A 71,725-nucleotide genomic window follows, 5' to 3' on the forward strand; every position below is an offset into this window, starting at 1 on the left:
GGAGGCAGGATGAAAAATGGTGATGTCCTACCCCTTCTGGGAAGATAGTCCTCTATGGGAGCTGCATAGAGGGGGAGCCCTGTATTCTTGGCTGCACCCATCTGGAATGGAGCTTCCATCTCACTGAGCTGGGAAAGGGAGGGAGAGAACAGTCCTGGTTCAAATACCACAGGCTCTTGCTGTTCTTATGGAATCCTAGTAGATATTCTTGAATAGATATTTTCTTCATTTGGTGTATACTCTTAGGATTATTTCCAGAGACTGTAAAGGGTTGTTGCTTTTTAATAATCTTCACCAGTTTCACTGGGGAGTGGGTCCATGGAGCTCCTCATGCTGTCTACAAGAATGCAATCTCTCCTCCCACTTCCTCTTTAGCTCACCAAGAAAGCCCTCTTTGGGCTTTACCATTTCTCAGGGACATTATTAATGCTGACCAATATCTTGTTTCCCTTCCTTATGGGGCATAGGGAGGCTACACTTCCCAATACTCTTGTATTACACAGTGCCACATGACTAGATCTAACCAAGGAAATGTGAGCAGAAGCAATACGTGCATAAAGCCTCTATGTGATTCTCCAGTTTCTCTCTTCCTCTGCTCAAGTGAACTTGGAAGCCTCAGGTTGAGATGGTGAAGTTAACATATCAAAGCATATTCAATTGCTTAGTCAAGCCAGGGAAGGCAGCTGTTTTGTTTTTTTTTTTTCACATCTTTATTGGGGTATAATTGCTTTACAATGGTGTGTTAGTTTCTGCTTTATAACAAAGTGAACCAGTTATACATATACATATGTTCCCATATCTCTTCCCTCTTGCGTCTCCCTCCCTCCCACCCTCCCTATCCCACCCCTCCAGGCGGTCACAAAGCACCGAGCCGATCTCCCTGTGCTATGCGGCTGCTTCCCACTAGCTATCTACTTTACGTTTGGTAGTGTATATGTGTCCATGCCACTCTCTCACTTCGTCACAGCTTACCCTTCCCCCTCCCCATATCCTCAAGTCCGTTCTCTAGTAGGTCTGTGTCTTTATTCCTGTCTTACCCCTAGGTTCTTCATGACATTTTTTTTTCTTAAATTCCATATATATGTGTTAGCATACGGTATTTGTCTTTCTCTTTCTGGCTTACTTCACTCTGTATGACAGAAGATGTGGCACATATATACAATGGAATATTACTCAGCCATAAAAAGAAAGGCAGCTGTTTTGAGGAGTTGTCTGGACCTGCTGCAGACTTTGGATGAAGGAGAAAGAGACTCTTATCTTACACCATTGAAATTTCTGGTATTGTCTGTAGTTGCAACATAGCCTAACCGATCCTGATAAATTCAGCACTCCAGGGAATTACCTGGAGGTCCAGTGGTTAAGACTCGGCTCTTTCACTCCCGTGGCCTGGGTTTGATCCCTGGTTGGGGGAACTAAGATCCCACAAGCCGTGTGGCGTGACCAAAAAAATAAAAAATAAAGGGCTTTAAAAAAAATTCAGCACTCCACTGTAATGACTTTTGCTAAGGTCACTCAGCCTTAGCAAAAGGTTTATACCTTTCTAAGGTACGACCCAGTTCCAAATTACATTTTTTTAGTATTTACCTTACTTGACTTCTCTGCAGCACACAACTGCTACTATTTATTGAGACACACGTGACTAGCATTTTATAAACATTATCTAATGATAATAAAACAAAATCAAACTTGTCAGATTGTGGGTCCTAATTTGGGGGTGGTGGGAACTAAGTCATGGTGGCAGAGAAGTTAGCACCTGTTTCTAGAAAAATAGCCCATGGTTGAGACCGCTGTCTAGGTATACCAGACAGCCAGCATTTCCTAACATGACATGCTGTTTCATACCTCTGATAATTTGCATAAACTATTTCCTTTGCCTGGAATATCTTCCCCCTCCTCCTCTGCCTGACAACTTTTGTTAATGGTTCAAATACCTGCTTTAAAACAATATTTCTTGGGTAAAGTCTTTGTTTCCCATGTTAATTTCATTTTTTGTAGCTCCAGTGCCTAACACAGTTCCTGGCATAGAATAGATGCTGAATGAAAAAAAGGTAAAAGAAAAAAATAGGTGCTGAATAAATGTTTCCTAAAAGGATTAATCATCATTATTAAGAGATTTTTATTGAGCTCCTTGTGAGCACTGAATTTCATAAAAGGTATAAAGCAGAATCCTAATTCTAGGGTGGTTTATAATTTAATAGGTGTGATAGAAACTGTTAATTATCCCCCATTATCCTTTCTCTCCTTTTGTCTTGAATAAAAGAAGCCCTGATGTCTGCCTAGTAAAAACATTTCCCAACTTCCCTTGCTAAGTCCTAGCCAAGTGATGTAAGTGAAAGTGGTATGTGTCCTTTAAAAGAGGGGGGCATGCTGTTTGTGCCTTCCTCCTTCCTTTTGGCTAGAATGCAGATGAAGTGGCTGGAGCTCAAGCAGCTATTTTGGGGTTTTTTTTGTTTGGGTTTTTGCTTTTTTGTTTTTTGTTTTCAAGCAGCTATTTTGGACTATGAAGCAGAAGCCTCATGCTAAGGATGGTAGAGCAACAATAGAGAACATGCCTGTGTCCCTCATGAACATCAAGCCACCATACCCACCTTGGACTTCATGCCTTCTGACTTCATTTATAGCAGAAAGAAATAAACTTTTATCTTGTTTAAAACAGTGTTAAACTTAATCCTAAATAATTGAGTTGGGAATACCCAAAGCAGACAAGACTGGATTGAAGCAGAAGAGCGAAACAGAATCCCAGGAGGCATGAGGTAGTTTGCACAAGAGTAAACAAATGCAAAAGTGGGTGCAACATCAAGGATGCATCAGGCCCAGAGATGCTTGGGAGTAGGGTTTAAATTTTTCACACCTGCAAAGTGCAGGGTCCCTCAAACTGAGAAACAAACAATAGTAACAACAAAAACAACAGTAAAACAGATCTGAACTGGTGGGAATCAAGGGACCCAGTAAAGGCAAACACAAACTTTCTCTGTAAGGACATTGTCATACACAGGTACATGGGAATTCTACAGAGAGCAAGCCCAATGAAGATGGGCTTACAGCTAAGATTACAGACCACATCAGGAAATTAACTGCCTTGAGGGAGGAGTCAGAATAGGCAACAAATGGGATAATTTACATCTAAGGAACTAGAGATAATAGAGCAATCCCAAAGAGCTTTTGGAAAAAGGAAGGAATAAGAACCATAAAACAAACATGTTAAAGCATTAAAAAAGATGGATTTGAAAAATACACAAATAGAAATTTTATCAGCATATCTGTTTTCTACTCACTAGATGCCAGTAGCACTCTCCTGGTTTTAACAACTAAAAAAATGTCATTAAATTTTGAACAAAGTTTAAAAATTATGGACCAGACACAGCCAAGGAAAGAATCACTGAATTGGAATACACATATGAAGAAATGACATGGAACCCAACACAGCAAAACAATGAAAAAGAAAAGGAAAACCTGGTTACATGGTAGGGGGAATGAGACATTCTAACACACATCTAATAGGGAGTCAAGAAGGAGAGAATGGGAAACAGACAATATTTGAAGAGATAACAATTGAGAAATTTTTAGAAATAAAGTAAATCTTCAAGGTAAAAGAGCAACCTTAAGTACTTAGCAAGATAAATAATAACAAATCCACATCTGACATGTTGTAGTAAAATTGCAGAGCATCAAAAACAGAGAGAAAATCTTAAAAGATAAGAGAGGTAGAGTACCCAAAAAGTAACAAAAGAAGAATAACTACAGACTTCTCAAAAAAAAAAGATACCAGAGATGATAGAATAAGGTGATAAAATAATATCTTCAAAGTGCTGAAGAAAATAAGTCAATCAGGAATTCTATTTTCACTCAACAAACTCAGCAAGTGCAATGAATTTATTTTTTAAAAACTCTGCACCTTCTGCTTGCCAGGTATTTTTCTAAAGTCTTGGGATACATAGTGAACGAAATAGACAGAAATCCATGCCCTCATGGAATTGACATTCTAGTGGGGAGAGATAGGAAAGAAACGATAAACAAATAGAGGAATTATGTAACAGGCAAAAACAAGTAAGGGAATTGATACTGCCTGGGGCAGGAAATGGTTTGAAAGTTATTAAAGGTTTGTCAGGGTCACCTCATTAAGAATGTGACATTGGAGCAAAGGTGAGGTACTTGGTTAAATGTATCCAGCTAAATTTTCATTTGAGAATGAAAGAGAAATAAAAGCATTTTTAGATATAAAAAGCTTGTGGGCATTTACTATTTATTTGCAGACCCTCACTGACATAACTATTAAAATGAAGATTTTTGCAAGAAGGAAATTGAACCCAAAAAAGGAGAACAAAGCAAAAAGAAATGGTGAGTAAAGACTTTGTAAAATCTAAATATGTACTAACTGTTAATATAAAAAGGGGAGGTTAAAAAAATGAAGCCCCTCCCAAAAAAAAGAAACCCAAATACCTTACAACCATAACAGAAAAGTGGATGGTGTGATTGGAAGGACTGGAGTTAAAGCACTGGAAACTCCATCTATCAACTCTAAACTCATTAAAAATTAAACATGCATGTTGAAATTTTAAATCAATACTAAAAAGACAGCAAAAACATACATCTAAAAACTAAAAACACAACCCTAAATAGCCAACGAGTTAATGAGAACATCCTAATGAAAATCATGAAAAAGTTAAAACTGAATAACAATAAAATACATATAAAAAACATAGGAGAGGCATCTAAAATGGAATCATGAAGAAAATTTAGTGTTAAGTGCACCTCTAAAAATATTCCAAATTAATGCATAAAGCATTCAATTCATGAAGCTAGAGAAAGAGCAGAACATCCCTAAGATAGAGGGAAAAAATAATAATAAAGAGCAAAATTAATAAAACAAACACCCCCCAAAAGTGGAGATCATCAACAAAACCAAAAGCTGGTTCTTTGAAAAGACTAACATAACAGACATACCTCTATCAAGATTAACCTGCTGAATTCCCTGGCGGTCCAGTGGTTAAGAATCCACCTCCCAATGCAGGGGACGCAGGTTCGATCCCTGGTCTGGGAACTAAGATCCCACATGCCACAGGGCAACTAAGCCCGTGTGCTGCAACTACCAAGCCCGCGTGCCACAACTAGAGAGAAGCCCATGCACCACAACAAAAGATCCCGAGTGCCGTAACTAAGACCCAACTCAGCCAAAAATAAATTTTAAAAATCAAGTAAATATAATTTTAAAAAATTATATTGACCTATTAAAAAGATTAAAGGTATACATAAATAATATTGGAAAAAAGATGTAACTACAGATCTGATTTAAATTTAAAGCCATATAGAACACTTTGGAAACAGGTTTTCATCTCCACAACACTCTGAAATCCCACTAAAATGATAATGGATAAAAGATATGGACCCACAAGGACATAAAACTTGCTTAGCTGAATGGAGGAATTATGAGACTAAGTACACGCATGGGGAAAGCCAACAGGAAATAAGCCAGTTTGTGCTGCAGAAACCCAGAAAAGTTCAGGAACTGAAGACATCAGCATAAACAGTATTTCATGTTATGTGCAACAACTGTAATGTGCTAGGAAAAGATCTATGATTTCTATTAGTCAAACTCACAAGTACTGCTAATATTGCTATGGTTTGTTGTCTACATTCATAATTGAAGGAAATGCTAAATTTCATTTAATGGTTAGTGAAAATAAAGACGGGAATTTTTTCCATCCAATTTCACAAGTTCACCATGTGCACAACCTATGACCCAGCAATTCCACTCTTAGGTATACACTCAACAGAAATCCTTATGTGAAGAATCATGTACAAAAATGTACATAATAGGGGCTTCCCTGGTGGCGTAGTGGTTGAGAGTCTGCCTGCCGATGCAGGGGATGCGGATTCGTGCTCCGGTCCGGGAAGATCCCACATGCCGCGGAGCGGCTGGGCCCGTGAGCCATGGCCGCTGAGCCTGCGCATCCGGAGCCTGTGCTCCGCAATGGGAGAGGCCACAACAGTGAGAGGCCCGCATACCCTCCCCCCAAAAAAGTACATAATAGCCAAAAATTGGAAACAACCCAAATAGTCAATAACAGAATGACATCCAGCAGACAGGGCAATCCAAGAAAGGCAAAGTGAAGTCCCAGGAAAACATCTGTGTAGCAGGCCTAAAGATCAATCAATCCTTACAGGAGTAGAAGGGTAGATGAATGACTTCTACCTTCAGGGGGAAATATGTCTCCAAATAGAAAACAAAAACAAAAACTAGATTACCTGATTTGTTTGACCTTATGGAGTATGGCTTTACATCTCTGGAGGGGTTTGGCAGAAAAATTAGTAATAGGTAATATGAGGAAACAAATCAGTCAAACTAACTAAATAACCAAAATAGGAATTCCCTGGCAGTCCAGCGGTTGGCATTCCGCGCTTTCACTGCTGAGGGTGCGGGTTCAATCCTGGTCAGGGAGCTAGGATCCCACAAGCCGCAGGGCGTGGCCAAAAAAATAAAATAAAATAACCAAAGTAATTAATAACTCCAGGAAAAACAAAATGTCATATATGAAAGGAAGCATAATAATGGTATATTATATGTCTCAGCTAGGAACAACATTTACATAGTCATAATAATGTTAACACCGATTTAGGATTAAATGAAAGAAATAAAACTAAATGGGATAAGGGGAAGTATATGCAAGAACAAGATGTGGCATTGTGAATAAATCCTATTAGAAGCACTACTGTTATTTATTTGTGGTTTATCAGTCTGCCATGACTTGAGTGATTAATAACATATACAGTTTGTGAGCTGGAACTATTTTCTACAATAGACATATTTATGACATCATGAAATTCTCCAAAACATGTTTTACAAGCTATTGGAGCTAATACATGCCTAACACAGGGTGGGTAAAGACAGGTTCTTTAGCAAAACATTATGAGTCCTTAATTCCTTATACTAAATGTCAGGGAGGCACAATAGAAAGGACCCCTATGGCTTATGACAAAGAGAAAAGCATAGTCAAATTTACTCTTACTTGGAAATTTGCCTTCAAGATGGTTAAGATTTCTTATTTAGCTAACAAGGTCTTAAATATTCTCCAGCTTTTTTTTTAATTAGTAAAGAGGAAAGTAATCTATAACAAAGCACATATTAAAAAAATCAAAAATTACTAACAACAACAAAAAAAACAAAGCACATAAATGAACACAATATCTTAGGTCCAAAAAACTTTTCTCTTCATCCAATATTCCATGTCTATTTTTCTCTTTTAATTGAGAGTGGACAGAAGAGACAAATAATTGTATTGTACATTTTCCCTCTCAGATACTTTCTGACTCTACTTGTGTGCCCACACATGCGTGTTTGTGGGTGGCAGTGGCTATAAGAGAACTCAACGCTCATGTTCAATAAAATTCAATAGATAATTACTTCCTTTGTTTCTATGTGAAACTGAGTGGAATAGGGGAAGAATTTGGGGAATTAATTAGGCAAGCAATCTTCTGTTTTAATATTTAGGAAAAGAAATCCAAATAACTTTTAAAAATTGTGGCAGAAACTAATCTAAAATTATTTATCTTAACATCATCAAGATAAATCTTTTCTTTTTTCTTTTTTTTTTTTTGGCCATGCTGCACAGCTTTTGAGATCTCAGTTCCCCGACCAGGGACTGAACCCAGGCCACGGCAGTGAAAGCCTGGAATCCTAACCACTAGGCCACTAGGGAACTCCCAAGATAAATCTTTTCTATTTTGAATACCCTGTTCTTAGCTGGTGACTCTAGATGGTATCTTTTTTTTAGGGAAGAAGTGGATTTATTTAGAGAGAAACACATTCCATAGACAGAATGCGGTTCGTCTCAAAAGGCAAGAATGACCCTGGGAGAAACACTCCACAGAGTGTGGGCCATTTTAGAAGACAAGAGGCCAGTGATTTCATTTTTTTTTTTATTTGGCTGTGTTGGGTCTTCGTTTCTGTGCATCGGCTTTCTCTAGTTGTGGCGAGCGGGGGCCACTCTTCATCGCTGTGCGCGGGCCTCTCGCTGTCGCGGCCTCTCTTGTTGCGGAGCACAGGCTCCAGACGCGCAGGCTCAGTAGCTGTGGCTCACGGGCTTAGTTGCTCTGCGGCATGTGGGATCCTCCCAGACCAGGGCTCGAACCCATGTCCCCTGCATTGGCAGGCAGATTCTCAACCACTGCGCCACCAGGGAAGCCCATCATTTTTAAACTCACTATTATTCATTACTCATATGATTAGCTGAACCACGGTTTAAAGTATTTGAAACAACCAAAAGGCAAAGGATTTCTAATGTCTATAAAGAGAAAACATGAACTACTGAAACCAAGCAGAACCCCGAGGGGCCTTACCTGGGACAGACTGCTCCATGTCCCTTGCATCTGTTTGCAGAAAAGCTTTAGCCTCCTAGGCCTTCCCTAGGGTAAATTTAATCAGAGAAGTGAGAAAATGCAGAAACAAAGGAAAGCAGTCAAGCAAGACAACATAATAATAGTTTATCCATAAAACAAAGTCAAGGACCTTTAGTTTCTCCTCAAGGGCTAGAGATAATATCCTGAGCTACATCCTTGAGTTGTTTTGCAGATACTAAAACCGCCACCAATTGGAAAAAGTTAACTGCATGCTGACCACCAGCACTGAGACCCCAGACTGGCTGGAACCAGCAGGTTGATGATTGAGATTCCCAAAACATCACTCTGTTACTTCACCATCAACCAATCAGAATTGTGCATGAGCTGATCACACTCCCTCACACTGTCTTTAAAAACCCTTCCCTGAAAGCCATCAGGGAGTTTGGATCTTATAAGCATGAGCTGGCTATTCTCCTTGCTTGACCCTATGTTGGGCACCTTATAATAAACACTGTACTTTCCTTCACCACAATCCAGTGTCAGTAGATTGGCTTGACTGCATAGGGTGAGTGGACACAAGTTTGGTTCAGTAACACTATGAGATCTTTTAACATTGGAAGCTTTCTTTTGTCTTTGGAACATTGCCCTACTTGAAATTAGGAAAGTATTAATTTTGAACCATTTTCCCCCTTAGCCTTAGAAGTTTCTGCTTAGTAGCTGTTTACCATACATAAAGAAGAAACACTTCTGGTTGTAACTTTTTTGTTTTCTTATATATTCGTCTTTGATGTCTTTTTCCCCTTTGGGGTTTTTTTATAGCTCCAAATCCCTCAAACCTGAATTTCTATAAGTTCATTATTTCCCTTTCTAATTGTCTTCCTTTACTTCTCTATCTATAGAATGTGTTACTGTACTTGTTTAATATTTGACAAAATCTCTTCATATTTTTATAATATAAACATCGTTTTATTAACATTACTGTTGCATCTGAGAATTTACCAGTATTTTTAAGATAAAAGATAACTAATTTTTTCTAGGTTTGTTTTTTTTTTAAACTAGCAGCCTTGGAGATGTAATTTGGGTTCATGAATCAGCTGTATTACTTACTAACCATGTAATTTTGGATTTGAGTCACCAAAATATGTCTTAATTTCACCCACTGCAAAACAGTGAAGGCAATAGCAGCCACCTCATAGGGCTGGTGTGAGGGCTAAACAAGTTATTACACCTAATGTGCCCAGCACAGGGTAAAACTGAGCTTTTTTCACGATTGTTTCTGTTGTTGTGAGTCCGTAAGTCTTTTGTCTAAACATAATCTCACTCTCAGTACATAGGCTCTTTCTAAGTCCATATTAGAGAATATGATTAACTTGTAATTTTTGGTTGACTTTTATATCCTGTAAATTTATTCCCCCGAGAAAATTATACATTTTCAGGATTTTAAACCGTATTTTATTTACTTACAAGTTCACATAAGTGTGGTATTCTCACTCAGAATCTAATGTCACTCCCCCAAGCCTCAGCCACCAATTTTAAACTGAAAAAAAAATTTTTTAATTGAGAAATTCACCTTTGTTTCCCATGAAACTGAATTGCTTATGTCATATCTCCCATTACCTCTTGTTTTATGTCATCAGTACACATGGGGTATAGCTGGTTAACATCTTTTGTTATAATCCTTGACCAATGGGAAGGTACTTTAAATAATTATACTGTGTAATCGTCCTTTTTACATTGGAGTCCAAAGTTCTCAAACATATCTTTAACTTGGCTAATATATAAAATAAACTATTATCCTTTCCTTTACAGATAACTTTAGAATCAGCAGGCACTTAAGTGGATTTTTTTTTTGTACTTTACAAATTATCCAACTCCTTTTCTCATGTCTGCTTGGGATTTGAGTAGTTTCAGAGCTGCTCTGGATCAAGAATTAATTAAAAACAACAACAAACACAACAGCATTTAAATGAAAGGCACTTTGATCTTGAAATTGGGTGTTAGTGTTATATTGCCCATTATGCTGGGTGGAGCTGAACATCAGGCAGTCCCACGTGATTCCCACAAGGAATTTTATTTGTGAAAGGAGTTAATACAAAAGGGGCAATACAACTTATAAAAATCAGTCTGCTCAATGAAGGCCAGGGAAGGATTTTTAAAGTAAGGGTTTTTCTCTGCGTATGTGTAAACATTTTCTTTCTGCTTTTCTACGGTGGAGTCCCAACCATGATATTGCCAACTTGGGAAGCGGGAAGAAGGATCTTGGAGTGTACAATCAAATGCTGAGAATCAATGATGTAAGGAACTTTGAAGAGAGTTTCTCTCTCTCTCTCTCTCTGTCTCTCCTTTACTCGCCCCCTTAACTGGTGAAAAGGAGCCGTAACACCTCCGCACCTTGGTTTTGTTTTTTTAATTTTGCTTTGGAATAAATAATATATTAACATGGTGCAATAACCAAAAGGTTAAAAAGGCATACAGTAAAAAATAAACATATGAAAAGGTGCTCGACTGCATTAATCATCAGAAAAATGCAAAGTAAAACTACAATGAGCAACCACTACACACCCAACAGACATTAGCAAGTGTTGGGAAGGGTGCGAAGCAATTGGGACTCTCACACACTGTTGGTAAGAGTGTAAATTGGTACAACCTCTTGGAAAACTCTTTGGCAGTGTCTAATAAAGTGGAGCATATGCTTACTCTGGGATCCAGCAATTCCACTCCTAGGTACGTATCCAACGTAAATGCATACATGTGATCACCAAACAACACGTACTAGAATGTTCAGAGCAGCACCCCAAATATTGGAATGGATAAATAAACTGTGGTAGATTCATTCAATGGAATATTATACAGCAACGAGAATGAACAATTCAAAGCTACATACGACAATATAAATGAATCTCATAGTCATAAAAGTTGAGAGAGGGAGTTCCGTGACGGTCTAGTGGTTAGGGTTCTGGGCTTTCACTGCCGTGGCCCGGATTCAATCCCTGGTCAGAGAACTGAGATCCCACAAGCTGCATGGTGCAGCCTAAATAAATAAAAGTTGAGAGAAATAAGCTCGGCATAAAAGAATACATGCTGTGTGATTCGATTTACATAAAGCTTAAAACAAGCAAAACTAATCAATCGTGTTAGAAGTTAGGATGGTGGTATTCTTGGTGGGGGAAGTGACTGAACAAAAACGCCAACACAGCGTCTGGAACGCTGGCAATGTTCTACTTCTTGATCTCAGTGCTGGTTACATGAGTGTATTATTTGTGCACTTATCTGTACGTGTTGTACTTTAAAATTTTAATTAAAAAGAAACTTCATAGGGCTTCCCTGGTGGCTCAGTGGTTAAGAATCTGCCTCGATATACTCCAGGGAAGACGGCAGAAGAGTAAGACGCGGAGATCACCTTCCTCTCCACAGATACACCAGAAATACATCTACACGTGGAACAACTCCTACAGAACACCTACTGAACGCTGGCAGAAGACCTCAGACCTCCCAAAAGGCAAGAAACTCCCCACGTACCTGGAAGAGGGGATTAAGAGCGCTGCTTAAAGGAGCTCCAGAGACGGGCGTGAGCCGCGGCTAAAAGCGCGGACCCCAGAGACGGGCAGGAGACGCTAAGGCTGCTGCTGCCGCCGCCACCAAGAAGCCTGTGTGCGTGCACAGGTCACTATCCACACCACGCTTCTGGGGAGCCTGTGAAGCCCGCCACCGCCAGGGTCCCGGGATCCAGGGACAACTCCCCCGGGAGAACGCACGGCGCGCCTCAGGCTGGTGCAACGTCACGCCATCACGCCGGCCTCTGCTGCCGCAGGCTCGCCCCACACTCCGTGCCCCTCCCTCCCCCCGGCCTGAGTGAGCCAGAGCCCCCGAATCAGCGTCTCCTTTAACCCTGTCCTGTCTGAGCGAAAAACAGATGCCCTCCAGCGACCTACACACAGAGGCGGGGCCAAATCGAAAGCTGAGCCCCTGGGAGCTGTGAGAACGAAGAAGAGAAAGGGAAATCTCTCCCAACAGCCTCAGAAGCAGCGGATTAAAGCTCCACAATCAACTTGATGTACCTCCATCTGTGGAATACATGAATAGACAACGAATCATCCCAAATTGAGAAGGTGGGCTTCGAGAGCAAGATCTATGATTTTTTTCCCCTTTTCCTCTTTTTGTGAGTGTGTATGTGTATGCTTCTGTGTGAGATTTTGTCTGTATAGCTTTGCTTCCACCACTTGTCCTAGGGTTCTATACGTCCGGTTTTTTTTTGTTATTTTTTTTCTTAATAATTATTTTTTATTTTAATTATTTTACTTTATCTTCTTTCTTTCCTTCTTTCTTTATTTCCTTCCTTCCCTCCGTTAGACAACGAATCATCCCAAATTGAGGAGGTGGACTTTGAGAGCAAGATTTATGATTTTTTTCCCCTTTTCCTCTTTCTGTGAGTGTGTATGTGTATGCTTCTGTGTGAGATTTTGTCTGTATAGCTTTGCTTCCACCATTTGTCCTAGGATTCTATCTGTCCGTTTTTAAAATTTTTTTTTCTTAATAATTATTTTTTATTTTAATAACTTTATTATATTTTACTTTATTTTAATTTACTTTATCGTCTTTCTTTCTTTCTTTTTTCCTTCCTTCCCTTTCTTCCTTCCTTCCTCCCTCCATCCCTCCATCCCTCCCTCCCTCCCTCCTTTTTCTTTCTTTGCTTCTTTCCTTCATTCCTTCTTTCTTTCTTCCTTCGTTTCTTTCTTTCTTTCTTTCTACTTATAATTCTTTCTTTCTACTTTTTCTTCCTTTTATTCTGAGCCATGTGGATGAAAGGCTCTTGGTGCTGCAGCCAGGAGTCACTGCTGTGCCTCTGAGGTGGGAGAGCCAACTTCAGAACACTGGTCCACAAGAGACCTCCCAGCTCCACATAATATCAAACGGCGAAAATCTTCCAGAGATCTCCATCTCAATGCCAGCACCCAACTTCACTCAATGACCAGCAAGCTACAGTGCTGGACCCCTATGCCAAACAACTAGCAAGACAGGAACACAACCCCACCCATTAGCAGAGACGCTGCCTAAAATCATAACAAGTCCACAGGCACCCCAAAACACACCACCAGACATGGACCTGCCCACCAGAAAGACAAGATCCAGCCTCATCCACCAGAACACAGGCACTAGTCCCCTCCACCACGAAGCCTACACAACCCACTGAACCAACCTTAGCCACTGGGGACAGACACCAAAAACAACGGGAACTACGAACCTGCAGCCTGCAAAAAGGAGACCCCAAACACAGTAAGATAGGCAAAACGAGAAGACAGAAAAACACACAGCAGATGAAGGAGCAAGATAAAATCCCACCAGACCTAAGAAATGAAGAGGAAATAAGCAGTCTACCTGAAAAAGAATTCAGAATAATGATAGTAAAGATGATCCAAAATCTTGGAAATAGAATAGACAAAATGCAAGAAACATTTAACAAGGACCTAGAAGAACTAAAGATGAAACAAACAACGATGAACAACACAATAAATGAAATGAAAAATACTCTAGATGGGATCAATAGCAGAATAACTGAGGCAGAAGAACGGATAAGTGACCTGGAAGATAAAATAGTGGAAATAACTACTGCAGAGCAGAATAAAGAAAAAAGAATGAAAAGAACTGAGGACAGTCTCAGAGACCTCTGGGACAACATTAAACGCACCAACATTCGAATTATAGGGGTTCCAGAAGAAGAGAAAAAGAAAGGGACTGAGAAAATATTTGAAGAGATTATAGTTGAAAACTTCCCTAATATGGGAAAGGAAATAGTTAATCAAGCCCAGGAAGCACAGAGTCCCATACAGGATAAATCGAAGGAGAAATACGCCAAGACACATATTAATCAAACTATCAAAAATTAAATACAAAGAAAACATATTAAAAGCAGCAAGGGAAAAACAACAAATAACACACAAGGGAATCCCCATAAGGTTAACAGCTGATCTTTCAGCAGAGACTGTGCAAGCCAGAAGGGACTGGCAGGACATATTTAAAGTGATGAAGGAGAAAAACCTGCAACCAAGATTCCTCTACCCAGCAAGGATCTCATTCAGATTTGATGGAGAAATTAAAACCTTTACAGACAAGCAAAAGCTGAGAGAGTTCAGCACCACCAAACCAGCTTTACAACAACAACAAAAAAACTACAGGCCAATATCACTGATAAACATAGATGCAAAAATCCTCAACAAAATACTAGCAGACAGAATCCGACAGCACATTAAAAGGATCATACACCATGATCAAGTGGGGTTTATTCCAGGAATGGAAGAATTCTTCAATATATGCAAATCAATCAACATGATACACTATATTAACAAATTGAAGGAGAAAAACCATATGATCATCTCAATAGATGCAGAGAAAGCTTTTGACAAAATTCAACACCCATTTGTGATAAAAACCCTGCAGAAAGTAGGCATTGAGGGAACTTTCCTCAACATAATTAAGGCCATATATGACAAACCCACAGCCAACATCGTCCTCAATGGTGAAAAACTGAAACCATTTCCACTAAGATCAGGAACAAGACAAGGTTGCCAACTCTCACCACTCTTATTCAACATAGTTTTGGAAGTTTTAGCCACAGCAATCAGAGAATAAAAGGAAATAAAAGGAATCCAAATCGGAAAAGAAGAAGTAAAGCTGTCACTGTTTGCAGATGACTTGATACTATACATACAGAATCCTAAAGATGCTACCAGAAAACTACTAGAGCTAATCAATGAACTTGGTAAAGTATCAGGATACAAAATTAATGCACAGAAATCTCTGGCATTCCTATACACTAATGATGAAAAATCTGAAAGTGAAATCAAGAAAACACTCTCATTTACCACTGCAACAAAAAGAATTAAATATCTAGGAATAAACCTACCTAAGGAGACAAAAGACCTGTATACAGAAAATTATAAGACACTGATGAAAGAAATTAAAGATGATACAAATAGATGGAGAGATATACCATGTTCTTGGATTGTGAAAATGCAAATCAAAACTACAATGAGATATCATCTCACATCATCTCACAACAGTCAGAATGGCCATCATCAAAAAATCTAGAAACAATAAATGCTGGAGAGGGTGTGCAGAAAAGGGAACCCTCTTGCACTGCTGGTGGGAATGTGAATTGGTACAGCCACTATGGAGAACAGTATGGAGGTTCCTTAAAAAACTACAAATAGAACTACCATATGACCCAGCAATCCCACTACTGGGCATATACCCCGAGAAGACCATAATTCAAAAAGAGTCATGTACCAAAATGTTCATTGCAGCTCTATTTACAATAGACTGGAGATGGAAACAACCTAAGTGTCCATCATCAGATGAATGGATAAAGAAGATGTGGCACATATATACAATGGAATATTACTCAGCCATAAAAAGAAACGAAATTGAGCTATTTGTAATGAGGTGGATAGACCTAGAGTCTGTCATACAGAGTGAAGTAAGTCAGAAAGAGAAAGACAAATACCGTATGCTAACACATATATATGGAATTTAAGAAAAAATAATGTCATGAAGAACCTAGGGGTAAGACAGGAATAAAGACAGACCTACTAGAGCATGGGCTTGAGGATATGGGGAGGGGGAAGGGTAAGCTGTGACAAAGCGAGAGAGAGGCAGGGACATATATACACTACCAAACGTAAGGTAGATAGCTAGTGGGAAGCAGCCACATAGCACAGGGAGATCAGCTCGGTGCTTTGTGACCGCCTGGAGGGGTGGGATAGGGAGGGTAGGAGGGAGGGAGATGCAAGAGGGAAGAGATATGGGAACATATGTATATGTATAACTGATTCACTTTGTTATAAAGCAGAAACTAACACACCATTGTAAAGCAATTATACTCCAATAAAGATGTAAAAAAAAATTGTACTCCGATAAAGATGTTGAAAAATATATATATAACCTGCATTTGCAAACAAATGCTTCAGAAGCAGTTAAGAAAAAAAAAAGAATCCGCCTCCCAACGCAGCAGACATGGGTTTGAGCCCTGGTCCAGGGCGATCCCACATGCTGCAGAGCAACTAAGCCCGTGCGCCACAACTACTGAGCCCACGTGCCACAACTACTGAATCCCACGCACCTAAAGCCCGTGCTCTGCAACAAGAGAAGCCAATGCAATGAGAAGCCCGCGCACCGCAAGGAAGAGTAGCCCCCACTTGCTGCAAGTAAAGAAAGCCCGCGCGCAGCAACTAAGACCCACGCAGCCAAAAATAAATAAATAAATAAATGAAAATGAAATTCCCTTTAAAAAAGAAAAAGAAACTTTACAGTGTGTGGTAGGCAAAATAATGCCCCCTTAAATTGTCTACACCCTAATCCCCAGAACCTGTGACTATGTTACATTATATGGCAATGGGAATTAAGGTTGCTAATCAGCCTACTTTAACATAAGGAGAGTATCCTGGATTATCCAGGTGGGCACAACGTAGTCACAGGGGTCCTTAAAAGTGGAAGGGGGAAGCAGAAGAGAGAGTGAAAGAGACATAGATGAAGATGGTCCAAGAGAGATGCTATTTTTTTATATTTATTTATTTGGCTATGATGGGTCTTAGTTGCAGCATGCAGGATCTTTAATTGCTGCATGTGGGATCTAATTCCCCGACCAGGGATCGAACCCAGGCCCCCTACATTAGGAGCACGGAGTCTTAGCCACTCGACCACCAGGGAAGTCCCGAGAGATGCTATATTATTGGCTTTGAAGATGGAGGGAAGGGCCACAAGCTGAGGAATATGAGCAACCTCAAGAATCTGGAAAAGACAAGGAACTAGATTCTCTCCTAGAGCCTCCAGGGAGCAACTCAGTCCTGCCATCACCTCAGTTTTAGTCCAGTGAGACCTCTGTTGGACTTTTAACCTACAGAACTGTAAGATAATAAATTTGTGTTATTTTAACCCCCCAAATTTGTGGTAATTTGTTGCAGCAGTAATAGGAAACTAATACAGGCGGTGTGGGGAGAGATCAGGTGTTCAGTTTTGGACATGTTCAGAGAATCTGAATGTGTTAGACATCTAAGTGGAGATGTCAAAGTAGGCAGTTGGATATATGTCTGGAATTCAGAGGAGATGTATGGACTGGTGATATAAATTTTGGAGTTGTCAGCGAAAAGAGAAAATCCACAAGAACAGATGAGACTAACAGAGGAGTGAGCGTAGATAGAAAAGGGGTCTAAGGACTGAGCCCTGGAACACCCAACTCTGACGACTGAAATACAGCAGTTGTTTAAAGCTAGCAAGCACTCCAAAACAGGCATACACCAAGATGTAAATGCAAAGCTAAGTAGGAGTTCAGAGGCAGATAGATACTTAAGCTAGGCTTGTACGAGTGGGCAGGTGCTGGAGGCAAGAGTGAGTAACAGATCCCAAATACAGGGAAATAGCCTTGGCAACAGGAATTAGGAACACAAGCATATGCTTGGCAACAGAAGTGAGACAATTTAAGAACGGAGTCTGGATAATATATTCTAGACGTCAGCAAAAATGGGTCCTTGGCCCTGAGCCAGCTTTCTGCCTTGGGTTTCTATTGCATCCTTAACTTGGTTCCTGCCTGCTGGGGATGTCTGTGTCTCTCTCTGGCTTATCATTTGCCCTTCTCTCCCATTTCACCTCCTTCTTCCTTAATTGCCCATAATAGAGATATAATATGTTCAATTGATACTAACACTTTTTTTCACATTTTAACACCTCTGAAATCAAGATACATCTTAAAATTGATAGTGTGTCATAGTTCAATTGGCAGCATTTTTTTCTTTCTTTGTATATAAAATAATGGTTTTAGATTCGATGGTATCTTAAATTTGATGAAATACAAACCCTTTATCATTTAGAGCAATATGTTTCTTTTTATTGAGATATAGGCTTGGGTTGGGAAATATCTCTGCAAGGTATGCCTCACCAGGGAAATGTCAATTCTAATCACCCTGGGACAGCTTTTGGAGCTTTTTCTTTTTCTTGAAGCTGCTGCTCTTGCTGGCAGCAGCCTCTTCAGGTCCACTGCTGAGTGGCTCCTCCTTGGAAGAGAATTTCCTCTTTTTCTTTTTCTTTTCTTTTTTTTACATTTTCAGTACATTAAATTTACTCATAAAAACATTCTAAAATGTACAATTTTTCCTTTTTAACAAAGTATAATAAAACATTAAAAAACCCCAAAACAGAATACTTGACATTTACAAGAGAATTTCCTCTTTTTCTTGGGGACACTTGTTTCCTACCTCTTTAGGGTCACTAATTGGTTCCTTTTTGGGGAAAGATTTCTTCCTCTTGTAAAGACTTCCACTGCCAGCTGTCTCTTCAAGATCACTACTAACCAGCTCCTCCACGGAAAAAGATTTTTCTTGGGTTTGGAGAAAGAGACAGATTCCATTCCATTCTCCTGAGGAGCCCCCTGGGGCTTTTGCTGAGCAATATTTTTCAAGTTTTGCATTTCTTTTAATCTGAGGGGCTGAATTTCAATAAACTATAATTTACATAAAATAATATTTGCCAATTTTAAGTGTACAATTCAATGAGTTTACACAAATGTCTGCAGTCATGCAACCACCACCACAATCATGATAAAGAGCATTTTTTATAATTCCAAAAAGTTCCCTGGAGCCCTTCTGCAGTCAATCCCTTCTCCCCACCCCCGACGCCCCCTGGCAATCATTGATCTGCTTTCTCTCACTATGGTTTTACCTTTTCTGGAATTTCATATCAACGAGATCATACAGCATGTATTCTCTTTGTGTCCTGATTCTTTCACTCAGCATAATCGTTTTGAGATTCACTCATGTGGATGGACGTATCGGTTCATTTTTATTGCTGAGTAGTATTTCGATCTATGGATGTGCCACATTTTGTTTATGCATTAGCCGGTTGACAGATATTTGGGTTGTTTCCAGTTTGGGGCTATTATAAATAATGCATAATTAGCCTTTTTAAAAGCGGGAAGGAGGGCAATCCCATCTAAAGCAAGCTGGGTTTTATTTTATTTTCTCCTCCCTGCGGGGCATCAGTACCATGATAGGTTCCTTTTACTTTTAAAAACGGTGATGAAAACAAATCTCATACATTTTGGTTATAATGATCCTTTAATGTCAGTGTTCTGTGCGTGTTTATTAAGTGTCTGAATCCTAATCAATATAAGGAAAAAAACCTCTAAAGACTCTGAAAGGACACTTCACAACCAATGATAGAAAATACAAGTCGTTCCCCTAGTGAGGTAAACTTTGGATCACATCGGGTTTATCTGAGGAAAACAAAGCCCGCAGAAAGTATCTTTAGATCTGAAAAACACTACACTTTCAAGATTAAGGATTCCATTTACTTACAAATAGGAACCCTGAAACACCTACGACTCCAGACCTCCCGGCCAGAAGCAGCGAGCGGGGGCTGCTCTTCCTTGCGATGCGCGGGCTTTTCATTGCAGTGGCCTCTCCTGTTGCGGAGCACGGGCTCTAGGTGCGCGGGCTTCAATAGTTGTGGCGCGTGGGCTCAGTAGTTTTGGCTCGTGGGCTCTAGAGCGCAGGCTCAGTAGTTGTGGCATACGGGCTTAGTTACTCAGTGGCATGTGGGATCTTCCCAGACCAGGGCTCGATCCCGTGTCCCCTGTATTGGCAGGTGGATTCTTAACCATGCGTCACCAGGCAAGCCCGAGTAAATGCTTTGTATGCCGGGATTTGTAGTCCGTGAAATACTCGTCCCAGCCAAGATGGCGGAGTTGCTAATGACGTGCCCCGAGGGAGTCTGGGTCGCAAGGGGATTGGGCGGTGCGGGGATTCCGCGGGCGGGAAGCTAAGACCAGGCGGTCCTGAAGTCTCGCGAGATCCTGGCGGGGCCCAAAGGAAAGCAGGGTTCCGCTTAGAAGGAGGGGCGTCCGTTGGGGGCGGAGTTCTGTTCGGAGTGGGCCGGGAGTCGTTAGGTGCCGGCGTAGTGGCGTTTAGGCCGAGCTACCGCGATGAGGAGCGAAACCGTGGCCATGAAGGAGGAGAAGGAGCATAGGCCTAAGGAGAAGCGAGTAACCCTCTTGACTCCCCCGGGGGCCACAGGCAGCGTCTGTGGGGCTTCGGGGGACGGCATCAAAGCGGAAGATAAGCAGGATCGGAACAAGGAGAAGAAAGAGGCGTTGAGCAAGGTGACTGGCCGGCTGTCGGCCCAGGAGAGGGCGGGACCGTTCTGCCACCCGTGGAGGATGGTTGGGAAGGGGCTGCCTTCTTCCTCTCCCAGTCTCTTCCTCTGTTTCTTCACTTGAGTGAAAATCGCATCACCCTGTCTCATCCACTCGCCAGAAATGGGGGAGCCCCTCCCCGCCGAGCCCCGGGATTGGAGTGAGGGAGGGCGGGGGGATTCCCAGACAAGAAGGGTTTAGGTCAGAGCTGTGAGATAATAATGGGAGGGGGAGCGATAGTGAAAAGAATGAGGAATTGGAGGGGAATTATTGAATAGTGAAGAGGCCATCAAGGGTGGGAGTAGTTTGTGATAGGAAAATTAATAGGGGCTAGTTGAGGGAGTGGGTGGGTGGGGGATATTATGGTCTGGGGGCCAGATCGGGTGCATCCTTATTTGGGGAGCAATGAGGGAATTTGTGGTATTCCTTAGAATTTTGAATTCTTTATGCTGATTGAGTAAGGATTTTATTTTAGGATGTGTTGGATGTGGTAGGGAAACATTAATAAATCAAGAATTCATGACACCCACAAAAGACCAGGGTTGGTTTACTAATTTCTTACCACTGCTGAAAATGGGTGATAGAGAATGAGGCGAAGACCTAGTAAACTGTGGGGCTTCAGGTTAACAGAACCTGAGATTTTCCTTGCTCCAGGCAGTTCTCGTTTTTGAGAGTTGGTGTTTTTTTTAACTACGTTACTATTATGTTTGACTAATCATTCTGAGCTTTCTGAACATTCTCTTGGGTTTTTATAAGTGATCTCATCTTTTAAAGGCCAACTTTCTTCAGGGACAGTGATTCAGGTTTGACAGAAAATTGATTTGTACTAATTTTATTTTCTTTATTCATTTCTTAAGGTGGTAATACGGAGATTACCGCCCACTTTGACCAAGGAGCAGCTTCAGGAACATCTTCAGCCTATGCCTGAGCATGATTATTTTGAGTTTTTTTCTAATGATACTAGGTAAAATAAATAAATAAAGAGGGAGGGGGTAAATGAAAAAGGTTTCTTCCATTCTTTTTAATCCTACTAATGTTTTCCATTTGATTTTTGAGCCTATCTTTTTAACATATGCATACTTGTAATTCAGTCAGACACCTGCAAGCACATTGACATAATTGCTTTCTTCCCTGCAGCCTGTATCCTCATATGTATGCCAGAGCATACATCAACTTTAAAAACCAGGAGGACATTATTTTGTTCAGGGATCGTTTTGATGGTTATGTATTCCTTGACAATAAAGGTAAGTCCTTTTAACTGAGGGGGGTGGTTTCTTTGTCATTTGTATGTTTAAGACAATGTGTGTATCACAGTGTTTTCTCGATGCCTTCATGGCATTTCTAAAATCCTGGGTGATAAGATGAGCAACATTTAAAGAGTTTTACACATTTGATAAGCTTATGACAGCCTTATAAATAGATAATATGACTTTTTACAGTCCTCAGGTATTCGTATTAACCTGTTATTTCTGTAGTTTGATCAACTGAATGAAATTGCCACAGTTTTCTCCTCCTGTGACTTCCTTTGCCCGGTATTAGATGATCTATTGTTTTGAGTATTTACTAGTTTTAACAGTGATACTGATAAATGACTCTTTAAACTTGTATGACAAATTTTAAATATTTACTTCTCATCTTGCTTCAAGGACTAACACTTATTTAAGTCAGATTCTTTATGTCAATAGTTGCCAGCTGGAGTACTGTTTAACATTCTAAGTTGTATATAATTAAAACATTGAACTTGATGATTTCCCACTTTGTATCCAGGAGTTTATAGGGAAGAAAAACTTCTGCCTTAACTCTCATTTTATTATCTGCTGCTTGCAACATTTAGTCAGAGAATGTCCATGCTTCCATTTGCCACTTTTCTTTTGGCTTTGCAATCATAGGTGAATGATGTGTCTTTTTGTTAGGTTATGTTTTTTCAGTATTAGTTCAAAGTTGGTAAAAAGGAAATCTTTGTCAGGAAATATGCCAGTAGAAGTTGAAGGATTGCTACTGTGTTTGTCCAGCTTTTATTAATCCCCTCAAACCAGCTACTTCTCCACTCCAAGTTTATTCCAGTAGATAGCAGTGATTTCCTGGAAATCTGAGTTGTGTTTAACTTTTTTCCTCTCTTTTTTATCCCTTACATTTAAACAAGTGAAGGATTTTGTCAATTCACTGCTTTTTAATATCTTGTTCATCTAGACTTAGTAATACTTTCACACTTTATATCCTCATCACCAAATGCTTAGACAACCAGTCTCTAACCTTATAGGATTTTCCATTTTTTTCCACTTTCTGTATAATTTAATAGTCTTATATTGCCATGAAATTAATCTTTTTGAAAATAGTGACTTAAGATAGCAGTTGTGAACAAAAGTCCAAATTCCTTTGTCTGGTAGTCAGCATCTTCCATAGTTTGGCCTCACTTCTGTTTTTTTCAGCCTGTCTTCCACAATTTCCTTCTGTTTCAGTCTGGTTTATCTGTTCCTTCTCAAATGTATCAGTTATTAAGGTAATATGATTCTGCATTCACTAGGATTTCTAAAACCTTGTTTCCTGTGTGACTGCTTTGTGATGCCTAATGGTCAATTCTAATAATTTATCCTGGCTTATGTTTACATGCCAAAGATCTAAGGATGGAATTTTTTTTTTTTTTTTTTTGTGGTATGCGGGCCTCTCACTGCTATGGCCTCTCCCGTTGCGGAGCACAGGCTCCGGACGCGCAGGCCCAGCGGCCATGGCTCATGGGCCCAGCCGCTCCCTGGCATGTGGGATCCTCCCGGACCGGGGCACGAACCCGCGTCCCCTGCATCGGCAGGCGGACTCCCAACCACTGCGCCACCAGGGAAGCCCAGGATGGAATTTTATACCTTGTATGACATTATTCTATAGCAGGGATCTGGTGTATTTTTCCAGTAGTCACTTGGGTTTTTTTTTTAATTGAGATATAACTCACATACCATAAAATTCAATGGTTTTTAGTATATTCACAAGTTTTGTAACCATTACCACTATGTAATTCCAGAATGTATACATCACTTCAAAAAGAATCCTGTATTCATTAGCAGTCATCTCCCATTCTCTTCTCCCGCTAGACCCTGGCAACCACTGATCTAACTATGGATTTCCTTATTCTGGACATTTCATATGAACTGAATCATACAATATGTGGCCTTTTGTGACTGCCTCTTTTACTTAGTATGTTTTCAAGGTTCATCCATGTTATAGTATGTATCATTACCTCGTTGCTTTTTTTGGTTTTTTGCATTATTAAAAATTGTGGTAAAATGCACAAATAAAATTTACCATCTTAACCATTTTTAAATGTGCAGTTCAGTAGTGTTGAGTACATTCACATTGTTCTGCAACCAATCTCTAGAACTTCTTCTTGTAAGGCTGAAACTCTACCTGTTAAACAACTCCCCATTTCTCCCTCTCCCAGCCTCTTGCAACTACATTCTACCTCTATGAACCACCCTTCTGTCTATGAAGTTGACCATTCTAGGTACCTCATATAAGTGGAATCATAGTATTTGACTTCTAGTGACTAGCTTATTTCACTTAGCATAATGTCCTCAAGGTTAATCCATGTTGTAGCATGTGTCAGAATCTCCTTTTCCATTGTATGTATATACTTCATTTTCTTTATCCATTCATCTGTTGAGGGACATTTGGCTATTGTGAATAATGCTGCTATGAATGTACAAGCATCTGTTCAAGTCTCTGCTTTCACTTCTTTTGAGTACATACCCAAAAGTGGAATTGCGGGGTCATATGGTAATTCTATTTTTAGTTTTTTTGAGGAACCACCATACTGTTTTCCATAGTGGCTGCACCATTTTATATTCCCACCAGCAATGCATGAAGGTTCTAATTTCTCCATGTCCTTGCCAACACTTGCTATTTTCTGGGGTTTTTTTCCCCTTTAATAGTAATCATTCTGACAGGTATAAGATGGTATTTCATTGTGGTTTTGATTGGCATTTCCCTAATGATTAGTGAGGTAATAGTTTAATCTTTTCATATGCTTGAGCACATAGCATCTTTTCATTTGCTTATTGGCCATTTGTATACCATCTCTGGAGAAATGTCTATTCGAGTCCTTTGAACATTTTTTAATCAGATTATTTGGGGGGTTTTTTGTTGAGTTGTAGGAGTTCTTTATGTATTCTGTATATTGACCCCTTATCAGATATATGATTTGCAAATATTTTCTCCAATTCTATAGGCTTCCTTTTCTCTCTGTTGATTATGTCCCTAGATGCACAGAAGTTCTTAATTTTTAAAAAAATTTATTTATTTTATTTATTTTTATTTTTGGCTGCGTTGGGTCTTTGTTGCTGGGCACAGGCTTTCTCTAGTTGTGGCAAGTGGAGCTGCTCTTCATTGTGGTGCGCGGGCTTCTCATTGTGGTGGCTTCTTTTGTTGCGGAGCATGGGCTCTAGGCGCACGGGCTTCAGTAGTTGTGGCTCGCGGGCTCTAGAGCACAGGCTCAGGAGTTGTGGCACACAGGCTTAGTTGCTCCGCGGCATGTGGGATATTCCCGGACCAGGGCTCGAACCCGTGTCCCCTGCATTGGCAGGCGGATTCCCAACCACTGTGCCACCAGGGAAGCCCCATAAGTTCCTAATTTTGATGTAGCACAGTTTATCTATTTTTCACTTTTGTTGCCTGTGCTTTTGGTGTCTCCTGGTGTATTTTTTAATAACAGCTTTACTGAGATATAATGCATATGCCATAAAATTCACCCTTTTAAAGTGTACTGTTCAGTGTTTTTTAGTATATTCACAGAGTTGTGCAGCTATCGCCACAATCTAATTTTAGAACACATTTCTCTAAAGAGAAACCTCGTACCCATTAGCTGTTACTCCTTATCTCTAGACAAGCACTAACCTACTTTCTATCTGTAGCTTTACCTGTTCTAGAGATTTCTGATGTATATTTTTGCACTTATAAAAAATCAATTTTATTAAGGTATAATTTACATATTAAAATGCATCCATTTTATGTGTGCATTTGGTGACTTTTGACATATTTATACCCCTGTATAATCAGTATTGTGATCTGGTTTTTTTGTTTGTTTGTTTTGGCCATGCTGCATGGCTTGCAGGATCTTAGTTCCCCCACTAGGGATTGAACCTAGGCCCCTGCAATGAAAGTGCCGAGTACTAACCACTGGACTGCCAGGGAATTCCCTCTGATGTATTTTTTAAATGAAAATTAGTTTGTAGATTTTTTTCCCCCACATATCACAATATCACACTTAGAAGTTGAATTTAAATGAGTATTTTAATTCCCTCCCATATCTTTTCACTAAGTTATCAGTATGAACTGGGGGCTCCTTTGGTAACATGTTGATTTTAGTTGTGCCAATGTGATTTATGCCTGTTGGGAGACCTATTCAGACCACTGTTATCAAAGGAAGCCTAGAGAGTGGTGGGTTGAGTCTCTTGTATCCACTTTTGACCTTTTCTTTCTTACAACAAGTATGCTATTTTTTCTAAACAGGTCAGGAATATCCTGCCATAGTAGAATTTGCACCTTTTCAAAAAGCTGCAAAAAAGAAGACTAAGAAAAGAGATACTAAAGTTGGGACTATCGATGATGGTACAGTATAGCTCTAGTTATGTAATGCTAATGCCATGTTGTTTTTAATTTAATTTTTATTTTATATTGGAAAATAGTTGATTTACAATGTTGTGTTAGTTTCGGGTGTACAGCAAAGTGATTCTGTTATACATATACATATATTCATTCTTTTTCAGGTTCTTTTCCCATATGGGTTATTACAGAATATTGAGTACAGTTCCCTGTGTTGTATATATAGTAGGGCCATGGGTTTTTTAAAAATATTACCTTTGTGGGAATTAAGTGGACTCCAATCTTTTAAATTAAGAAAACATAGGAAATAAAGTTCATGAGAAATGTAATTCACTGATGAAAGCTTTGCTTGTTAGAATGGAGGTGGGTTTCCTCTAGTTTTCACTCTCTTTGGCTAATGGCTTTTCATCCCTTCACCATTAAGCAATATATTTTGACTGTTGAGTAGTAAATCACCTTAGGTATATTAGAAGACAATGGGAAAAAATCAGATGTTTCAAATTACAACTCCTTGAGGCCTCTTACCATTTTTATGTTTATTTATTTGACTTTTGGTTTCCATTTTTATAAAGAGGAAGCGTTATCATTGAGCGCTGTGATGGAAAATTTTCTATACTTGAGTAACTTAATATAAAGTATCTGTAGTGGCCAGTCCTGTTTTCTAGGCTTTGAATATGCAGTTAACTGCACACATAGTAATTACATTGAACTGAAATACTAGAACTAAAAGACTGAAATAATTGCCGTTTACGGTAAACTGGATCCAGATTTTGAGATCTCTGTAATGTGGTTGTGTTGGCTAAGGACTTAGCTGCAATATTTTATATCAGATGGGCATTTTAGAATCAACTAGTTTGGTTTCCATTATTTATTACTATAATGGGTATTTTATAAGGAAAACACAGAAAAGACTCAACACACAGCTGCTTATTGATTATATCATAGATTCAGACCGTGAAGACTAGATCAAGTGACATGCTCCACAGTGCATGCTCCAGATACAACATAATGACTCAGATGTGTTACCCTTTCTGATGTCGGAGGCATCTAGGAAAGAATTCCAGAAGTTACTATCACCTCTAGTGCCACATCTAGGACATCTGCCCTCATTTATCTGTTTAGAACACCTGATTTTCATATGCTGAGTTTAATTAAAGTGAGGTGTACTGATGCAGAAACTGCTTACATGCTATAACTGATAGTCTCTGAAGGTCCCATAACTATAGCTTGCAGTTCTCCCATAGATAATATTTCCTATTTTGTTTAAAGTCTGCTATGTTTTCTATTTACTTAAACAATTATTTAGATCCAGAATATAGAAAATTTTTGGAAAGTTATGCTGCAGATAATGAGAAAATGACATCTACTCCAGAGACACTGCTAGAGGAAATAGAAGCAAAAAATAGAGAATTAATAGGTAAGTGGGCAAAAGGAATTAAGGGCAACAGCTTTTTCATCAGAAGACCTGTCAGACTCCCACTTCTGTCACTTGCTAGCTGTTTGACCATGGGAAAGGCACTAACTTCTTTAAGACTCTGTTTGTTCTACTATAAAGTGCAGATAATAACTGCCTCACAGGATTATGAGAATGCATTGATAAGATGGGAAAAATTCTGACTTATTTAGTGCCACACAAATGTAACAGAAGTATAAAAAGTTTGAAGACTCATATAGGACCTTAAGATGTTGGTAAGCCTTTGAAGATCAATTGGTGTTTTCTAGTAATAAGTTCATATTCCTAAAAAAAATTTTGACCTGAAAATGTCAAAAAATGAAGTTGGTTACTGCAAAATTGAAAACCACTTGAGAAATTCTAGCTTGGATATTGGTTTTAGTAGTAAGTTGTCACTACTATATCAGCTCTAAACATAAGCATAGCCTCTGACCCAGGATTTCCACTCCTAGGAATTTATCCTAGGAAGGAAGTATGCTTTTCAAAAAGCTAGCTACAAGGTTAGATAGCATTGTTCAGAATATTGAAGAATGAGTTAAATATTCTTCTAAAACTTGGTTTTTATTAATGGATGCATAGTATAAGCCCATCTCTGATACTCTCCATAGAATAAATTCCCAGAAGTGGAATTATGGGGTCAAAAGTATTAGATATTTTTAGCCCCTTACCCCAGTTTCTTCCTGGTTGAGCAAATTTATACTCCCACCTGTAAAACAAGAGAATGTCCTTTGCACTTTATTCTCACTGACCGGGAATTGCTCTTTTTAATAATTGTTTTATTGTTTTAATTTGAATTTCTTAACTTTTAAAAAATTATTTTAAACCTTCAGAATCGAAATAGAATACTGTAAAACTTCTTTCCAATAATATAGTTGTGAACTTACTGTTTAAGGGGTGTAGTTTTCCCACCTTGGGTGGTTGGCAGGGAATGTCAGAAAACGGAATCCTTTCTAGGGGTTGATTAAGTGTTATTAATAATCTGTTTACATTTATGTAGCTAAAAAGACAACCCCACTTTTGAGCTTCCTGAAAAACAAGCAGGTAAACCTTTTGTTTTTATAGTTCTCTCAATACTTCTATTTCATTGGTTTGCATTCTGTGAATATAAGAGCATTGGGATCCTATAGGAGAGATAGCTGCTTTTTCTACCATTATTCTTAAGAGTTGGCTCATTGGCCTCACTCTCTGACCTTCTCCTTCACTCTGATTGTTGGACCAAAGATTCACTCTGCAAAACCAGGGAGTCCTTAGCTTGCTCCAGAGACACTCTCTTGATTTCCTGAAAGCCTCTGGATAATGTAGTAAGGCAGCATTGGGAGACTCTGATATTAGCAGGCCCTGGTCTTTATTCTCTCTCATATTTTGAGTGGGGTGGTGAGGGGGTTAAGGAGATAGAAAATGGGAAGGAAAGATGATACAGTTCAGTGGGTGCCCACCGTACCTTCAAGACTAAGTTTTTGGTGGCAGTTATCTTGTTTGAAGGTTTGTGTTGATGTTTCTTTCTAGAGGATGAGAGAAGAAAAGAGAGAAGAAAGAAGGAGGCGAGAAATAGAAAGAAAAAGACAAAGAGAAGAAGAGAGGAGGAAGTGGAAAGAAGAAGAGAAACGAAAAAGGAAAGATATAGAAAAGCTAAAGAAGATAGACAGAGTTCCAGAAAGGGACAAATTAAAGGATGAACCAAAGATTAAGGTATGAAAATAACTTAAACTGACTGCATGTTGCTGAAATTTGCATGTACTGTATCTACTTCAAATATGCATGCATCTTGTGTTGGTGTAAACAGTTTTTTTGGTTTTGTTTTTGTCTTTTTTTGGGGGGGAGTGAATCAACAGAAGCCTTTCCTATAATAGTAATAGTATTATTCTTTTAATTTAAGATAATTTAAAAGATTAAGTAGTTTACATGGTATTCAGTGCAGATCTGTGTTATTTTTAATCATTGAAAATGTTCAATTTTGGATTATTATTTTCTCAATTCTTCATAAATAAGGGCTTAGGGCTGGCTGGCATGAATTATGGGTTTTATTCAGCTTTTCCTTCATTTTTGATACATGAAGTTGCCTCATCTGTTTGTTTTCCACTGTCCTCAGGTACACAGGTTTCTGTTACAAGCTGTGAATCAGAAAAATGTAAGGACCAAGTACATGATACAGAGCACCTAGTATCATGTCACACACACAGGTCTTAGTTAATAAGTCCTTTTGGTGGTGGTGGTAGTGTTACCTGTAGAAAACCCCTTCAGACTGACCTAAGTCTTCTTAAAAGCTGAGCCATTTTAAATTCCTACCTTAGAAGGAAGCTCAGATGACTTGCTGATGCTCTGCTGGGTACCCAGGAGCTTCAACAATATACAGCTAGAGGACAACCATGCCTAAAGAGCTCTTTCCCTTCTCTTCTTTTTATATGCCTCTCATAACTGGCTGCCTTGTGGGAGTACTAGGGATATACCCCCTGCATTATGTCCTTTCCCCTCTCACAGGATTCCCCACGTTACCTTCTTGCATCTACCTGGGAATCTGTGAGCAGCAGATTCTGCTTAATATATTGCATGTAGGAAGAGGAAAACCTATAGAAAGATCCCAGCCTTGCTACTTCCCTTCTGAGGGCATGGCTTGGCAGCCCTTGCTTCAGCGAACTTCCTGGGGAAGTACTTGTACATAGTACTTCAGAGAAAGTCAGAGAAAATCTCACCGAGGTGATGGCAGGGTCTCCTTTTACCTCCTCAGAATTCAGCCGTTCACGTGGCTAGGGTTCCCCTAGGCTCTCCAGGACTCATTATTGGTGATAAGGGGCTTGGCGGCAGGGTGGGAGGTTCCCATCTTAATTCCTTCTAGCGATTTCTCTGTCCGCCATGCCACAAGTGACTTGACTTGCTATTTCTGTCAGCAAGGCAGAAGGTAGAGCCAGCCATGCTAGAGATATCCGTTAATGTTCTTATTAGAGTAATGAACATCTTGGCTTCTAACAAAGATGTTCATTAGAGAAATAAGAACACTTCCAGTGAAACCTGCACATGGTATCCTCACTTTACACTGGTGCCTTCTTAGTGTCCAGTTTGGACTCACCATTTGCAGTGGCTGTCTGTGTGCTGAAACACTTCATGCTTAAGTCTTGTGGTGCTTTGCCTCTTGCTTGGTGGCTTGTATGATGCCTTCACCCTGAGATGAAACTTTCTATGACGCCTTCACTCTGAGACTTGAAATTCTTCTATTTTGCCTAAAAATCTCTCTGAATATCCAACACTTGGGGGTATTCTAGAGAGATTTATAGAAGTGGCATGAGAAAGAAATTTTTGTTCGCAATTTGGACTTTATAAACCACTTTTAGTTTAGAATTGCATTCTGTCATATATATGACATTGAGCAGAATTCCTATTCAGTAGAGATGGAACTTCACAGTTCCATTGTATGAGGTATTTGGATTTTTAAATCAAATGCCAAATAATTTTTGCTTTTCATCTCTAATGATAATATGATTGTACCATCATAAGTACGTAACTACTCTCAGACTCAAGGCAAAATTATTCCTGCAATGGATCTCTCCTTTGGTGACCAAGGTATTTGTCATTATAATTACTACGTAAAAATAGTCCAGCAGTAATGATCTGCTTAGCATTTTAAATTCATAACCATATTTTCCTATCAAGTTATGCCAACATGCTGGGGCTACAGAAGGCATACTTGAAAGTGTACGTTGGTCTACTTAAAGGTTGACCCATTTAAGCCAAAGGAGTCTTGATCCTATTGCCACAAAGTGATTAAACCACTTCATTTGAGTGGATAACACTTTCACATTAATAGCGTCCTTTTAGCAAATTACTGCTCTCATGCACTAGTTGTTCACCTGAAAGTTTATGAGTACCTGCAGAGACGGGGGCCTTCTATAGCCTAAATTGAAAATATTTAGTATATTATTTTCTTTGGTAGAATCAGGAGACAATGTCCCACCCTTCAAAATAAACTTAAATTTGTTCTCTTTAAAGCTGCTCAAGAAGCCAGAAAAAGGCGATGAAAAAGAATTGGACAAAAGAGAAAAGGTCAAGAAATTGGACAAAGAGAATCTGAGTGATGAAAGAGCCAGTGGGCAGAGTTGTCCATTGCCCAAACGTTCTGATGGTGAATTTAAAGATGAAAAGCCTAAGAGGTCGGTAGTCGAGGGCTCTTTGGTACATTTGTTTTTGGTATGTTTCTAGGTGCTAGTTTTACTGCTACTTTCTGGACTTGTACCTGAATCAAGATACTTGGTTTTACGAGGTGTAGGGGGATGAGGAGGACAGGTTTCAAATATTTTAGTATCTTAATCTGGGTGAACGACTTTGGGGTTTTTTTTTTTATTGTTTTTCAAAATACTAGTAGTTTTTTTTTAATGCTGCTCCAAAAGTTCAACCTCATTGTAGTGGCCAAATCAGGATCAGAATGTTCCTGCATTTGTGATTAGAAGAACTTTGAGGGTGCATACTCAGATTTGTTTTTCACACAGACCTGAAGATGAGAGTGGCAGAGAATACCGGGAGAGGGAGCGGGATTATGAACGAGACCAAGAGCGCGCCCTGCGGGAAAGAGAGAGGCTGAAGCGGCAGGAGGAAGAGCGCCGCAGGCAGAAGGAGCGCTATGAGAAAGAGAAGGCTTTTAAAAGAAAGGAAGAAGAAATGAAAAAAGAGAAAGAAGCCCTTCGGGATAAAGGAAAGAAGCCTGAAAGTACAGAACCAGTAGGCAGCTCAGAAAAAACTGAGAAGAAAGAGGAAGTGGTTAAGAGAGATCGCATAAGAAACAAGGTGCTGCTTTTCGTTAAACTTATTTTCATGAGGATTTCTTTTTCTTTTCCTTCAAGTATAAAGGAAAGGGCTAGCTCGTTGTTCATTATAGAATTTTAGGGGAACTTTAACTACCTGCACCTTTTTTTCAGTCTTGGTGGGGTCCTTTTATTAACTTATTGTTAATAAGTTTGTGTATGTATTTCAAACACACACAAAAGTAGAGAGAACAGAGGAATAATGTGATGTACCCATCACCCAGCTTCAGCAATTATCACCTCATGGCCAATCTTCTTTCTACTCTAGCCTATCTTACTCCTACTGGATTATTTTCAAGCAAATCCTAGACAGATAATTTCTTCTTTAAATACGTCAATATTAAGAGTAAAGACTTTTTTTTTGGCCACGCCCCGAGGTGGCATGCGGGATCTTAGTTCCCCAGCCAGAGATTGAACCCATACCCCCTGCAGTGGAAATGCAGAGTTTTAACCACTGGACTGCCAGGGAAGTCCCAAAGGCTTTTTTTCTTTTTCTTTTTCTTTTTCTTTTTGTTTTTTTTTTTCCGGTACACGGGCCTCTCACTGTTGTGGCCTCTCCTGTTGCGGAGCGCAGGCTCCGGACGTGCAGGCCCAGCGGCCATGGCTCACGGGCCCAGCCGCTCCGCGGCATGTGGGATCTTCCCGAACTGGGGCACGAACCCGTGTCCCCTGCATTGGCAGGCGGACTCTCAACCACTGCACCACCAGGGAAGCCCAAGACTCTTTTTCTTAATAAAATAACCCTAATATCATTTTCACACCAGAAAAAAAAAACAAAACTGACAATAACTCCTTAGCATCCTGCCTACTCAGTGTTCAGATTTTCCCAATTGTCTCATTAACATCTTTTTTATAGGCTCTAAACAAGGTCCACAAACTGTATTTGCTTGAAATGTTCCCTTAAGTGTCTCTTAATCTAGACGATTCCTCCTCCTCTTGTTTTCCTACCATTTATTTGTTGCAGAATCCAGTTTGCCCTGTAGAGCTTCTAACAGTCCAGATTGGCTAATTACATCCCTGTGGTATCATTTAACATGTTCCTCTACCTTCTGTGTTTCCTTGAAAACCAGTAGTCATATCTAGAGCAGGGTCAGCAAATTTTTTCTGTCGAGGGCCAGATGGTAAATATTTCAGGCTTTGTGGGCCATGTGGTCTCTGTCACAACCGGTAAGCTTTGTAGGAAAGTAGGCATAGGCAACATGTAAAAGAATAAGCCTGGCTGTGTGCCAATCAAACTTTATTCACAAAAACAGGTGGCCCCTCATCTAGAGGCCTGAATATATTCAGACTCAATTGTTGGCAAGAATACTTGATAGATGGTGTTGTGCAGTTCCTACTGCATCATATCAGGAAGCATACAATGTCTGGGTATCCTTTTATTGTGACGTTAAGATTGATCAATAGTAATCGTATTATGGTTATGTGATAGGATGTCCTTGCTCTTAGGATGTCCTTGCTCTTAAGATACACAGGCTGAAATATTTAGCAATGAAGGGTCATGATGTCTGCACTTACTCTCAAATGGTTCTGCAAAAATATAATGTGTCTATATACGTGTATGCCTGCACACACTAGAGTCGGAAAAGGCACATGTGACAAAATGTTAACCATCGTGAATCTAGGAGAAAGGTATGTACAAGTTTGGCAACATTTCTATAGATTAAAATTTTTTTAAGATAAAAAGTTGGAAAAACAACTGATCAATTAGTTCAGGTATTATAAGCCTGATCCATATATTATAAAAATTTTTATCAGCCTTTCTCCTAATAATTTTGTTTAGATGCGTTATTTCATAAGGCGGAGGAAAGGCAAGAAAAGCATTTGATCCTTTCCCTTTATTTACAGTATTCAGAGTAATGAGTTGGTGTCCCAGCAACTTGTAGGGGCTATCCATGAGTTTCATTCCGTTTAGTCTTTAAGAACTTGTGGATTTAGAAATATTTGGTGTACTCCAACTTGTTACTCTCAGTTATTGTCCTTGTTGATGGATGTTTAAATTGTCCCATCTTTGCATAGTAGGAGCCCCATCATCTGTTTCTTTAAATGCTACGCAGCAGTCTCATTTGTTTTAACGTTTCATCTTGTTAAAATAGTGAAATATTTTGCTGGAATTATTCACTTGGGAATAATGCTTTAAGGCTAACTTTCATATGTCAGAGTGAAAGGGCAAGGAAGGTTCATGTCTTGTTTTATTGAATTTGAAAAAAGGCCTATACATTTAAGTTTTCCAGGGTCATACTGTCATAACCAAACACATTACTTGAACTGAGGGGTACCTGGTGACTTTATTGAGGATTATTTAGGAACCTGAGATCTAAAGTGCCACCTAGAGAGTCTCAAGCTAGGCTATTACCTTGTTAAACCTGAATTTAGAGACAGTCATATTTGTGCTAAGTTACAAGGGTCTGAGCTCATAACTTCAGGGAGGTCTTCATTTAAGACTTTGCATTCTTTATTATTTTTGTTTTTACTTCTAAAATTTTCTCAGGTGGTGGTGCATTTTAAAGTGAATTTACTGATGGGGAAGAGAGCCAGTGGCCATGGTTTCTAAGGAAAAACTATTCAAGCTGATTCAGTTCATCTTGAGATGGTTAAGAAAATTAGGCAGTAGACTTATCAAAAATTTACTCTAGGCATATAAAATAATACGTATTTTTAACTGTTGCTTAACAAGTGAAACGGTTGTTTTTCTTTGTAGATAGGGGAAAGGAAGCGGGCAGTTTGAAGCAAATTAACCATCGGCACTTACTGTCATGTACTGTGCCCTCACATTTTGGTCTTGTGTGGGTTCTTTTTGGTATATGTCAATATATAACTTATGACTCTGAAAATCCCCTGTAAATGCTTAGTAGCAATGTTGTAACATTAACATTTCATTTTACTTTAGGATCGCCCAGCAATGCAGCTTTACCAACCAGGAGCTCGAAGCCGAAATCGACTCTGTCCCCATGATGACAGCACCAAGTCTGGAGATTCAACCATAGAAAAAAAGCAGGAAAGTGGTATTAGCCATAGAAAAGAAGGAAGCGAGGAGTGATAGGTCCAAATGGCCTTAGGTGTCCTGACTGTCTAGGCAGCCAAAGAGCACGAATTAAGCAATCCAGAAGTGCCTTCAGGGCAAAGGAATAGAGAGAGAGAAAGGGGGTCGCTGTGCTGGTGGGGTACACTGCAGAGGAGTATGTTTTGCGTCAAAGCAGGAGCCCGATTGCAGGTTCAGATTGGAAGTACAATTTCATTTTTTATTCAGTTCATACAAATTAATTTTAAAGTGTCAGACAAAGCTGAGGGAGAGGACATACATTGCAGTTTGCAGGCAGGAGACGTCAAGAGAGGACTTAATTAGGTATGACACGAGAAGAAGATACGGGAACTGGCTCTAAAATCAAAAGGTTTTGTTAATCCTGGATTGAATTTTCTTAATTTCAGTGGAGCAGAGTCACTTTGAAGTCTTGTTCAGATCTAGTTATAGTCATTGTTGTTGATAACTGTTGACTTTGTGTAGTGTAGAAGCAACGAGCATGTAATTGTAATACAAGTACAGTGAAGGATATAACAGATTTTTGCTTCTGCAAAAATTTAAATAGTCATGTCTTGTCTATATCCTATGTCCTAAAGTTTTAGGATTAGTTTTAGGTTTTTGTTTGCTTACGTGAGCTTAGCATAAAAAAACCTTTTTTAACATCTCCTTTTGCCTTTAGCAATTTTTATATTACTAAAGCTTAACCCTTAGTTGGTGCTTGACAATCCAGTCTTTGTTTTATCTTAGGTCTCGAGCTGAGTGCCTACCGTCTCCAGGAAGGAAACTGCACCAATATTTGTTCCTGTTAAATAGCAACTTTTAATCTTAGTTTGTTTTGCGTCGATATCAATAAATATCAACATCACTCAAGTACGAAGCTAAGTGTTTATTAACTTTACAAAATAGCTGTTAGTTTTGAGAAATTAAGCTTTTGATACTTAATTAACCTTTTGGGAATTTTGAAAGTGGATGAATGATATTTGTTACTACCTTCACTAGCACTATGCCTATATTTTGCTCACCAAGAAGACCAAATCATGGTTCACCAGTCTTGTTCCATAAGAACCAAAATGTCTGGACAACATCCTTGAGCTGCTGCTTCATTTCCATCCTGCCATCTTCTCTAATGTGACGTCAGTTTGCCTTTACTTTATAAGTCACTGCTTTATGTTTACTCAGCTTTTAGAAACCAGTAGCCCAAGAGGCAGGTAAAGAGGAAGAGCCATCGAAGGTGATTGAAAGAGAATGGTCCTCAACTGGGAGAGAGTACTGGCATAATGGAAGGGGTATTTTCAAAGAGGAGAATGGCTGGCAGTGTCCCATGCCACAGAGAGATTAAGGAAGAAAAGAAATGTGCACTGTTCACTGGATTTGGCAGTATTGAGGCACGCGTGAACTGGTGAGGCAGAAACCATGTTACAGTGAGGGTGAGTGGCAGGTGGGAAATGGAGATGGGGGCAGTTGGATATACAGGTCTTGGAGCTCAGAGAAGAGATTTGGGCTAGAGATACAGGTTTGGAATTCATCTATTTTTAGGTGATCATTGAAGCCATGGGCCTGGATTTAATCACTTAGGGGGAGAGAGTAGAGAAAGAACAGAAACAGACCTAAGGCCCAGCCTTAAAGAACTCTAAGGATACTGTACAGGTGAGGAAATGTATAAAGACAGAAAAGGAGTAGCCAGAGAGTAGGTGAAAAACCAGAAGACTGGTATTATATTACCTAACCCAAGGATAAGAATGAAGAAGGGGAGTGGCCATCAGGGTTGGATGCTGCTGGAAGGTCAAGTGTGATGCCTGAAAAAGACCATGGGGGGACTTCCCTGGCGGTCCAGGTCCAGTGGTTAAGACTCCACACTTCCACTGCAGGGGGTGAGGGTTTGATCCCTGGTCTGTGAAGTAAGATCCCACCTGCCATGTGGCACAGCCAAAAAATATTTTTTTAAAAAAAGGCCATGGGATTCGGTGACTTACAAATCATTGACGACCTGGAATGATAAGGAATGAAAGCCAGACTGGGCTGAGAATGGCAACAGCATAGACAACTTTTCAGAGAAGTTTGGCAGTGAAAAAATGGTGATGATAAAGGGTATTGGGGAAGGATTTTTTTAAATATGAGAAATACTAAAGCATGTTTAGAAGCCAAAAAGAAAGAACTGAGAAAGGATGAATACCCAGGGGAAGTGATAACCACTAGTGTAGGTTTCCTGAGGAGGCAGGTGAAAAGGGAACCTCTTGGCAGCTTAGGAGAAGCATCACCCCAGAACCATCAGTCATGAGTTGGCATCACTTGCCTCTGTACCCAGCCTGGGGCCCGTTGCCAGTCCTCTCACAGTTGTTTTCATGTCAGTACCTCCCTCTCTTGTTCTACTTGCTGCCCAGTCCAACTCGTTAAACCACACTTCCCCACCCCCTCTTTTTTTTCTTTTAACTAATTAATTAATTTTTGGCTGCGTTGGATCTTCATTGCTGCATGTGGGCCTTCTCTAGTTGTGGCAACTGGGGGCTTCCCTTATTGCAGAGCACAGGCTCTAGGCACGCAGGCTCTAGAGCGCAGGCTCAGTAGTTGTAGCGCATGGGCTTAGTTGCTCCGCGGCATGTAGGATCTTCCCGGACCAGGGCTCGAGCCCATGTCTCCTGCATTGGCAGGTGGATTCTCAACCACTGCGCCACCAGGGAAACCCCTTCCCACCCCCTCTTAAATTTCTTCCATTCACTTATGTATTCACTTAACATTTACTAGTCACTGACTGTGTGGAGGCCCTGGGGTTCAAGGACTCAAGTCCTTGTCCTTGAGGAACCATGGGCCAGTGGTGTCAAGAGACAACCAGAAATAACCAGGGCACAATGCACCATGTGAGAGGGGCTGTGATGACGGCCTGGGGTGGGAGTCTCCTGCCCCTAAGCTGCCAGGTGTTGTTGAAGAAAATCCCTAAACCAGACAAACTGCTGAGACTGCAGGAGGGCCCTCCCTCTTGATAAGCAGCTGATTCCATTTTTGCCTTCTTCGGACACAGGTTTGATTTCTTTGGAAATAAAGACAGGATGGAGACAGCTCAGACACTGGATATCTGAACATTCATCAAGCACCTCCTATGTGTTGGGACTAAGGCCACAGTTGTAAACAAGGTCCCCACCCTCCAGATGCTGACAGCCCTGGAGAGTTTGCTGCTCTGGTGGAGAGAAGCGATTATAAGGGAAGTAGGCATGAGAAATTCAAGGAGTGAGGGCAGTGGGAATAGCTACCTCCAGGGCAGTGAAAAGGGAGTGGCTTGGGCATTCATGAGGCTTCCATGCCTTCAAAATCAGGAACCACATCTCCTTGCCCAGCAGGCATATACAAGGTAGTCCTGAGGCAGTAATTTAACTCTGATTATAAACTAAGATCTAGGGCTTCCCTGGTGGCGCAGTGGTTGAGAATCTGCCTGCCAATGCAGGGAACACGGGTTCGAGCCCTGGTCTGGGAGGATCCCACATGCCGTGGAGCAATTAGTCCCGTGAGCCACAATTACTAAACCTGCGCGTCTGGAGCCTGTGCTCTGCAACAAGAGAGGCCGCGATAGTGAGAGGCCCGCACACTGCGATGAAGAGTGGCCCCCGGGCTTCCCTGGTGGTGCAGTGGTTGAGAGTCCGCCTGCCGATGCGGGGGACACGGGTTCGTGCCCCGGTCCGGGAAGATCCCACATGCCGCGGAGCAGCTGCGCCCGTGAGCCATGGCCGCTGAGCCTGCGCGTCCGGAGCCTGTTGCTCCGCAACGGGAGAGGCCACAACAGTGAGAGGCCCACGTACCGCAAAAAAAAAGAGTGGACCCCGCTTGCCGCAACTAGAGAAAGCCCTCGCACAGAAACGAAGACCCAACACAGCCAAAAATAAATAAATAAATAAAGGAGTTCCTTTAAAAAAAATCGCAAACCCTTTAAAAAAATTGATTAATTAAAAAATAAGATCTAACTTCCTATGGTATTCACAGACCTTAACTAGTTCCATAGGAGAAAGATTAGAGGAGTTTTGTGGCCTTTTGTTGGTATATAGAGGCTCTATATGTTACATGTTTTTATGGGGGTGGCCCAGAATTTTCTTTACTGTCTCTGGAACTGCCCTCTACATGACAAAAATTTATTATGACCATTTATATCCTTATTAAGGAAGGCAAGGTAGCAAAGACAGGCTGAGATTTGGTGAATTCTTAGAAAATATGTACCGGCAATACCTAGGATTGGCCATCCTTAGAAATCTCACAGAGCTCATTTATTCATCCACCAAATATTTATTAAGCTTATACTACAGAGGCATGGTTAAATACATGATTGTTTATTGCTACTGTAATGCATGATGTATTTTCTATATTTCCAGACTTTAAGGCTATCCTCCATACCTCCAGCCCTGACCAATCCCTTGATCTCAGATGCAGCTCCCTACCGGACATCACCCAATGACCCCAAGTATCCCTGGCCCCAAATTGAACTCAACGTTCCTCCCATCCTCCTGCTTCACAGAGGATGTGAACCACCTACTCACTCAGCGCTGAGGATCATGTCTGATTCCATCCTCACTCCCCAAGGCCGCTCAGTCATCCTGTGATATTCATCTCCCTCCTCTCCAGGCCTTCAGTGCCCTAGTTCAAGCTGCCATCATTCATGCAGTCACTTATTCATTTGCCAATTTTTGAGCACACACCATGTACCATTCATGTTCTAGATTCTGGAATTACATCAGTGAACGAAACAGACAAAATTCCTGCCTTCATGGTACTTACATTGAAGTGGAGAGAGAAAGTAAATAAATCAAGCAAAATATGTATTGTTAGAAAGTGACGGGTGCTTAGGAGAAAAAATAAATCAGGGGAAAGGAGTATGATGTTCATGGATAGGGGTTGAAAGGCTTCAATGAAAAGATGACTTTTTAAAATATTTATTTGGCTGCATCGGATCTTAGTTGCTGCGTGTGGGATCTTCGTTGCAGCATGCGGGATCTTTAGTTGTGGCAATGTGAACTCTTAGTTGCGGCATGCATGTGGGATCTAGTTGCCTGACCAGGGATCAAACCCGGGCTCCCTGCATTGGGAGCACAGAGTCTTAGCCACTGGACCACCAGGGAAGTCCCGAGAAGATGACTTTTGAATAAAGAGTTGAGGAGGAAATGAGATAAAGAAGAACCAGAAAAAAGAGATTCTGAAGGAGCAGGCAGAAGGATAGGAAGAAAACCAACCGTTCTGTCCTGGAAGCCAAGTGAAGAAAGTATTCTAAGGAAAGGTCAACTAAGATAAATGTTGACAGGTCAGATCAGATCCGAGAAATTAACTTAGGATCTAGCAACACAGAGGTCACTGATGATCTTAAGTACAGTTTCAGCTTGAGTGCTAGGTGAAAACCTGATTGGAGTGGGCTCCTGAAAGGATGGGTACCCACTAGGATGGCTGTAATTTTTTTTAATGGAAAATAATAAGCATTAGCAAGAAAAATGTGAACTCTCATGCAGTGTTGGAGGAAATGTAAAATGGTGTAGCCATTGTGGAAAATACCCCAGCAGTTACTCAAAAGGTTAAACAGAGTTACCATATGACCCAGCAATTCCACTCCTAGGTATATATCCAAAATAATTGAAAACAGGTACTCAAACATAATTGCACACCACTGTTTATAGCATTATTCATTATAGCCCAAAACACAGAAGCAACCCTAGTGTCCATCAACTGATAAATGGATAAACAAAATGATTATGTCCACACAGTGGAATATTATTCAGCCATAAAAAGGAAAGAATTACTGACACATGCCACATGAAGGAACCCTGAAAAATTGTGAAGGAAGCCAGACACAAATGGCCACATAATGTATGATTCCATTTATATGAAACGTCCAGAATATTCAAATCCATAGAAACAAAGTATGTTAGTGGTTGCCTAAGGCTGTGGGGGAGAAGGGGAATGGAGAGTGACTGCTAATGGGCACAGGTTTCTTTTGGGGGTAATGAAAGTGTTCTGGATTAGATACCAGTGGTGGTTGTACAACCTTGTGAACATACTAAAACCCACTGAACTGTACACTTTAAAATGGTGAATTTTATGGTATGTGAATTATAGCTCAAAAAGAAAAAAGAATGAGGAGAGTAATTGGAAGTAGTAAATATAGACAAATCTTTCAGTTTTGTTGTAAAGGAAGGAAAAGAGCAGTAGTTGGAAAGGGAGTCGAGGTAAAGAGCAGGTTTTTAAGATGGGAGAAGCGACGGCGTATTTATTTGTGTGTTGATGGGAACAATCCAGGGAAAAGCAGGGACAGAAAGGGAGGAACTGCCAGAGGCAGGTTTCTGAATAGGTGACGGGGGTTAGGATCCATTGTAGGAACGGGATGAAGGCAGAGGATTCGAGTACAGTGCTGGTAGCTGGGATGTGGTAGGTGAGTTATGGAAGTTCTCCTGTCATTGCTGAAGTTTTCTCAGTGGCTAGGAAGCAAGGGCATCCCTGAGAGTGAGAATGGAGGAAGAAGGGTTAAAACTGTCATTTAGGCCAAAAGTGAACCAAGCCTGGCCACTGCCTATTTGTGTACAGCCTGCTAAGAATGGCTTTTATATTTGTAAATGATGGAAAAAATCAAAAGAATAATATTTTGTGATACAAAAGAATTCTACGAAATTCAAATTTTAGTCTCCGTAACTAAAATTTTATCGGAACCTGGTCACACCCACTAGTTTATGTACTGTCTAGCTACAGCAGCTGAGTTGAATAGTTGTAATAAACATCATATATATATGTCGCCTGCAAAGCCTAAAATATTTGCTATCAGAAAATGTTTGCCAGCCCCTGGCCTAGGCCCTTGCTGATCACAGGCCAGCAGCATGCAGGTCACCTGGGAAGGTGTCAGAATCTGTAGTCTACGAAGATCCCCAGGTGACTCATGTGCACATTAAAGCTTGAGGAGCACTGCTCTAGGAGAATGGGAGGGTGGCTGCACTGGAGAAATGTAGAACTGTGGGGTAGTCTTCAGGGCCCGCTTGAAGTCAGTGGTCGTGAACCCGGAGCGAGGTCAGTCGGTTTCCTCCAGGCTCATTCAGCTGTCAGCGGCACAGGCTGTCGGGCAGGTGGAGGACTGGATTTACTAGGGTTACGGTCTCTCCAGGCAAGTACAAAGAAGGGCAGGGTGCGGACGAGTGAGCGGCTGATACAATTTAAGCGAAATAAGGAGGGAAGAGGAGACACGGAGGGGCAGCGGAAGGAACAGGGAAAGGGCATAGCTTCAATGGAGGGGTGGTCCCGGTGGGGTGGGAGCATCGTCGTCAGTGCTGGGGTCCTAGAGAAAGTCAGCTGCAAGGACAGCAGAGAGTGGGATCATGCCAAGGTCAAAGGGCTGGCAAGGGAGCAAGTGGCTGCGGTGCAGCGGAGGACGGGGTCACCGGAGGAGAGGAAGCCAAGGGACTGCAAGTGGGTACTGAACTCACCAGGAACCATGACAGGAGCAGTGTTGGAGAGAGCGGCAGTGAGCCAGGAGCTAAATCTGCAAGGAATGAAAGGGAGAGGCTGGGAGGGACTGGGAAGCAGCTGCAACAAAAAATCGCATCTTTGTGCTGGGACTGCAGCAGTGGACCCCGTGGGTCTCCTTGCTTCCACTCTTACCTCCGCTACCATCTGCTCTCGGCACAGCTGCCCAAGCGATCTTTCTAAAATAACCACATAACTGCTGCTTGCCCTTCAAAAGCTTTCAACGGCTCCCATTTGCCTTCAGCAGTCATTTTGATGCTCTACTCTGAGGAACCCTCTTGGCTGGGCAGAAGTGCTTCAGGGGTTCCTCAAACAAGAAGTGTCCAGGTCAAACAGTGAAGCTGTCAACTGCCCCGAGGGGCCTGTTCTTCTGTTTTGTCTGTTTGAGGTATTTGACTTCATTTGTTGATTCATTCATTCATTAAATATTTATTGAGCACCTACTATGTGTGAGGCACTGTTCTAGGCCCGGAGAAGACAGCAGTGAACAAAACACATAATCCAAGCCCTCATGGAATTTACATTCTAGGGAGGGAGTCAGGCAATAAAGAAAGAAAATAGGGACTTCCCTTGTGGTCCAGTGGTTAAGACTCTGCACTTCCAATGCAGGGGACTGGGTTTGATCCTTGATTGGGGAACTAAGATCCCACATGCTATGCAGCCAAAACTTAAAAAAAAAAAAGAAAAACATATACGTGGTGTTGTAAGCTCCACGGAGAACAATAAAGCAGGAGTGGGGGGGTGGGGGGGAACGCTCAGTGAGGGCAGACGCTGCGCTTTTATTTTTTAATTTTTAAAAAAAATTTTTTTTTTTTTGCGGTACACGGGCCTCTCACTGTTGTGGCCTCTCCCGTTGCGGAGCACAGGCTCCGGATGCGCAGGCTCAGCTGCCGTGGCTCACGGGCCCAGCCGCTCCGCGGCATGTGGGATCTTCCCAGACCGGGGCACGAACCCATATCCCCTGCATCGACAGGCGGACTCTCAACCACTGCGCCACCAGGGAAGCCCGACGCTGCGCTTTTAGATGGAGAGGGTGGTCAGGGAAAGCCTCAAGAAGGCGGTGTGAATCAAGCCCTGAAGAGACTGACGGATGAAGCTCCCAGGCAGAGGGAACAGCAAGTGCGAAGGCCCCAAGACAAGAATGTAACGGCCAGTGTGGCCCAAAGAGAGTGAGCTGAAGGTGAGAGCAGCTGGAGATGAGGTGGGGGGGGGCGGTGAAAGGGCCTGATGGCACTTGCCCCTTGCAGGCCGTTGTATGGACTTGGATTTTTACCTGAGTGAAATTAGCCATTAGAGCCCCTCTGAGCAGAAGAGTGATGCGATCTGACAGGTTTTAATAGGATCACTCTGGCTGCTGTGTTGAAAAGACAGTGTAGGGGGCAGGGTCAGAAGAAGGGAGATTTTTGTAATGATCCAAGTGAGAGATGGTGGTGTGTCTTTTTTTTTTTTTTTTTTTTGGCTGGGTTGGGTCTTCGTTGCTGCGTGTGGGCTTTCTCTAGTTATGGCGAGTGGGGGCTACTCTTCGTTGTGGTACACGGGCTTCTCATTGCAGTGGCTTCTCTTATTGCAGAGCACGGGCTCTAGGCATGGGGTCTTCAGTAGTTGTGGCTCGCGGGCTCTAGAGAGCAGGCTCAGTAGTCGTGGCGCACGGGCTTAGTTGCTCCGCGGCATGTTGGATCTTCCTGGCCCAGGGCTCGAGCCCGTGTCCCCTGCATTGGCAGGCGGATTCTTAACCACTGCGCCACCAGGGAAGCCCTCATCTATAGTTTTATCTGTAGACCCATATAAAAGTATTTTTAATTTATATTGAAATATAACACCCATACAGAAAAGCACACGAACCTGAAGTGTACAGCTAGATGAATTTTCACAAAGGGAACACACCTACAGAACTAGCACTCAGATCAAGAAACAGAGTATGACCAGCGCCTCCTCCCCCCAAGGATAACCACTATCCTGACTGCTAATGGCACAGATTAGTCTTGCCCGGTTTGTGTCTTTATGTAAATGGAATCATACAGTATGCATGCTTCTGTGTCTGGCCTCCTTTGTTCCACATTTGTGGATGTTTGTGAGATCCATCCGTGCCACTGTGGGTAGCTGTAGTCTGTTCATTCTCATTGCTGTATAGGAGCGGTTCACAAATGTTTTAGTCTTAGGACCCCTTTACACTTAAAAATTATTGAGGACTCCAAAGGGCCTTTGTTTGTGTGGATTATATCTATCGATATTTACTGTATTAGAAATTAAAACTGAAAAATATTTAAAACCCAAGAACACACAAACACACATTCTATTATTGTCTGTCAGAGCAATGAAGTTATTACAAGTCATGGAGCCTCTTGGAAACTCCACGGTACACCCGTGAGAGGACAAGAGTGAAAGAAGCAGATGACTTCTTTGTATTATTATAAAAATAGTTTTGGGGCTTCCCTGGTGGCGCAGTGGTTGAGAGTCCGCCTGCTGATGCAGGGGACACGGGTTCGTGCCCCGGTCTGGGAAGATCCCACATGCCGTGGAGCGGCTGGGCCCGTGAGTCATGGCCGCTGAGCCTGCGCGTCCGGAGCCTGTGCTCCGCAACGGGAGAGGCCACAACGGTGAGAGGCCCGCGTACCGCAAAAAAAAAAAAAAAAAAAAAATTATTATTTATTTTTAGGTCACGCCCTACGGCATGTGGGATCTTAGTTCCCTGACCAGGAATCGAACCTGTGCCCCCTGCCTTGGGAACATGGAGTCTTAACCACTGGACCGCCAGGGAAGCCTCAGAAATGACCAATTCTTGAGCTCACCACCCTCTCTCACTGCCCTCCTTTGTCTCCTCTTCACACCCAAACGTCCTAAAAGCATCTCCTCCCCACAAGCCCTGCCCCCACTTCACCACCCACTCTTTCTCCTCTTGCCCCCTTCCTCACATCCCGTGTATACTGCCCAACTTCCAAGGGCACCAGGGAGCACCCTATGTCAAATCCGGGAGCCTCTTCACAGCCATTGTCCTTTCTGACCCTATGGGACCCAGCTCTGTGGAATTCCAGCCCCTGAAACTTGCCTCCCTGGCTCCAGCCAATCAGGAGGTACAGCACATTGGCTTGTGACTGGTGGCATGCTGCTCCTTCTAGCTGGAATGCCCTTCTCCCCACTCCCCATGTCCTGATCCCACCTGTCTTAGTTGGTGAGAGCTGCCATGACAAAATACCACAGATTGGGTGGCTTAAACAACAGAAGTTTCTCACAGTTCTGGAGGCGAGAAGCCTGAGATCGAGGCATCAGCAGGTCTGGTTTCTCCTGAGGCCTCTCTCTTTGGCTCGCGGGTGGCCGGCCACCTTCCTACTGTGTCCTCACATGGCCTTTCTGCATGCACGCAAGCATCCCTGGTGTCTCCTTGTGTGTCCTAATCTCTTCTGATGAGGACACCAGTCAGACTGGATGAGGGCCCACACTAGGCAGCCTCATTTTTAAAAAATATTTATTTATTTATTTGGCTGTGCCAGGTCTCAGTTGCAGCATGTGAACTCTTAGTTGTGGCATGTGGGATCTAGTTCCCTGACCAGGGATCGAATCCAGACCCCCTGCATTGGAAGCGTGGAGTCTTAGTCACTGGAACACCAGGGAAGTCCCTAGCCAGCCTCATTTTAACTTGATTACCTCTGTAACGACCCTACCTCCAAATAAAGTCACATTCTGAGGTACTGCATAAATTTCAAAGTCAAACTGACCAGATTTGCTGACAAATTGGATATGGGATGTGAGAGAAAAGAGAAGAGTGGACGGCTTCCCTGGTGGCGCAGTGGTTAAGAACCCGCCTGCTAATGCAGGGGACACAGGTTCAATCCCTGGTCCGGGAAGATCCCACATGCCACGGAGCAACTAAGCCCATGCGCCGCAATTACTGAGCCCACGAGCCGCAACTCCTGAAGCCCTCGCGCCTAGAGCCTGTGCTCCGCAACAAAAGAAGCCTCAGCAATGAGAAGCCCACGCACGCAACGAAGAGTAACCCCACTCGCCACCACTAGAGAAAGCCCACGTGAAGCAATGAAGACCCAACGCAGCTAAAAATAAAATTAAAAAAAATTTTTTTAAAAAGAGGAAGTATTTTTTTAAAAAGAGAAGAGTGGAAAATAAATTTTGGCCTAAGCAACAGGAAGAATGGAGGTGCCATCTGCTGAGATGGGAAGGACTTTTGAGTGAGCAGTTGACGGTGAAATATCAGGAGTTCTGTTTGGGACACATTAAGTTTAAAGACATCTATTAGACATCCAGGTGGGGACGTTGAAGGTAGTAGTTCAAGGAGACATCCAGGCTGGAGACATACATTTGGGTGTCGTCAACCAAGAGAGTATTTAAACTTTTCTTTTTTTTTTTTGGCCGTGCTGTGTGGCATGCGGGATCTTACTTCCCTGATCAGGGATCAAACCCGTGCCCCCTGCAGTGGAAGCGCCGAGTCTTAACCACTGGACCGCGGGGGAAGTCCAAGAAAACATTTAAAGCCATGATGTTGGATGAGGTCACCAAGGAAGGGAGTGTATATAGAAAAGAGAAGAGGTCCAAATCTGAACCTCAGGGCTCTCCAATGTTAAAAAGTAAGTGAGATAAGGAAGGATCAGCAAAAGAAACTCAGAAGGGGTGCCATGCAATGCAGAAGGAAAGAACAACAAGTGTCCTATAAAGCTGTAAGAATTAAAAGGATGATTTATATAAGCTCTTAGCACAGTGTCAGTCCCACTCTAAACCTGAGGAAATGGTAGCTATGATGACGATGATGATGACAATGATAATTCATCTACTAAAGGCTTATTTGTTGCTCCTTCCTTCTGGTCACCAAAAAGAAAATACTGGCTCTTAAGTAAATAATAAAAATCCAAGGTAAGAAGCCCAAGGTCTCACTTGAATTAAATGTAAATTTGGATGAGGGTCTGAATCTAAAAACTGGGTGGGATTAAAGTAACTAAACTGTTGCTGTTAAAAACTGGTAATTATTCGGGAATTCCCTGGCGATCCAGTGGTTGGGACTCCGTGCTTCCACTGCAGGTGGCACGGGTTTGATCCCTGGTCGGGGAACTAAGATCCTGAAAGCCACATGGCGTGGCCAAAAAGCAAACAAACAAAACCCCGGTAATTACTAAATTGGGCTCAAGCTTCCTATGGTTTCTGTATTCCCTCTCTAGATCTAAGGCACCAGCATCCAGTTGCCCAAGGCAGAGACCTGGGACTAAGACCTGTTAACTTTATGTCACAATCACCTTTTTTTTTTCCACATATGTAACCATTTATTGAGAACATTCAAAAAAATATGGAACGCTGCACCAATTTGCGTGTCATCCTTGCACAGGGGCCATGCTAATCTTCTCTGTATCGTTCCAATTTTAGTATATGTGCTGCCAAAGCAGGCACCACAATCACCTCTTGATCTTGTTTCTTCTTATTCAACATCATGGTGACTACCTTACTTTGTGCCACCATCACTTCTTTTTTTTTTTAATAAATTTATTTATTTATCTAACTCTTTTTTTTAAAAATTTATTTATTTATTTATTTATTTTTGGCTGTGTTGGGTCTTCGTTTCTGTGCGAGGGCTTTCTCTAGTTGCGGAGAGCGGGGGCCACGCTTCATCGTGGTGCACGGGCCTCTCTTGTTGCGGAGCACAGGCTCCAGACGCGCAGGCTCAGTAGTTGTGGCTCACGGGCCCAGTCGCTCCGCGGCATGCGGGATCCTCCCAGAACCCGTGTCCCCTGCACTGGCAGGCAGACTCTCAACCACTGTGCCACCATGGGAGCCCCCCACCATCACTTCTTGTTTAGACTATTTCCAAAGCCTCCTACTTAGTTTGTTTGTTCTACCATCTGTCACTACCCCAATCCAGGAATTCGAAACCATTATTGTGCCATAGAACCATTTGGCAGTCTGAGAAAGTTTCTGGACTTATTTTCAGAATTAAAAAAATATATTTTATTTTATTTTTGGCTACGTCGGGTCTTAGTTGCGGCATGCGGGATCTTTGTTGTGACATGCGGGATCCTTTGTTTTGGCACGCGGCTCTCTAGTTGTGGCTCACATGCTCAGTAGTTGTGATACGCAGGCTTAGTTGCCCCGGAGCATGTGGGATCTTAGTTCCCCAACCAGGGATCGAGCCCGCGTTCCCTGAATTGGAAGGCAATTCTTAACCACTGGATCGTCAAGGAAGTCCCTCAGAATCGTTTTGTGTTTTTTAAAATAAATTTTATTTATTTATTTTTGGCTGCACTGGGTCTTCGTTGCTGCAGGCAGGCTTTCTCTAGTTGCGGCGAGCGGGGTCTACTCTTCGTTGCGGTGCGCAGGCTTCTCATTGCGGTGGCTTGTCTTGTTACGGAGCACGGGCTCTAGGCGCGCGAGCTTCAGTAGCTGTGGCCTGTGGGCTCCAGAGTGCAGGCTCAGTAGTTGTGGCGCACGGGCTTTGTTGCTCCGTGGCATGGGGGATCTTCCAGGACCAGGGCTCGAACCCGTGTCCCCTGCATTGGCAGGCAGATTCTTAACCACTGCGCCACCAGGGAAGTCCTTCTCAGGATGTTTTTAAATGCATAAAACAAAGTACACAGGATGATAAAGAAAACCAATCACACTGCAATACAGCTATCAAAATATTTTCTAAAAGAAATGTGTACTATAGCAACATACAGGATTAACAGAGTTCTTGTGGGTCTACTGCAATTTCAAAGAAGTGATGAGTACATAAATGATATTTCGAGACATCTGCATCAACTGCAGTGTGATATGAAACCATCTTTGATTTCTCTTGGTGACCAAGTCACAGGTACTGCTAATGTCACTGTAGTTTGTTGTCTACATTTGTAAATAAAGAAAGCGCTACATTTCAGAGTTTGATGAAAACGAAGTTGTGGTTTTTTTTCCATCCACGTTCGTACCCTGTGAATTCTATACATTGACCCTTGTGGACCCCAGGTTAAAAACCCTTACCTTAATCTATTGGTGCAAAAATGCTTGAAGTGACTGTAGAGATCTTTATTTCTAAATGGGGAGAAGAAAAGGATGAAAACGGGGAACATTAACATCCAAAACGTGTGCCATTAATTCCTGTACATTTTGCCAAAGGTGGGTTACAAAGTCAGTCTGAGCTTCCTAGCAGCCAAGGGAATGTTCTGTCCAGAACTTTCTCAGTTTAAAACCTTGATTGGGGCCGTGATCCTTAGTACTCTACGTTGTGTAAAACCTTGATTGGTTATACAGTGCTGTATGTCAATTATATCTCAATATAACTGGAAAGGAAAAAAAAAACCCTTGATTGGCAGCCTCTTGCCTAGTCTAACGCCCCATGGCCAACACCACTGTACATTCCCATCCCGCACGGCCCAGGCTAGTGGACACAACCGCCGAGCAAGAGCCGGGGGCCAACCCGCTAGTCCACTCCGGCGGGGCGTTCCCAGCCCCCACCCCTAGGCGCGCTCCCTCCCAAACGCAGGACCGAAGTCCCTTGCGCCGGGACATAACCTCTTCCCCGCCCTCCTTGGGAATAGCCCCGCCCACTCCGCTCCTCCCGCCTTCGGAAGGGTTTCTGCCTTGGCAGTTATCACGAACTGTGTGTCTCACCCATGACACAGGGTGCCCCTGGCACACTAACGGGGTCCTGAAAAACCCAATTACGGAACTGAAGCAAAGGGAATTCCATTTCGCACGAATGAGCGCTGTTTCCCACGGCCTCACGGTAGCTTGCGCAGAGAGCGGCCGCCAGGGGGCGATGGTTGGCTCTTGGCGTGTCCTCCTCAAGCCCGGCCCCCGGCGGCGCCCTCTAAAACACGTACTTCCGCTTGATTCTCCCTCTTTTCTCTTGTCCTCCATCCTATCTGCGGCTGTATTTGATCATCGCCATGGTAAGTCCATCCATTACCATCGGGCCTGTGGTGGCTTTCCGAGATCTGAGGTCCCCGCGAGCTCGCCGATGCCGCGGGCTGCGCCGATGTGCGGGACCCTTTTTAAGGCCTTTTCCAGAGGAGATGGAGTTGGGCCACGGCTCCAGTCCGAGGGCCTGCTGGGAAGCGAGCGAGCACCTGGGGAGGGGCGGGCTGCGCCGGCCCCGCGAGGTCCGAAGGGGCGCTCTGTGCTCCAGGCCACTGCTCAGGCGGGCAGGGATTCCCGTTTTTCCCGGAGCGAACTCTGTTTCGGGGGCAAGAAGAGAAGTCGAGGGGGTACCCCAGAAATCGTGGCCTGACTTCGGGCTGCCTGCGACACGCGGGATGTTCCTGGCATCGAAAAGGCAATGTAGGCTGCTGGTTTTCGAAGACTGTTTTTACTTGGGGGCCAGGATCCTTCCACGCTATGAGATTACAGGACTTTTTAGCCCTTTGTTCAGGGACTTGAACGTCACCTCGTAGAAACGCCTGGATCAAGGGGTGATGTGCCCTGAATGTGACGGGAAGCTGGGAAAGTCATCCTTGGGAAAGTGACGTTTTAAATAGAGTTAGAATTAATACCAAAATGGTCAGAGGGCTAGAACAGATTTACCGAAAGTCAGGGACTTTGTGTAAATCTTTTTTTCTTTTTTTTGCCGCTCCGTGTGGCTTTTTGGATTCCCGACCAGGGATCGAACCGGGGCCCCCAGCAGTGGAAGCGTGGGATCCTAACCACTCGACCACCAGGGAAGTCCCAGTACTCTGGTGTATAAAATAGTGCGCTGAGACTCACTGACTTGCAAGGGATTGTTACTGAAAACCACGTGCTTTAGTCCCCGCCATCTCTGACTATAGTCCTCTCAGTCCTGGGTTGACAGCAGGGAAGACTGGAACACGCCCTAGCCTTGGAGCAGAGAGGACCTGGGTTTGAATCCCAGCCAAATCTGCACATTAATACTCTGCTTTGGGGCAGGTTACCTACCTCCCTGACTACTGATTTTTCTTTGAACAGTGGGAATTATGGTATCTGCCTCCGGAGAAGTGAGGAACAAAGCAAAGGGCAGTGATGGGTTTAGCATCGAGAGGGTTGTTCTTGGTATATGTTAAGAATTTGAATATTTGTTGGATTTAGGGAGTTCTTGACTTTGAATCATTGGAGCAAGCTCTGGTATTGCTGTTAAATTGATTGCATTTCCTTCCCAGTCTTCTCACAAGACTTTCAGGATCAAGCGATTTCTGGCCAAGAAACAAAAGCAGAATCGTCCCATTCCCCAATGGATTCGAATGAAAACTGGTAATAAAATCAGGTAAAGGCAAACACTCCCCACCCTTGTGTTTTGTTGAACTTAGGATTACTTTGGGGGTGTAAATGCACAATTGAAAGTTATATGCAGTTTAATTCGTCCTGAGCCACCATTCTGAAATTCTTTTGGGGTTTTTTTTTTAATGTGCTTCTTCTGGGTTTCTGGACACAGTCAGCCCACAGCTGAGCTTAGGGGCAGACACTCCTCCAATATTTGTTAATTTCCTTGTTGTCTTCAGTCTGAGCCAGAAATCACCACCCACTGTAGCTTTATAGGCCAATTAATTGCAACCTTTGGTTTATCGTGTCCTCATCCAATGATGGTAGGACCTGCCTTTATAGTTGTGAGGAATGAAAGAAATATATATAAAGCTCAGTGCCTAGCTCAATAGAGGGTACCTGCAGTTATCAGATGCTGGTCTCTTGCTCTGTGGTCTGGCTTTTTGTGTGTGTGTTGTCTAACTTTTAAAATGTATTGAAAGCAGGTTGCAATTACAGTGTTCCGTTTTGTGGAAGTACTGACATAATCCTGCTGAAAGAAAATCTGTGTTGATCATTTTTGATTTTGCCTTTTATGGGGGTAAAATCATGACAGATTGACATGAACATTTCTGAGATGGCCTTAGCTCTGCAAATAACTTGGCTGTGGTATTGAAGTGACTGAGGGTGTTAATGTAGTATTAAAATTATGCAAGAGCTTTTTTGTATGTGTGACCTATTATGTAGAATTACTGGTTTTGATATAATTTAGAAGGGGAGGTTATACGTCTCTGGGTCTACCCCAGGTCTGTTGAATCAAAAGTGAATGAGCGTACACTTGGGGAGAGGAGAGAGCTTCTCCACTACTTAGTTCCTATAAGGAACCAGTGTGTGTTTTCCTTAGCCTGGAATCATTTTGAGAGGTAAAAAATTGCTTTGACTAGTTCTTTAACACACCTAGCAAATCGTTTTTTACTCTCCAAAAAGAGCTCCAAACTTGTTAACGGTAGGGAAAGTGGAACCCTTTTTCTTTCAAAGATTTTTATGGTACTTTAAGGCAAAGTTTGTGGTCAGTAAGAGCAGCTAAATTGAGGTCAGACTGCCTTTGTAATTTGTGATTTCCTTCTGTGTAGGTACAACTCTAAGAGAAGACATTGGAGAAGAACCAAGCTGGGTCTATAATGAGCCTCACATATGAATTCACACACATTATCAGAACATCACTAGTGTCTGGAACAGCTGCCTGTGTTTGATGCTCTCTCCTCTTGAGCTTTCCTCACCACTGCTCACTGTGTAGCTCAGTAATAAACATGTGAACCTTTTGTTGGAACTGTTATTGTATTATTCTGGTTTGTGATGATGTACTGAATAAATACTCCTCCTATCAGATGTAACACAGGACTGTCCAATGATAGAAATGTTCTCTAGTTACCAGGTACTTAGAAGTATGTCTAGTAAAAGTAAGGAACTGGTTTTTTTAGATTTTGTTGTTTAATAGCTCCCTGTAACTAGCAGCTCTTATACCTACTGTTATGGGAAGTGCATGTATGTGTCATCCTCATACCTGAGGGTAGCACCTTCTTAAAATAAAAGGCTTTTGTGGGTGGGGGGCATGCCACGATGCAGGCAGGGTCTTAGTTCCCTGACCAAGGATCGAACTTGTGCAGTCTTAACCACTGGACTGCCAGGGAAGTCCCATAAAAAGAATCTTCATACACTATTCTGTGGTGCCAGTCCTCAGAATAGGGATCATGTGAGCCAGGGATTGGCAAACTGGTCTGCTGACTGTTTTCGTATGGCCTGTGAACTAAAGTTATGCATTTTAAAATTTATTTTAAAATAAATTTATGTATTTATTTTTGGCTGCGTTGGGTCTCTGTTGCTGCGCACGAGCTCAGTAGTTGTGGCTTGCAGGCTCAGTAGTTGTGGTGCACGGGCTTAGTTGCTCCGTGGCATGTGGGATCCTCCCGGACCAGGGCTCGAACCTGTGTCACCTGCATTGGCAGGCCAATTCTTAACCACTACCGCGCCACCAGGGAAGTCCCTCCATTTTTATTATTTATTTATTTATTTATTTATTGCAGTATGTGGGCCTCTCACTGTTGTGGCCTCTCCCGTTGCGGAGCGCAGGCTCAGCGGCCATGGCTCACGGGCCCAGCCACTCCACGGCATGTGGGATCTTCCCGGACCGGGGCACGAACCTGTGTCCCCTGCATCGGCAGGCGGACTCAACCACTGCGCCACCACGGAAGCCCGTCCCTGCATTTTTAAATGGTTGAAAGAAATCAAGAGTATTTTTGACATGTAATACATTCGAATTTACAGGCCAGGCACTATTCTTAGGTACTTGAGTTTAACTGATGGATAGACAGATGTATGTTAGGCTAGTAATGGGCCAATACACAGGCCATATCTAATGTCTGGGAAAGATGGGAGGAAGCCAGAGTGCCCCAGCTAGTTACCTGTGGAATTAGGCTGGAACTGCCGCAGAGGAAGGGGGATCAGGTTTAGTGCCAACTCCCTACCCAGCTTGTAGGGAGCCTGCACTGGACAGAGCCGATAAAGCAAGTGACAGGAGCTGTCAGAGTGCAGCAAATGGTGGTTGCACCCCTTGCACAACCGAGGGGCCCCTGACCTGTAACCAAACTAGGAGGCTCATGACCATGGTCCTTAAGAAGGACCACTGTGCTCACCAGAATTTTGAAGGGTGGGCTGCAGAATACCCACCAGCCCAAGAACGTGGGAGCTGCCAACAGATCTTGGAAAAACACTTCCACTTCCTTTACAAGCTCCTAGATTTCAAATATTTTCTCTTATTGCATCAGTGTTTCCTTCATATTCAAAGACAGCTGCCATTGTGTGAACAGCAGTTGGTAAATGTTAATGTGCTAAAAATGTTATTCAAGTCCAAGGCAGAGGGACTTGATACAATTAATTGACAGTCATGTGATGGAAATTTCTAACCATTTTGGAGTATTAGGAATACCTCACCCTCACCATTCAGAGTAGGTAGGCTCCTCGCTGAGCCAGGGAGGTTATGACAAGGCCAAGGTCACACGGCAGAGGGAGCTTTCTCTATAGACCTTGAATAAGGAGGATTAAAATTGAAAGGGAAAATGATGGACACCAGGGTTGGTTGGCCGTGTAAAAGGGGTTTCTTTTGAGCCTGGGGTTGGACACAGGTCCTGGATCCAGTGGTTCCTCACTGCCTCGTGCAGTAGTGCCGGTATTTGTTTCCTCGGTGGACTAGATTGCTGCTTCCTGAAGGGAGGAATGGGAGCTTTGAGATATTTAGGACTTATATTTACCTATAAGAGGTGCAGCATAAGATCAGCTTTTAAAAGACAGTCAACTCCGTGGTGATGCTGGCCATCCCTCGATGGCCTACTGAGAAGCAGGCAGCAGCAGAGTGGTGGCCAAGAGTTAGCAGTCTGGAGTGACAAGACTGCATAGTCTGCATTCAAATCCGGCTCTTCATGCACCAGCTGTAAGCCTCAGTGTCATCTGCAATATGGGACCTCCCTCAGAGGGCTTTGAGGATGAAGTTAATAATGCACTGAAGCAGTTGACTCAGTGCCTAACTAGGAAACGGGGAAGAGGAATGGGGAGTAAGCAGGATTAAAGTCTTGGTGTGGACCCCTCCCCAGCAGACGTGGGCTGTATGCTGGATAAAGCAAAAATAAGACACAGGGACCGAAGACAGTGGGAAGGGGCAGGTCGTCAGGGGGGACATCAGGCAGAGCTGGCATGGAGTTGGTGCTTAGTGTCAGCCTTTGGAGAGATGCCAGTTCCCTTCTAGTTCCAGGATTTGAATTTGGAGTAGAGTAACCCCTCGAGGTCTTGGAAAGAAAGGAGGTAGGGTGACTTGAGGACTAAAATCCTGGGCCTTAGACTCACCTCCAGGTGAATCCCACCTCTGCTACTGAACCAGCTGTGGAAACATCAGGAGACTTATCCAGAATCATACCTACTTCGGGTTTGTAAGGATTGAATGATAATGTCGGTCAAGGATCAGCCCTAGCAGATAATTCTCCCATTTTACAGATGAAAAAAAGTTAAACAATTCTCAAACAAGAAAATAAAATTTAAAAAAGAGAAGGGCTTCCCTGGTGGCGCAGTGGTTGAGAGTCCGCCTGCCAATGCAGGCGACACGGGTTCGTGCCCCGGTCCGGGAAGATCCCACATGCCGCGGAGCGGCTGGGCCCGTGAGCCATGGCCGCTGAGCCTGCGCATCCGGAGCCTGTGCTCCGCAACGGGAGAGGCCACAACAGTGAGAGACCCGCGTACCGCAAAAATAAATAAATAAATAAATAAAAGAGAAGAAAGGGGAATTCCCTGGCAGTCCAGTGGTTAGGAATTGGTGCTTTCATTGGCTAGGGTAAAAAAAAAAAGTCCCACAATTCTCATTCCTGCTGATAGCAACTAACAGTTTGAGTACTTAACATGGCAGGTAGCTGCTGTCAGCAGGAATGGCAATGAGAACCAGATTGAACAGGAAGTAGATTTTCTTGGAAAGAACAGGGTGAAATATTAACCATTTACCCTTCCCTGAGGGTGTTTTAGCCCAGAGAAGCAAACATGAAGCCCCTGCTTATACAAAACGTTGGGTATTTGGGGAGCCAGAGGCAAGTATGACCCTCACAGGTATTGCAGTCAAGAGAGCGTGCCGTGCATCTGTACCTGTGCACATCAGATATGCCCGTCTGGGAACGGAGGGAGGGAGGGTGGGTGGCAAACCCTCGGAGAAAACTAATCGATGCATTAACGTGTGTTTACAAAGGGTGAAGGAGGAATGAGTTGCCTGGGGAGTTGCGGGAAGGCCTCACCCAGGTTCATGAGGCGGCAAATGGTGTGTGTGTGCGCATGCGTGGTTGGTAGGTAGGTAGCTGGGGCTTAAGGCACTAGGGAAAGAATCTGGAGAATCGGGCACATCATGAAAACTCAGGCATAACGAGTAGGGAATGGCACTGTTCTCACCGCTCACCCTCTGTAGGAGCACCTCATTCACCACACTGGCGGGCCGACAGCTGCACTTGAACTATGGTCACTGATGAGGCCACCTGCAGCTGCATGTCCAAAGCCGTCGCTTGAGACCCAGGAGCAGTGGGACAGGACTTGTGCCTCAGCCTGACCCTAAGTGGAACTGCGTTCTCTCTTTTTTTAATTAATTAATTAATTGATTTAGTTGTGGCTGCATTAGGTCTTTGTTGCTGCACGCGGGCTTTCTCTACTTGTGGCGAGCGGCGGCTACTCTTCGTTGCAGTGTACGGGCTTCTCATTGCGGTGGCTTATCTGGTTGCGGAGCACGGGCTGTAGGCGCGCGGGCTTCAGTAGTTGTGGCACTGCGCCACCAGGGAAGTCCCAGCCCCATTTAATATTAACACATGGCTAATCGTGAAAGCCACAGTCACAGTGCAACCTACCTTACCGTTTAAATGAAAGAAGACAGGCATTACCAACAGTTAGGTACCAGAGTAACTGAAGTAAGACAAGATATAGTCCCAGTTTTACAGCTACAATGAGCCTGCTACTAACAAACCACGTCAGCTTTGGGGACTTCAGTTTTCTCCCGCTCAAAATGAGGAAATTGGTTCTAAAATCATGAACCTCTAATGCTACATTTGTAAGTCTCTAAATGTGTATCTGATTCATTAGAAAAAGTGTTTCCACTGGGGCCACCAAAGGGAGAAAGTCATTGGAACAGAACGCAAATGACCTACAAAGAAACAACTATTAGTTTAATCAGAAAGCCTGTGGATCTAGTTCAAGGTCAGCTGCCTCCGACTCCCACTTGTTCATTCCGCAAACACCCAATACAGACTACGAGGTGGATGCATGGCGCTGGGTGCTGGGTGCTGGGCTGCAGGGGTGAGCCACATCCACAGGCTCCCATTTTCACCGGCTCACAGTCTGCAGGGGACAGACGAGTGTGCAGACAGCCACAGCCCCTGATGCTAAGTGCTGTGCTGAGGAAGGCACTAGGTCCTTGGGAACCTGCCCTAAACATGGGAGTGAGGAGCTGAGGAAGAGCAAGCTGAGCCCCGAAGGCCAAAGAGGAGTTAGATCTGGCGGGTGGAGTGTGGTGTGTTCATGTGCTACACAGAGGATACAGACTGTGAAAAGGCCCAATCAGGAGAAAGCTGGGAGGGACTTCCCTGGTGGTCCAGTGGTTAAGACTCCACGCTTCCACTGCACGGGGCGTGGGTTCGATCCCTGGGCGGGGAACTAGATCCCACATGCCATGTGGGCAACCCCCCCAAAAAAAAATAAATAGAAAGCTGGGAGAATTTAGGGAACTGAAAGTCACTCTGTGTGGCAGAAGTGTGGGAAGGGGACATACTCGGGGGTGGCGGGAGAGGGGTGCCCAGAGGAAGTAGTAATGAAGGAGGAAGCTGGAGAGTAAGCAGAGGCCAGATCAGTGGGAGGCTCAAAGCCTTGAGACAGAGCTTGGATTGCATCTTGAGGCCCAGAAGAACATTGAAGGGCTTGAAAATGGACAGATGCCTATCGGGTTTGGGTTTAAGAAATAACCGGGGTTAGTGCGTGGAGTGCTAAGATCAGACTGGCTGGGGATGGGGCAGCATAGGCTAGAAGTAGAGACTAGTAAGAGGCTGTGGTTTGTAGTCCGCATGAGAAAGGATGGTGGTCAGCACTAGGGCAGAGGCAGTGGAGATGGAGTTAAATGGACAGAGGAGAGATTTCGTAGAATCAACAAGACTCGTGACTGAGTGTAGGAGAAGAGGTAGAGGGAAGTGGCAAGGATGATGCCCAAGTTTCTGGCTTGAGCAACAAGGTGGTTGGTGGTGTCATTCGCTGAGAGGGAAAGACCATGAGAATAGTTTTCTGGTGGGAAAGCGGAGTGGTCAAGGGTTCAGTTTGGGGTATATTTAGCACGGGATGGCTGTAAGCCTTCCAGGTGAAGATACTCAATATTGACAGTTGAGTAGTGAATATTCGAGTCAAGAGAGAACTGGAGAAAGCTGTGGGGTTAGAGGAGGGGTTTTGTCTTGACCCGGGGAGTGACAGCTTGTTTGTATAATGATGTGAAGGGCACAGAAGGGAAGAGGTAGGAACACAGAGTGGACAATACAAATCGTCAGTGGATCAAAGCTCCCAAGGGCTGGGAAGTGATGAGTCAGAGCACGGGAGTAGGGATTTGTCTCACAGAGGAGGAGAGCCTAGGAGTTAAGAGGTCAGACTCTGGAGTCTGGGTTGGAACACTTGGTTCTAACACCTTCTAGCTGTGAGAACTTGGGCAAGTCACTTACTTTCCCTGAGTCTCAGTTTTCCTTGACTATAAAATGGGGAAATTATGAGAACCTCGGAATTTCGGTGTGACGATTAAAGGAGATAATGCATGCAATATGCTTACTATCGACTAAAAAAAAAAACCCTCAAAAACTCCCACAAGCTAAAAGTCGCAAGTTATGTTTTATTCGGGAACCTTAGTGAGGACTACAGCCCAGGAGAGACAGCCTCTCAGAGAGCTCTGAGGAAATGTTCCAGAGAGGCAAGGGAGGAGCCACGATATAGAGGAGTTTTTGCTGGAAAAAAAATATAGTCAAACATCAGAAGATTACTGCTAATCACAAAAAAACAGACTTCTCAAGTTAATGATTTCAGCACTTTTCTATGTATGGGAAGATGCAAGAGTCTGGGCTCATGGAAATCATTCCTTAGATACGCATCTTAACTATCTAGGGCCAGTATCCTGTTTCTCTTCATCCGAATTCCCCTCAGGGCGCGCGGTCGGGACGTCTGCAGTGGCTGATGGTTTGATGGCGGGCCACATTCTTGTTTACTGAAATGGCAGGCAACCTTTTTTTTCTTGTTTACTGAAATGGCACGCAACCTGCATTACCATAGTGCCTGGCAGGCAGTGAACACTGCATCAGTGGTAACTGTTATAACAGGAGCACAGGAAGGGAAAAATGGGTGCACACGCAGATCAGTTCATAGGTTTGGTTGCAGGAAGCTGAACAAATTCTTTTTAGGTGATTTCCGTCTTTTTAATGAAATAGAAAGTGAGGTTATCTACTTGGGGGGGCGCTACCTGCTAAAGTCTCTTTGGGGTAGAAAAGCCATTCATTTGGCACTGACTAGGAGATAGGACAGTCTCTATCAACAGAGGGTCAACAGACTGCCAGCCACTTAAATCATCAAGACTTGCTTTTAAATTAAAGTAAAAATGAAAACAGCGGAATGACTCCTCATTTTGTAGTCTAGTACCAAAACTTGTAGATTACAGGGAATTCCCTGGTGGTCCAGTGGTTAGGACTCGGGACTTTCACTGCCGTGGGCCCATGTTCAATCCTTGGTCGGGGGACTAAGATCCCGCAAGCAGCGCAGTGTGGCCAAAAAATAAAACAAAATAAATTTAACTCAGTTATCTTTAAAAAAAAAAAAACTTGTAGAGTACATATTCAGAAGTATTTGTTCATCTGATTTTTTTCCTGATCTAGTTTTTTAAAAATATATTTATTTATTTACTTATTTGGATGCACCGGGTCTTAGTTGCAGCATGCGGAATCTTTTAGTTGCAGCATGTGAGGTCTAGTTCCCTGACCAGGGATCGAACCCGGGCCCTCTGCATTGGGAGCATGGAGCCCTAGCCACTGGACCACCAGGGAAGTCCCTCTAGTTTTTTAATAGACTTTATTTTTTAGAACAGTATTAGATTTCGAGAAAAGTCGAGAAGATAATATAAAGTTCATAGTTCAGATTTTTTTTTTTTTTTTGCGGTACGCGGGCCTCTCACCACTGTGGCCTCTCCCGCTGCGGCGCACAGGCTCCGGACGCGCAGGCCCAGCAGCCATGACCCACGGGCCCAGCCGCTCCGCGGCACGCGGGATCCCGGGGCATGAACCCGCGTCCCCTGCATCGGCAGGCGGACTCCCAACCACTGCGCCACCAGGGAAGCCCCTATTCAGATTTTTTTAGTTTTTACCTAATAGCCTTTTTCTGCTCCAAGATCCCATCCAGGATACCACTTTGGCAGGCTCAGAGGCTATGGCTCACGGGCCCAGCCGCTCCACGGCACGTGGGATCCTCCCGGACCGGGGCACGAACCCACATCCCCTGCATCGGCAGGCGGACTCTCAACCACTGCGCCACCAGGGAAGCCCTCTGCTTGTTTCTGATGACTGCTGTCGAACCCAAGTTCGTGGGCCCAATGTACAGTGAGGCCAAACAAACCAAAACGTTTGAGTTTGGATCAGAACTCTTTGCTTGGCCCTAGCAATAAACCTTTCTCTGCTCCAAACTCTGATGTTTCTATTTGTTTGGCCTCACTGTGTGTCAGGCCCATGAACTTGGGTTCAACAACATGAGCTTGACAGTTTTGAGTACTGGTCAAATATTTTTTAGGATGCCCCTCTATTGGATTGTGTTTGATGTTTTTCTCATTATTAGACTGAGGTTATAAGTTTTGGGGAAGGAAGATCACAGAGGTAACGGGCCGTTCTTATCAGATCATTTCAAGGGTATGTACTCTCACCATGATTTATCATCATTGATGTTGACCTTGATCAACTGGCTGCAGTAGTGTTGGTCAGGTTTCTCCACTGTACAGTTACTCTATCTTCCCCCTTCCCGACTGTACTCTTTGGAAGTAAGTCACAATGTGCAGCTCTCTTAAGAAGTGGGGAATTATGCTCCCCCTTCTTTAACTCTTCAAGGGACGAGTAGCTCCATAAATTACCCAGAATTTTTCTGCATGGGAGATTTGTCTCTTCTTCCCTGTTTACTTATTCTGTCATTTGTTTATATCAAAATGGACGTATGGATTTTTATTTATTTATTTGGCTACGTCGGGTCTTTAGTTTGCGGCAAGCGGGATCTTTGAGTTGTGGAATGAGAACTCTTAGTTGCGGCTTGTGGGATCTAGTTCCCTGACCAGGGATCGAACCCCGGCCCCCTGCATTGGGAGTGTGAAGTCTTAACCACTGCGCCACCAGGGAAGTCCCAGTATGTAGCCTTTTTGAATTGGCTTTGTTCACTTAGTAATAATGCATTTAAGGTTCTTCCGTGTCTTCCACTGGACCACTAGGGAAGTCCCTGGATGTTTATTTTATACTTATGGTATAATCCACTACTTCCCCAGCCCAGAATCAGCCATTTCTCCAGGGAGACAAGGAACCTTGGTTCCTTTTATTGGGGAATGGTATTAGAAACCACCATCTAGGCATTAGGTATGTTCCATCTGAATAAACTTTAATTTGATCACAAATTTATTATCTTGGAGTAACACAGTTGCTTTTTTTATGAGTCAGTGTTCACCCAGAGAAGCACGACAAGTAGGAGATATATAATGAGGGTTTTATTGCAAGGAATTGGCTTCTGTGATTATGAGGCCTGAGAGGCAAATTGGGAACTCCCAGGGCAGGCCTTCAGGAAAGGCAGACAGGATCTCACAGGCATGGCTGTCCACTGGCTGAAGCTGCTGCCCACAGGCAGAATTTCTTTTCTTGGGAGAGCCTCAACCCGGCTTTTAAGGCTTTGCACCTGATTAAATCAGGCCCACCTATGTTATCTAAGATAATCTCCTTTACTTAAAGTGAGCTAACTGTGGACTTTAATTACATCTGCAAAATACCTTGACTGAAACACCTAGATTAGTGTTTGAGTAACTGGGGGCTGGAGCCTTGCCAAGTTGACATATCAAAAAGACCATCACACCCTTGAAATGTTCTGAATTCAGGAGGACCTTATCTGTTGAGTGTGCTCCATAAACGTACATTTTCCGGATGACTGAGGAGTGCGCCCATACGAACCCAAGCTTTTAGACTGTTACCTATTTAGGATGTGTCATAAACTTCTCTGCCTTCTTCAACAGAGATACTAAACACTTTAACCTGGTTGTAATGACCCAGGGCCCCTATGTGAACACCATTTATCACACTGAACTGAGCTTACAGGGTTGCTTCAGGGCCTCTGAGGCCTGGAAGGAGCCTTATCTCCACACCCAGGGACCTCATTGCTCTAGTTCTTCTAATTCCTCTGTCAGCTTTCTATTTATATACTTCTTCCCTTTCTGAAGGCCGCCCCTCCTCACTTCTCTTTCATTAATTCAGTAGCTCTGTGTTCTCACTGCTCTAAGAGGACATTTCTCTCTGGTTCTTTCTGTTTTTTTTTAAGTAACAGTTTTCATAAGATATAATTCACGGAGTATACAATTCACTCATTTAAAGTGTACAGTTCAATGGTTTTTAGTATACTCACAGATATGTGCAGCCATTACCAAAGTCAATTTTAGAACATTTTCATAACCTTAAAAAGAAATTGCCGGGAGACTGCGGGTGGCGGAGGGGGGAAGCTTCGGAGCCGCGGAGGAAAGCACAGCAACAGGGGTGCGGGGGGCAAAGCGGAGAGATTCCCGCACAGAGGATGGGTGCCGACCGGCACTCACCAGCCCGCGAGGCTTGTCTGCTCACCCGCCGGGGCGGGCGGGGCTGGGAGTTGAGGCTCGGGCTTCGGTCGGAGCGCAGGGAGAGGACTGGGGTTGGCGGCGTGAACACAGCCTGAAGGGGTTAGTGCACCACGGCTAGCCGGGAGGGAGTCCGGGAAAAAGTCTGGAGCTGCCGAAGAGGCAAGAGACTTTTTCTTACCTCTTTGTTTCCTGGTGCGCGAGGAGAGGGGTTTAAGAGTGCTGCTTAAAGGAGCTCCAGAGACGGGCGCAAAAGCGCGGACCCCAGAGACGGGCATGAGACGCTAGGGCTGCTGCTGCCACCACCGAGAGGCCTGTGTTCGAGCACAGGTCACTCTCCACACCCTCCTACTGGGGACCCTGTGCAGCCCGCCACTGCCAGGGTCACGGGATCCAGGGTCAACTCCTCCGAGAGAACGCACGGCGCGCCTCAGGGTGGTGCAACGTCACGCCGGCGGGACATCACGCCGTCACGCCGGCCTCTGCCGCCGCAGGCTCGCCCCGCACTCCGCGCCCCTCCCTCCCCCCGGCCTGAGTGAGCCAGAGCCCCCGAATCAGCGGCTCCTTTAACCCCGTCCTGTCTGAGCAAAAAACAGACGCCCTCCAGCGACCTACACGCAGAGGCGGGGCCAAATCCAAGCTGAGCCCCTGGGAGCTGTGAGAACAAACAAGAGAAAGGGAAATCTCTCCCAGCAGCCTCAGAAGCAGCGGATTAAAGCTCCACAATCAACTTGATGTACCTGCATCTGTGGAATACATGAATAGACAACGAATCATCCCAAATTGAGGAGGTGGACTTTGAGAGCAACATTTATGACTTTTTCCCCTTTTCCTCTTTTTGTGAGTGTGTATGTTTCCGTGTGAGATTTTGTCTGTATAGCTTTGCTTCCACCATTTGTCCTAGGGTTCTATCTGTCCGTTTAAAAAATTTTTTTTTCTTAATAATTAATTTTAATAACTTTATTTTATTTTACTTTATCTTCTTTCCCTTTCTTTCTTTCTTTCTTTCTTTCTTTCTTTCTTTCTTTCTTTCTTTTCTTTCTTTCCTTCCTTCCTTCCTTCCTTTCTTCCCTCCTTTAGACAATAAATCATCCCAAATTGAGGAGGTGGGCTTTGAGAGCAAGATTTATGATTTTTTCCCCTTTTCCTCTTTTTGTGAGTGTGTATGTGTATGCTTCTGTGTGAGATTTTGTCTGTATAGCTTTGCTTCCACCATTTGTCCTAAGGTTCTATCCGTCCCTTTTTTTAAATGTTTTTTTTAATAATTATTTTTTAATTTAATAACTTTATTATATTTTACTTTATTTTATTTTACTTTATCTTCTTTCTTTCTTTCTTTTTTCCTTCCTTCCCTCCCTCCTTCCTTCCTTCCTTCCTCCCACCATCCCTCCCTCCCTCCCTCCCTCCTTGCTTTCTTTCTTTGCTTCTTTCCTTCTTTTCTGCTTTCTTTCTTTCTTTCTTCCTTTCTTCCTTCTTTCCTTCCAGCCTTCTCTCCTTTATTTCTTTCTTTCTTCCTACTTCTACTAATTCTTTCTCTCTACTTTTTCTCCCTTTTATTCTGAGCCGTGTGGATGAAAGGCTCTTGGTGGTGCAGCCAGGAGTCACTGCTGTGCCTCTGAGGTGGGAGAGCCAACTTCAGGACACTGGTCAACAAGAGACCTCGAAGCTCCACATAATATCAAACGGTGAAAATCTCCCAGAGATCTCCATCTCGACACCAGCACCCAGCTTCACTCAACGACCAGCAAGCTACAGTGCTGGACACCCTATGCCAAACAACTAGCAAAACAGGAACACAACCCCACCCATTAGCAGAGACGCTGCCTAAAATCATAATAAGTCCACAGGCACCCCAAAACACACCACCAGACGTGGACCTGCCCACCAGAAAGACAAGATCCAGCCTCTTCCACCGGAACACAGGCACTAGTCCCCTCCACCAGGAAGCCTACACAACCCACTGAACCAACCTTAGCCGCTGGGGACAGACATCAAAAACAGCGGGAACTACGAACCTGCAGCCTGCAAAAAGGAAACCCCAAACACAGTAAGATAAGCAAAATGAGAAGACAGAAAAACACACAGCAGATGAAGGAGCAAGATAAAAACGCACCAGACCTAACAAATGAAGAGGAAATAGGCAGTTTACCTGAAAAAGAATTCAGAATAATGATAGTAAAGATGATCCAAAATCTTGGAAATAGAATAGACAAAATGCAAGAAACATTTAACAAGGACCTAGAAGAACTAAAGATGAAATAAAAACGATGAACAACATAATAAATGAAATGAAAAATACTCTAGATGGGATCAATAGCAGAATAACTGAGGCAGAAGAACGCATAAGTGACCTGGAAGATAAAATAGTGGAAATAACTACTGCAGAGCAGAATAAAGAAAAAAGAATGAAAAGAACTGAGGACAGTCTCACAGACCTCTGGGACAACATTAAACGCACCAACATTCGAATTATAGGGGTTCCAGAAGAAGAAGAGAAAAAGAAAGGGACTGAGAAAATATTTGAAGAGATTATAGTTGAAAACTTCCTTAATATGGGAAAGGAAATAGTTAATCAAGTCCAGGAAGCACAGAGAGTCCCATAAAGGATAAATCGAAGGAGAAATACGCCAAGACACATATTAATCAAACTGTCAAAAATTAAATACAAAGAAAGCACATTAAAAGCAGCAAGGAAAAAACAACAAATAACACACAAGGGAATCCCCATAAGGTTAACAGCTGATGTCTCAGCAGAAACCCTGCAAGCCAGAATAGAATGACAAGACATACTGAAAGTGATGAAGGAGAAAAATCTGCAACCAAGATTCCTCTACCCAGCAAGGATCTCATTCAGATTTGATGGAGAAATTAAAACCTTTACAGACAAGCAAAAGCTGAGAGAGTTCAGCACCACCAAACCAGCTTTACAACAAATGCTAAAGGAACTTCTCAAGAAACAAGAGAAGGAAAAGACCTACAATAACGAACTCAAAACAATTTAGAAAATGGGAATAGGAACATACATATCGATAATTACCTTGAATGTAAATGGACTAAAGGCTCCCACCAAAAGACACAGATTGGCTGAATGGATACAAAAGCAAGACCCATGTATATGCTGTCTACAAGAGACCCACTTCAGACCTAGAGACACATACAGACTGAAAGTAAGGGGATGGAAAAAGATGTTACATGCAAATGGAAACCAAACGAAAGCTGGAGTCGCAATTCTCATATCAGACAAAAGACTTTAAAATAAAGACTATTAGAAGAGATAAAGAAGGACACTACCTAATGATCAAGGGATCAATCCAAGAAGAAGATATAACAATTGTAAATATTTATGCACCCAACATAGGAGCACCTCAATACATAAGGCAAATACTAACAGCCATAAAAGGGGAAACCGACAGTAAAACATACATAGTAGGGGACTTTAACACCCCACTTTCACCAATGGACAGATCATCCAAAATGAAAATAAATAAGGAAACACAAGCTTTAAATGATACATTAAACAAGATGGTCTTGATTGATATTTATAGGACACTCCATCCAAAAACAACAGAATGCACATTTTTCTCAAGTGCTCATGGAACATTCTCCAGGATAGATCATATCTTGGGTCACAAATCAAGTCTTGGCAAATTTAAGAAAATTGAAATTGTATCAAGTATCTTTTCCGACCACAATGCCATAAGACTAGATATCAATTACAGGAAACGATCTGTAAAAAATACAAACACATGGAGGCTAAACAATACACTACTTAATAACGAACTGATCACTGAAGATATCAAAGAGAAAATAAAAAATTACCTAGAAACAAATGACAATGGAGACACGACGACCCAAAACCTATGGGATGCAGCAAAAGCAATTCTAAGAGGTAAGTTTATAGCAATACAAGCTCACCTTAAGAAACAGGAAACATCTCGAATAAACAACCTAACCTTGCACCTAAAGCAATTAGAGAAAGAAGAACAAAAAAACCCCAAAGTTAGCAGAAGGAAAGAAATCATAAAAATCAGATCAGAAATAAATGAAGAAGAAATGAAGGAAACAATAGCAAAGATCAATAAAACTAAAAGCTGGTTCTTTGAGAAGATAAACAAAATAGATAAACCATTAGCCATACTCATCAAGAAATAAAGGGAGAAGACTCAAATCAATAGAATTAGAAATGAAAAAGGAGAAGTAACAACTGACACTGCAGAAATACAAAAGATCATGAGAGATTACTACAAGCAATTCTATGCCAATAAAATGGACAATCTGGAAGAAATGGACAAATTCTTAGAAATGCACAACCTGCCAAGACTGAATCAGGAAGAAATAGAATATATGAACAGACCAATCACAAGCACTGAAATTGAAACTGTGATTAAAAATCTTCCGACAAACAAAAGCCCAGGCCCAGGTGGCTTCACAGGCGAATTCTATCAAACATTTACTGAAGAGCTAACACATACCCTTCTCAAACTCTTCCAAAATATAGCAGAGGGAGGAACACTCCCAAATTCTTTCTACGAGGCCACCATCACCTTGATACCAAAACCGGACAAGGATGTCACAAAGAAAGAAAACTACAGGCCAATATCACTGATGAACATAGATGCAAAAATCCTCAACAAAATACTAGCAAACAGAATCCAACAGCACATTAAAAGGATCATACACCATGATCAAGTGGGGTTTATTCCAGGAATGGAAGGATTCTTCAATATATGCAAATCAATCAATGCGATAAACCATATTAACAAATTGAAGGAGAAAAACCATATGATCATCTCAATAGATGCAGAGAAAGCTTTTGACAAAATTCAACACCCATTTATGATAAAAACCCTGCAGAAAGTAGGCATAGAGGGAACTTTCCTCAACATAATAAAGGCCACATATGACAAACCCACAGCCAACATCATCCTCAATGGCGAAAAACTGAAAGCATTTCCACTAAGATCAGGAACAAGACAAGGTTGCCCACTCTCACCACTCTTATTCAATATAGTTTTGGAAGGTTTAGCCACAGCAATCAGAGAAGAAAAGGAAATAAAAGGAATCCAAATCGGAAAAGAAGAAGTAAAGCTGTCACTGTTTGCAGATGACATGATACTACACATAGAGAATCCTAAAGATGCTACCAGAAAACTACTAGAGCTAATCAATGAATTTGGTAAAGTATCAGGATACAAAATTAATGCACAGAAATATCTGGCATTCCTATACACTAATGATGAAAAATCTGAAAGTGAAATCAAGAAAACACTCCCATTTACCATTGCAACAAAAAGAATACAATATCTAGGAATAAACCTACCTAAGGAGACAAAAGACCTGTATGCAGAAAATTATAAGACACTGATGAAAGAAATTAAAGATGATACAAATAGATGGAGAGATATACCATGTTCTCGGATTGGAAGAATCAACACTGTGAAAATGACTCTACTACCCAAAGCAATCTACAGATTCAATGCAATCCCTATCAAACTACCACTGGCATTTTTCACAGAACTAGAACAAAAAATTTCACAATTTGTATGGAAACACAAAAGACCCCGAATAGCCAGAGCAATCTTGAGAACGAAAAACGGAGCTGGAGGAATCAGGCTCCCTGACTTCAGACTACACTACAAAGCTACAGTAATCAAGACAGTATGGTACTGGCACAAAAACAGAAAGATAGATCAATGGAACAGGATAGAAAGCCCAGAGATAAACCCAAGCACATATGGTCACCTTATCTTTGATAAAGGAGGCAGGAATGTACAGTGGAGAAAGGACAGCCTCTTCAATAAGTGGTGCTGGGAAAACTGGACAGGTACATGTAAATATATGAGATTAGATCACTCTCTAACACCATACACAAAAATAAGCTCAAAATGGATTAAAGACCTAAATGTAAGGCCAGAAACTATCAAACTCTTAGAGGAAAACATAGGCAGAACACTCTATGACATAAATCACAGCAAGATCCTTTTTGACCCACCTCCTAGAGAAATGGAAATAAAAACAAAAATAAACAAATGGGACCTAATGAAACTTCAAAGCTTTTGCACAACAAAGGAAACCATAAACAAGACGAAAAGACAACCCTCAGAATGGGAGAAAATATTTGCAAATGAAGCAACTGACAAAGGATTAATTTCCAAAATTTACAAGCAGCTCATGCAGCTCAATAACATAAAAACAAACAACCCAATCCAAAAATGGGCAGAAGACCTAAATAGACATTTCTCCAAAGAAGATATACAGACTGCCAACAAACACATGAAAGAATGCTCAACATCATTAATCATTAGGGAAATGCAAATCAAAACTACAATGAGATATCACCTCACACCAGTCAGAATGGCCATCATCAAAAAATCTAGAAACAATAAATGCTGGAGAGGGTGTGCAGAAAAGGGAATACTCCTGCACTCCTGGTGGGAATGTGAATTGGTACAGCCACTATGGAGAACAGTATGGAGGTTCCTTAAAAAACTACAAATAGAACTACCATATGACCCAGCAATCCCACTCCTGGGCATATACCCTGAGAAAACCATAATTCAAAAAGAGTCATGTACCAAAATGTTAATTGCAGCTCTATTTACAATAGCCCAGAGATGGAAACAACCTAAGTGCCCATCATCGGATGAATGGATAAAGAAGATGTGGCGCATATATACAATGGAATATTACTCAGCCATAAAAAAATAACGAAATTGAGCTATTTGTAATGAGGTGGATAGACCTAGAGTCTGTCATACAGAGTGAAGTAAGTCAGAAAGAGAAAGACAAATACCGTATGCTAACACATATATATGGAATTTATGAAAAAAAATGTCGTGAAGAACGTAGGGGTAAGACAGGAATAAAGACACAGACCTTCTAGAGAATGGACTTGAGGATATGGGGAGGGGGAAGGGTGAGCTGTGACAAAGCGAGAGAGAGGCATGGACATATATACACTACCAAACGTAAGGTAGATAGCTAGTGGGAAGCAGCCGCATAGCACAGGGAGATCAGCTCGGTGCTTTGTGACCACCTGGAGGGGTGGGATAGGGAGGGTGGGAGGGAGGAAGATGCAAGAGGGAAGAGATATGGGAACATATGTATATGTATAACTGATTCACTTTGTTATAAAGCAGAAACTAACACACCATTGTAAAGCAATTATACCGCAATAAATATGTTTAAAAAGAAAAGAAATTGCCGATAGAAAGCCCAGAAAGAAACCCATGTGCTTATGGTCAATTAATCTATGACAAGGGAGGCAAGAATATACAATGGAGAAAAGACAGTCTCCTCAGTAAGTGGTGCTGGGAATAATGGACAGCTACATGTAAACGAATGAAATTAGAACATTCTCTAATACCATATACAAAAAATAAACTCAAAATTAAAAAAAACTCAAAATGGATTGAAGACCTAAATGTAGGACTGGATACTATAAAACTCCCAGAGGAAAACATACGCAGAACACTCTTTGACATAAATCACAGCAATATTTTTTGGATCTGTCTCCTAGAGTAATGGCAATAAAAACAGGAATAAACAAATGGGACCTAATTAAACTTAAAAGGTTTTGCACAGCAAAGGAAGCCATAAACAACGAAAAGACAACCTACCGACTAGGAGAAAATATTTGCAAATGATGCTACTGACAAGGGATTAATTTCCAAAATATACTAACAGTTCATACAGCTCAATATCAAAAAAAAAAACCAATAAAAAAATGGGCAGAAGACCTAAATAGACATTTCTCCAAAGAAGACATACGGATGGCCAACAGGCACATGAAAAGATGCTCGACATCAATAATTTTTAGAGAAACACAAATCAAAACTACAATGAGGCATCACCTCACACCAGTCAGAATGGCCATTATTAAAAAGTCTGTAGGGGCTTCCCTGGTGGTGCAGTGGTTAAGAGTACCCCTGCCAATGCTGGGGACATGAGTTCAAGCCCTGGTCCGGGAAGATCCCACATGCCGCGGAGCAACTAAGCCCATGCGGCACAACTACTGAGCCTGCACTCCAGAGCCCGCGAGACACAACTACTGAAGCCTGTGCGCCTAGAGCCTGTGCTCCGCAACAAGAGAAGCCACCGCAATGAGAAGCCCATGCACCGCAACTAAGAGCAGACCCTGCTCACCGCAACTAGAGAAAGCCTGTGTGCAGCAACGAAGACCCAACGCAGCCAATAAATGAATAAATAAATAAATTTATTAAAAAAAGATCCAATGCAACCAAAAGTAAATAAATTTATTAAAATAAAATAAAAAGTCTACAAACAATAAATGCTTGTGAGG

General features: G+C 42.5%; 2 protein-coding genes and 2 non-coding genes across 5 annotated transcripts; 3 read left to right on the forward strand and 1 right to left on the reverse strand.

The window, feature by feature from the left end:
* The first annotated feature begins 20,244 nt into the window (after positions 1 to 20,244).
* UPF3B (UPF3B regulator of nonsense mediated mRNA decay) lies at positions 20,245 to 36,236 on the forward strand. 2 transcript variants are annotated; one of them, XM_022562973.2, is made up of 11 exons: positions 20,245 to 20,482; positions 21,373 to 21,479; positions 21,653 to 21,759; positions 26,012 to 26,110; positions 27,411 to 27,521; positions 28,555 to 28,598; positions 29,064 to 29,246; positions 29,647 to 29,685; positions 31,539 to 31,699; positions 32,036 to 32,330; positions 35,235 to 36,236. In XM_022562973.2, the coding sequence occupies exons 1-11, from the start codon at positions 20,306 to 20,308 to the stop codon at positions 35,382 to 35,384; spliced, it is 1,473 nt and encodes a 490-aa protein (XP_022418681.1). In that variant the 5' UTR covers positions 20,245 to 20,305; the 3' UTR covers positions 35,385 to 36,236. The 2 variants fall into 2 exon arrangements, with proteins under 2 accessions (XP_022418681.1, XP_022418683.1); XM_022562975.2 differs by lacking the exon at positions 29,647 to 29,685 and having other exon boundaries at positions 20,246 to 20,482.
* An 11,884-nt stretch (positions 36,237 to 48,120) lies between these two features.
* On the reverse strand, positions 48,121 to 48,227 carry LOC115801583 (U6 spliceosomal RNA). The gene has a single exon (XR_004021890.1). It is a non-coding gene; the product is annotated as a U6 spliceosomal RNA (small nuclear RNA).
* A 2,207-nt stretch (positions 48,228 to 50,434) lies between these two features.
* On the forward strand, positions 50,435 to 53,328 carry RPL39 (ribosomal protein L39). Its single transcript, XM_022562980.3, has 3 exons — positions 50,435 to 50,698; positions 51,920 to 52,023; positions 53,132 to 53,328. The coding sequence occupies exons 1-3, from the start codon at positions 50,696 to 50,698 to the stop codon at positions 53,178 to 53,180; spliced, it is 156 nt and encodes a 51-aa protein (XP_022418688.1). The 5' UTR covers positions 50,435 to 50,695; the 3' UTR covers positions 53,181 to 53,328.
* LOC115801577 (small nucleolar RNA SNORA69) lies at positions 52,498 to 52,630 on the forward strand. The gene has a single exon (XR_004021885.1). It is a non-coding gene; the product is annotated as a small nucleolar RNA SNORA69 (small nucleolar RNA).
* Positions 53,329 to 71,725: the final 18,397 nt, after the last annotated feature.

Source organism: Delphinapterus leucas, chromosome X (genome assembly GCF_059928025.1).
Source record: "Delphinapterus leucas isolate spDelLeu-1000000601 "Yukka" chromosome X, BTC_Dleu_Yukka2, whole genome shotgun sequence".
Taxonomy (NCBI): Eukaryota; Metazoa; Chordata; class Mammalia; order Artiodactyla; family Monodontidae; genus Delphinapterus; species Delphinapterus leucas.

Coding starts and splice junctions, on each gene's coding strand:
- UPF3B (XM_022562973.2), top strand. CDS start 20,306: ATGAGGAGCGAAACCGTGGCCATGAAGGAGGAGAAGGAGCATAGGCCT. Junction 20,483..21,372: donor AGAAAGAGGCGTTGAGCAAG/GTGACTGGCCGG, acceptor TCATTTCTTAAG/GTGGTAATACGGAGATTACC. Junction 32,331..35,234: donor GAGATCGCATAAGAAACAAG/GTGCTGCTTTTC, acceptor ATTTTACTTTAG/GATCGCCCAGCAATGCAGCT.
- RPL39 (XM_022562980.3), top strand. Junction 52,024..53,131: donor AAAACTGGTAATAAAATCAG/GTAAAGGCAAAC, acceptor CCTTCTGTGTAG/GTACAACTCTAAGAGAAGAC.